At 44.1% G+C, this 72,089-nt stretch overlaps 1 protein-coding gene and 2 pseudogenes across 1 annotated transcript; 2 read left to right on the forward strand and 1 right to left on the reverse strand.

The window, feature by feature from the left end:
• Positions 1–20,677: 20,677 nt before the first annotated feature.
• LOC146060233 (tubulin alpha-1 chain-like) lies at positions 20,678–30,725 on the reverse strand. Its single transcript, XM_083173226.1, has 5 exons — positions 30,554–30,725; positions 26,350–26,572; positions 24,757–24,905; positions 22,279–22,959; positions 20,678–21,069 (listed from the first exon to the last, which is right to left on the reverse strand). Exons 1-5 carry the CDS (start codon positions 30,554–30,556, stop codon positions 20,776–20,778), a joined length of 1,350 nt encoding a protein of 449 aa, XP_083029352.1. The 5' UTR covers positions 30,557–30,725; the 3' UTR covers positions 20,678–20,775.
• A 36,573-nt stretch (positions 30,726–67,298) lies between these two features.
• On the forward strand, positions 67,299–67,417 carry LOC146061906 (5S ribosomal RNA; annotated as a pseudogene).
• Positions 67,418–68,453: 1,036 nt separating this feature from the next.
• LOC146061800 (5S ribosomal RNA) lies at positions 68,454–68,572 on the forward strand (annotated as a pseudogene).
• Positions 68,573–72,089: the final 3,517 nt, after the last annotated feature.

Below are 72,089 nucleotides of genomic sequence, written 5' to 3' on the forward strand. Positions count from 1 at the left end.
ATTTATAGAACATATATACCAGATATAGCTCAACATATGTATTTTTAAAAAAGCAATATCTGCACATTAACAGGGGCGGATTGGCCTGGCGGGAAACCGGGCCGTTTCCCGGTGGGCCGGTCTCCCTGCTGGCCGCTCTCCCCCCTGCCCGGGCCGCAGACCACGCTACTACATTGATTAGCGGCCGCGAACCGCGGCATCCCTCTCCTGCCCAAACCAAACATGGCCGCGGCCGGCCGCGGCTGTCACACTTACAGATTTAAAGATGGCCGCGGGAGGGCTGCTGCGCATGCGCGGCCGCATTCAGCTCCTCCCGCGGTTCAATGCAGAGGTGGTCGAGATCGTTCATCGCGGTGACGTCACCGCGCTCCCGCATATCCGGCCGCACACCAGCCCTAGCCCACTACAGGAGGCAGACAGGGCAGGCTGCAGCGTGGGAACTCTGAAGCTGGTGGAGAAGAGTGAGTGCACTGCAGTGCTTTCTCCGTACTTATCATGTAACCACTGTATGTGGAAACAAAAGTATCGTTTTCTCAAGCTAGAGAAAAGCCATACTTTTGTTTATATAGATCTTCATCAATTTTGTTCATATTGGGTTAAAAACCTGTTTTTGACAATTTGTACTACTAGTAGGCACCACCAGATCATTCTGTAGGTAATGATATCTCCCCTGTAATTAATGTGACTCTGAATAATAAAAATTGTAGTGTTCATGCGATTTGTCAGTAATATACCTTTGATTTACTGTATTTTTTATAAATATGATCACGATCTGACTCTGCTGATGTGTACGCTGGGGGGTTGTAGGTGCCAGTTGTCATAAGGGTTAGGGCGAGATGTACTAAAGGGAAAATGCGGTAAAACCCCCGTTTTACCGCATTTTCCTATGTACTAAAACCCGTTCGCCACGTCACCGCAGGGCAGGGTATCGCCACCTTTGGGTGGCGATACCCTATAGAAGCCTATGGGCTTCTTTTCGCCGCCCGCCGCGTCGCCGCAACCCCGCCGCCTCGCCGACCCCCCCTTTCCCCCCTCCCTTGGGCTTACCTTCTTGCAGGTCCTCCTGGACCCCGGAAGGTAAGCCCTTCCTCCCCCTAGCAACGCAGCCGGACGTCCTTCCGGCTGCAGGGGGAGGAGGAAGCGCCGGGGACAGCTTGCTTAGCTGTCCCCGGCGTGAAAACTGCAGAAGCCGGCTGGGAGGTGACGGAGACCCCCCGCAGACCACAGTACAGGTATCGCGGGGGGCCTCCGTCACCGCATCGCGATGCCAGCCGCATATGTTAGTACATATGCGGCGGCATCGCGGCGGGGGGGGCGCGAAGGGCGGCGATGTATTTTAATACATCCCGCCCTTAGAGCCTTGGATGGCTGTCATAAACGGCCCGCTAGGTGTGCCATCAAGCAGTGATTGATCGGCAGATGGGTTATATACCAACATGGTTGGACATGACAGTAGTGGTGACATGGGTGTGAGACATGTACACCCTTCATGTGTGTCCTCCATGTTGGCTGAGTTCTATTAAAATTAAAACTATTTTTGTATATATGACTTGTTTATATGATGTAATATTGTCTCCTGTTGTAAATGTTTTGTATAGTATGATGTTTTATGTGGGACCAATTTCTGTGAGCCAATCACCCGCTATAACCCGATGCAGCGGCGCCGTGCGCCGCTGTAGTTTCCAGGACAACAGAGACGCCGGTGTGAGAGGCTGGCATGTGATCGTGGAATCAGCTGTGTGAAGGCAAGCCGGGTGATGGGGAGAGGCGCCACGATCGCAAGCATACCGAGTGGCGGGTTACCATGGTGATGACGATGCGTGTGAGAGATGCAGACGTCATCGAAGTGGGACCCTGTACACAGGTGTGCAGTAGGAGGTGTGGACGCCGTAGCGGTGATTGGTGCCAACTGAAGATGTATTTAAAGGTACAGTATGTTGTGCACATTGTTTAGTTTGTCTGTATTGCCTCTTGAGAAAGGGGGAAACCCCGAAACGAGCCGTTGGGGCTTTACTACAATAAACCTACACCTTTTTGCGTGAAAGTGCTGTAGTGACGTGTTTGTTTCCTGGCGTCCGGTGGGAGCTGGGTGACTCTGCTATCTACAGATTTAGGACAAAGGCATGCAGCTTGTGAATCATTTGTGGAGAGTGCTGGTCCATTGGCTATATATTGTCCTAAATCTGTAGATAGCAGAGTCACCCAGCTCCCACCGGACGCCAGGAAACAAACACGTCACTACAGCACTTTCACGCAAAAAGGTGTAGGTTTATTGTAGTAAAGCCCCAAAGCACTTACCCCCTCTTACAGGAAAGGATTGGAACCAGCACACGGATATGAAGTGAAAGAAAAAACGTGGTTTATTGTACAAGCATTATTGCACAACAGACAGCTGTTCACCTGACAGCCGTTTCAACTGCATGGCAGCAGTTTTCATCATCTTAAGAAAACTGCTGCCATGCAGTTGAAACGGCTGTCAGGTGAACAGCTGTCTGTTGTGCAATAATGCTTGTACAATAAACCACGTTTTTTCTTTCACTTCATATCCGTGTGCTGGTTCCAATCCTTTCCTGTAAGAGGGGGTAAGTGCTTTTATATATATATATATATATATATATATATATATATATATATATATATATATATATATATATATATATAACATTTTTTTTTTTTTTTTAAATGAGGACAAAACTTCATCACAGGCACTTACAGTTGTGAAGAGACCCCCTTCCACGTCCCCCCTCTGCAAACCAGCATTAGTATTAGTATTAACGCAGTCATGTACATTTAAGGTCCACGTTTCAGGACCCAGCGGTCCTTTTCTCAAGACTGTACATCAGCCATGTCAAACTCGCGGCCTACGCCCCGGCAGCCTACTTTTGTGGCCCGCAGGATCAGGGGCAAAACCCCTTTCTGAACGCCTCTCCTGGCTTCAGCGTTCCCAGTAGTGCATTGCACGGGTGCACGTTTGATGTCACCGCGCACTGCAGGACTAAGGCACTTGGAAGCGGGAAGGCAGGGTAGCGGAGGCAGCATCAGGGAGCAGAGCAGTGCTTCCCCGTCAGCACGGGGATGAAGTAACCCTCCATGTTCCTGCCAGCGGTAAGATGCCTTTTTTGTGTGTGTGTGTTATCTGGCACTGTGGGGGCATGTGTGTTATCTTATGGGAGCAGTTGTATTATCTTATGGGAGCAATCTTATGGGGGCATATGTGTAATCTTATGGGGGCATATGTGTAATCTTATGGGGGCATATGTGTAATCTTATGGGGGCATATGTGTAATCCTATGGGGGCATATGTGTTATTTTATGGGGGCATATGTGTTATTTTATGGGGGCATATGTGTTATTTTATGGGGGCATATGTGTTATCTTATGGGGGCATATGTGTTATCTGGCACTGTGGGGCATGGCACCGTGGGTCAGAATGTGAATTTTTAGTAATTCCTTGTGTGACAATGTGAATTTCGGCTTATTTTCTGTGTCAGAATTCGAATTTTGGCTTATTCTCTGTGTCACAATGTGAATTTCGGCCTATTCTCTGTGTCACAATGTGAATTTCGGCTTATTTTCTGTATCAGAATTTGAATTTTGGCTTATTCTCTGTCAGAATGTGAATTTGAACGCTAAATGGACACTGATATATAATATAATATAGAGGAGGTGACTGTACAGTGCTGACAATGGGTATATAGGACTCTTATTTTTTAAATATTTTCTTGCGGCCCACACAAGACTGAAGGTGGCCATACACACGCAGATTTATCTTCAGATCTTGCTGGTTGGAACAAAAACCTGGTTATGGATGAGAGCAAATGACAGTTGACCATTTGCTTGGAAATGCTGGAAAACTGACAAACTGTCACTCATCCATAACCAGGTTTTTGTTCCAACCAGCCAGATCTGAAGATAAAACTTACTAGTGTATGGGCACCTTTAGACCTTGATTATTCGGCCCAGTTGGGATTTTGAGTTTGACATGCCTGATGTACATGCTAATATATATATGCATATGAACAAATTCAGCAAGATAAACCAGTATACATTGCGTTATCTTAAATAAAGCAAATCTGTAGTGACATGACATGCCCTGACGCTGTTTGGGGTGTCTGTGGCAACGGACGTACACCTATTGATGTCATCAGTGGTGGAGCCGGAAGCTGCTTCCAACGCATCCTTCCTGCCCCAGCCCTGGCCTTTCATTACAGATTTAATCTATTTAAGGTAACGCAATGTATAACTATAATCTTGCTGAATTAGTTCATATATTAGCATGTACAGTCTTGAGAAAAGGACCGCTGGGTCCTGAAACGTCAACCTTAAATGTATATGCCTTCATTGCTATATATATTATATAAGAGCAGCATGCGGTCAGGGCTGCAGTGCTGGTCACTGTGTAATGAAATTCTTGCAAAGGCCGCAGAGGCTTACCACAGGTGGGGGTCACGCTGTATGTATATATATATATTTGTTTGATCCCAGCACTTACTACTTGCTGTTAATACAGGTCCCGGTGCCTTACGTTTGCAAGCTTGGCAGTGCAAGCATGTCATATTCAGCAGAGATTCGGCGGCACTCAGAAATAAAGAATTACACAGAACGCCAGATGACGACAATGTTTCAATGTTCAAAAAACATTGAAAAGTTGGCGTCATCTGGTGTTCTGTGTATTTCTTTATTTCTGAGTGCCGCCGAATCTCTGCTGAATGTATGTGTATATATATATATATATATATCTATATATTCCACAAACTGCATCACTCCGGTCTGATTGAAGTGTGTAAATGAAGACTCAAATCATGGTTTTGATGCACCATGATTTGAGTCTTCATTTACACACCAGTCCAACACAGCTTATCCGTAGTCATACAGCCCATGCAGCCTACTCTCAGCCATACAGTCCCCTGCAGCCTACCCCTAGCCTTACACCCCCCTGCAGCCTATTTCTAATCATACACCCCCTGCAGCCTATCCCTAGCCATACACCTACTGCATCCTATCTCCAGCCACACACCCCTGTCGCAGCCTAGCCATAGCCATATACACACTGTGGCAGTGTAGCCGTAACCATTACACCCCCCACAGCCTTACTCTAGATACAGTATCCCTGCCCTGACCCCAGGGAAATACAATACTGACCATACCCCTGCACTCCGGTACGTATACGGTCCATGCAACCCCACGGCCTCCTAGACGTAGTACCCCCAACCTAGGGACATATACTTTCCACCCCATTTTTTTGGTTATTGTAGAGCCCAATGTGTTTTTATATTATTTGTTATTTTTGTGTCTTCTCAGTGTGTTTTTTGTTCCCCTGTTGTGGCCACCAATGTGTATGGTTTTCTGTTTGGACCAATGTTTGTTTGCTTTTACTTTGGGGTGCCAGTGTGTTTATTCATGTGGGGCATATGTTTTTGTTTTCTTTGGGATTCTTTTCCCCCAATAGGAGGTCAGTATGTTTGTTACCTGTTGGGGGGGTTCAAGGTTTTTTTTTCCTGTGGGGTCAATGCTTTTTATTTATTTCTGTGGGGGCTAATGTAATGGTGTTCATACAGAGTTGCCAATGCGCATGCACCAACAAGTGTATTATTTATATGTTATGCTTTCCTTGGGGTTACTATTCACAGTATGGGTGTGTTATCGGAGAGATATGGGCAAGTTGCTGAAAGTGGTTGCGTACAGAGAAGCTGATTTGCTCTGGTTTTGGAGGATGATCTGCGCCTAGGATAGGGCTGGTGAAAGCCTCAATAATGCATCCAATTGTGCAGCTAAACAGCATTAGCATAAAGTGGCATGTGCAACTGCATCAAAAAATACAAGGAAGGCTGCAACTGCATGCAACGCTGAATCAGATTCTATTAGTAGGGATCCTCCCCCTCTTGACAGACTCCACCCCCTCAGCAGACCCCGCCCCCAGGGCTGCTTCCATAAATTTCCCGGGCTGGTTTTAAATCCCAATCCGCCCCTGCACATTAACAATTAAATGCAGACTGGTTATGTAAATACGTTACAACTGCACAATCCGTGAAAGGAGACTCTGAGCACTAAGAGTTAAAAACTCAGTACTCTTAGTACTGCAGGCATAAACATCGTGTATTAAAATAAACTGTCAGCAAAAAAACACTCCAGGGAACTACTCTGTATAACGCAGAAAAATCACCAGACACCTCTTTGATTTATGAGCTGGGTTATATGATTGCTTATTGAATAGCATCTAAATACCAGATACAGCCCAACTGCCCGTACATTATTAATGCAGAAAAATCACCAGACACCTCTCTGATTTATGAGCTGGGTTATATGATTGCCTACTGAATAGCATCTAATACCAGATATAGCTCAAATTGTCTGTACATTATCAATAAGACCATAATCTGTGTGACAAACAGATAATTATATAACCTTGGAGAATAACATAAAAGACAGAACTATAATACCAATAAATGCCTACTCAATACAGGAACACGGAATAAAGAGGTCACTTATTATTCATTTACCTCTGTGCAGTTCATATAAAAATCAAAATCCCAAGAACCGCAATATACTACTACAATAAGTATAATTTGTGGCGATGTGAGATACTGCTAATAGAAATAAAATCACATATGAAATCAACATAATTTCTGACAGTTAACACGCAGCTTCCGTCAGCCCACAGGATATAATCTATTATGAACGATAAATTAAAGTACAGCTGCACTTAAGAAATATATATACCAAACAACAGAGAATAATAAACTGTACCTCTTCCTGCAAAAATATTTGACAGATTCTGTCTGCAGAAAAGATAAGATGTCAGTTTAATTATACTAAGTGAATGTAACAAAACACAATTTAAAAACATACACATCAATCTGAGAGACTCAGAGAAAACAAGATCTGATACATAAAGATCTAACACATAACTAACAATTCGCAACATTTAAGCACAAAATATCTCTTCCTGAAACTGAACAGGGAGAAAAGTGCTAATACAAGGCGTATTAGAGGCATACAGGGACAAAAGAACCCTATAATAAAGAATTTTGGGGAGCAGGGGTCATTGATATTTTAAACTTATTTCTTTCTTTATCTTTCTATATTTTAAATATTTCACCTTTTAATGAACCAAATAAAAGTTAAATCTTAAAAATAAACATTATGATTGTCAGTGCACTTACAATTTACTTACCTTTTCTTGTAAAAATGTGTGTCTTGTTCTAAGTAGTAGGTGGCACCTCCTTTTTGAAATAAAATATACAGGGGAATTTCCCCAAAGATTTCTTATATTGGAGGAGATAGGACAATCTCATAAATATAAAAGACTGGTGCGGGAATCATCCTTTTTGTTTGTATAGGCCATCACTCTAATACAAACGTCCGTAGGGTCTTAGCTGCTATCTACCATTCTAATAGCGCACCTAAAGATGCAAACTTTCCGCATATGGTTTTAATAGTCGATGCCGAAAAGGCATTCGACTTGGTTCCATGAAGTCACATTAACAATACTCTAGAGCATTTTGGTTTCCCACAACAATTTATTTCCATAATTAAAGCAATTAATGCCTCCCCAAAATCAGCCATAGCCTGTAATGGCCTATTATCAGAATATTTTCTGTTAGGTAGAGGTACTCGTCAAGGCTGTCCACTCTCACCACTGCTTTTTGCGGTAGCTATTGAGCCATTAGCAATAGCAATAAGAACATCCCCCCTTATTCATGGAATAAAAATCAATACAGAAGAGTTAAAAGTAGCATTATTTGCTGATGACACGTTGATTTTCCTCTCCAAACCTTCACATTCCGTCCCGGCCCTTTTGCACATGGTTGAGTCGTTCGGAAGACTTTCCGGCTACAAGGTGAATCTGTCAAAATCGGAAGTAATGTTGCTCGGAGGGGCAGTCCCTTCCTCTTTAAGCCAGCTACATATCCCTTTCCTTTGTACAGAGTCACACTTCAAATATCTAGGGGTACAGATTTGCGCAGACCTATCTAAACTATATCATCTAAACTTTACACCGATTATAAACAACATTGCAACAAAATTGACTGCTTGGAGAGACCTACCTGTTTCTCTGCTGGGCCGTGTTGCTATAATAAAATCTGTAATATTTCCTAAGATCTTTTATGCCATGCAGATGTTACCAATTAAACTACTCGATTCGGATATATCCCGATTAGAAGCAATGTTCTCCAAATTTATCTGGCAGGGCAAAAGACCTAGGATAGCTAAAGCTAAAATGACTACCCCCAGAGAGAAAGGTGGCTTCGGTCTCCCGGATATACAAACCTATTCTATGGCTATATTCTTTAGATATGTTTCAGATTAGATCTTAAATAAGTCAACTTATACCAGTTTAGAATTAGATAGAGCCGTATTCCATCCCTACGCCCCAGGAGCTCTTATTCAAACCAAGATTGCTGCAATTCCCTCAAAAATAAAAATGAATATTTTATTTAAAGACACCTACGCCATATGGATCTCGATAAATAGAAAGACCTCTAGAAGTCCTTATTTTTCTCATTTTATACATCTCTGGGGTAATCCTTCCTTTACTCCATCATTGATAAGTTCGTTATACATGGAATGGAGAGATAGGGGGCTAGACCTGTCCAGCAAGGTGTTTGACCCGGGAGGCGCCATGTATTCTTTTGCACATCTGGCACAGACCTATGGTTTACCGCAGACTCACCTATTTACGTACTACCAACTGAGACACTATCTTACAAGTATCAAAGCCCACTTGTCAATTGACAACACTAACCTAAGATTATCTCAAATTACCACTATTGACCCCCTTTTACAATATCTGCTTAATGAACCATATAAAGTAAAATACTTGTACAATATTTTATTTAACAGAAATCCGAAAGATACAAGCCAATGGCAACTACTGATCGATAAATGGTCTATAGACAGGTATAACAAAATTAGAAGATATCATTGCATTACAAACCCGTTCATTAAAAGCTCTTAACTCTGTATACCTTCAAGAGGTATTTGTTCGTACTTTACATAGAGCCTATATTACACCTAGTAGGCGTAAATTTATGGTCCCAGAGAAGGCAGACTTTGCCCACTGCATGTGGTCTTGCTTTAAGATTAGATGTTTCTGGTGGAAAGTGTTGGACTTCCTCTTCAAGATATTCAAAGTCAAATTCCCAATGGAACCACTAGCCTTGATGGGACTGTCATTTAAAGACTGGCCGATGGAGACTATGGATAACAGCAAGATTTCACTTCTTATTATCATCTTGGCAGTCGCAAAAAAATGTATTCTAGTTCATTGGACTAAAAAGACGGCACCTATGCTTTCTCTTCTGCAACAAAAACTCACTCAAATCCTATTTTTTGACAGAAAATATGCGAAACTTGACCTAATAGGAGGAGAAAGAAAATTTTTTGCAAAATGGACTTTATACATAGACACCCTTGAGGACAGAGTTAAGTCAAACATAATTTCAATTTTTGCAAAAGTATGACCTTTATAATAAGTTAATTGTATGAGACACACTCTTATCTCTTAACTGAGAATTGGTAAGATGGATGAGTGGCTCATAACCACAGGATGAGTTATTCTGCTTAAAATCCTTTAGGTCAATATATCTCTATTTTGCTCTTTACAATCTAGAGAAAAGATGTGTAAATTTATACCCAAGGCTAAGATTATATATGTCAAAGACTGCAAGGTATACTGATTCCAAAGACCCCCTGATTCAAATTCAGATCAAACAGATGACAATGGGACACGCATGTTTATAGAAAACATTTATTTTCTATTCCAGAAACATTTAGAATAATTAAAATATTGGAGACAATTAACGCATTAAATATACATACCCCTCCCCCTTCCCTTCCCCTTGAAATCCATCCTAATTCATATATCATCCCTTATTTTAAACTTAAAACCAAGGATTTCATTAACCTAATTTTCCTCATGTGTCTAGTCCTTCGTCTTATGTCTTTTGTCTTGTCTTCTTTCTTTTTCATGTTTGGTATACTGGTAAAAATTCTATCTATTGTATTGATTAGATCCCAGATAATTACCACATCAATAATAAAAGGACTCTTGTTGAGGGATTCTTACCTTCGGAAAATTGCATCTGAAAAGTGAGAAGAGTTGATTAATCTTTCCGCTATGTTTCTATCCGACACTCTCTAGCGAGACTCTCTCAAATTTAGTCAAATTTAGAAAAATGTAAAAAAATTTAGAAAGATAATTAGTAAAATTATATACTGCATTGATGGCAAATAGATGTGGGAAAATGACTACTTTGTATTCTTATTTATAAGTTGTATCTGAAGTATGCCACTTTTATTTATGATTTGTTAATGTGTACAATATTCAGAAAATTTCAATAAATATATTAAAAAAAAACCCCCAAGAAGTAGGGGTAGTGTTAGGGAGTATGAGAGGTTTCAAAAAACTAGGGGCTAGTAGGTTTTTTAGGGAAGCGTTTTTTTTGAAAATAAAAATGGGGTCTTTTGGAAGGGCATCTTCTAACCAACGGTCACCTTTCAAGATGTTGTGGTTTTTCTTTATGATATTTTTTATTTTGAAAGATGAGTCGTTAAATTTGGAGATGAAAGCGATTTCTCTATTTTGTTCATCCACTTTTTTAATTTTGTCAGATAAGAGGTCTGTTCTTGTTATCTGAGTAACATCAGAAAAGGCTTTATTTACAAGGTGTTCAGGGTATTGGCACCGTTTGAAAGCGTCTTTTAATACCTCCGATTGGTCGTTAAAGGTGGTATCTTTGGAGCAGTTCCTCCGTAGACGGAGAAACTGTCCTTTAGGGATATTTTTTTTCCATACAGGATAATGGGAACTTTTAAAATGAAGATATTGATTTGTACTAACGTCTTTGAAAAATGTACTTGTACTTATTGTATTATCGTAAATTTCCAGGGTTAGATCCAAAAAATTAATCCGGTTCTTGTGGTAAGTGTGAGTAAAAGTTAAATTAAAATTTTTGAAACCTCTCATACTCCCTAACACTACCCCTACTTCTTGGTTAGGCCCGAAACCAAAGGGCTTCTTCCAATGTGGTCAAAACAGATGCCTGACATGTCAATATACCGATAGGAAAACTCCCCAGATCATAGTTGATGGAGGTAAAACATATGACATAAAAAACTTTATAAACTGTAACTCAAGTTACGTAATATATGTCCTCATTTGTGAATGTGGCCTCAAATACGTCGGAAGAACTACCCGCCCCCTCAAACAGAGGTTCTTAGAACATCGCCGAAATATTATAAATAAAATTTACACACATAGTGTCTCCAAACATTTTTTTGAGAGACACTCCAGCGACCCCAATAAACTCAAATTAATAGGTGTAGAACATATACCAAGAACCGTTAGGGGTGGCGATAGATTCAGGACACTTTGTAGGAGGGAAGTGTTCTGGATGTACCAAATGGACTCAATATTCCCTTATGGCCTCAATGAGGCAGTGGAACTTAATAGCGTAATATAGGGTGATTCCACTTACACCCCACCCCCCTCCCTCTCCCCCCCCCCTTTTTTTCCTGTTTGGTCCCTTTACTTTATATGGTGATTGAAACCTTAAATGTTATAGGTGATAATATGGGAACCTCACAATTTTTGGGTCAACATAAATCCTCATATCTGATGTATTGAATCCATCTGAAATATAGCAATTCTGTCACTTAATATTTTATTTATGTGCTGATATATATGTATTTTCAAAATTCATATATGCATTATTTTATATTTACGGATTAACTTTACTATTTGATATACCCCTTAATTAAATCCAAATGTATGGTACTTAAGTTTCAATATTTCAGACTGTGTATGAAAGGAAAAATTATTCTCTGTATCTATATTCTTTTTTCGTTGTGACCCATACAATTATATATATATATTTATTAATATGTTCATGACTTGTATTACATTGAGCCACTAGATGGCACATGCGGTTTACAAAACAGTTATCGATTTATGACGTAATCCTCTGTTTAGATATCTAGGGATTGAATAAACATTTGGGGTATGTGTTACAATTTAATATGTGACCCCTAATAAAAAGCTGATTAGCTCACTAGTGTGCCAGTCTCTATCTTCACAGTGAGACATTACCCGCACAAAATATCGCGGGATTTCCGCAACGGAGTACAACTATAGGAACCGTCATCACAAATCTAGTGGCTGTTTTGTATTCCAGACCTCATTCTGAAAATGAGGCTTGAACCGCACGCGCATCTCTGCGTGCTGGATCCCGATCACGTGATTACATCGCGTAATCACTCCTGCCCCTCCAACTACGTGCCGACTCTATACAAGCCTATTGGCTATTTCATTTCCCATGCCTCGGTTTCAAAACGAGGCTTGAATCGCACGCCGAGTACCGTGCGTTCTCAGATCCGATTACATGTATTCATTACGCAATACTTCCGCCCCACTTTCCCTAACCTAACCCCATGTGATCTAATATTGCCACAATGATTGGCTCACTTATTGTGTGTTTATGTAACCACGGTTACTGACAATCTCTGTTAGGAATATGCGGACCAATGAAATTACAGTGTCCTTTAACCTTGGTTTGTCAAATACAATGAATTTTAGTACCTTTATTATAGAATATCGTTTATGTGTTATTTATCTTGCCTCCTTGTTCATTCCTCTATTGTTTTTTTATGTAATTTTATTGATGAAATTAAGCACAGGTGCAACTAACTACTCATTGGTAGTAGGGTATATAAACCCTGACTGCAGGCATACCAATATCCCTTTGATAAAGCTGTACTTTGAGACAGCGAAACGCGTCAGGACAAAGGCACTTTGGCATCCACATTGCTACTACCACCACTATTTGGCCCAGACCAGCCGCCACCGGAGCTAACTTCGTTTACATCTTCTTCCGCATCAATATTTGGGAACTCCATATAAAACCATCTGAAGACCTCTGCAGTGACTGCTTTCCTTACCAAGGATCAATTATCTTCAACTGGACTCTTCCCTGCGGTAACTATATACCCATCTTACCTCCGGACATTTATTTGAAAATAAACACTCATGGCGGTGTACTAGGAATGGACCACCCTACCAAGTAGCCTAATAGGTGCCAAATCCTTTGCATATGTCTATTATTGTTGTTGTGCAATCTTTTTAATTTTGTGTGTAATAAACCCTGCAATTTTTTAATGTTTAGCGCTACTATCCTTCTCTTTTTTTAGCTTTGTATTGCCAAGGGGATTCTCACCCCCTTTTATAGTAGCAGCTCCATAAATCACCCCACCACAAGCGCCCAATAGGTTGTTACTACAACCATTCCTTTCTTGTTATCCTCAGAATATGACTTATTGGAAAAACTTATGAGCTTAAAGAGCCGTTGCCTTTCAGGGCGAATACTCAATTCACACCCAAAAATGATCAGAATTGGCAAGTCCAGGATGAACCCTGTGCAAAGTCCGATGATCGCTATTAGGGAAATCAGTTGTTAAATAAATACCCATATAAGACTAAAAGTTACCAAATTCAAACCATGAAAAGTTCATGTTAAAGCATTAAAGAATGACCTAATGCTCATAAGGCTGCATATATAAGTAGGAGATCTAATCCTGTGGTAATTGCTTTTAACCAATTACACTTACATATACTATGGTCCTCAGTTCAAACCACTTTTAGGTCTTCAGATAACTGCAAGCAATTGGACATAAACTTCACTAACGTTTCCTAGTACAGAAAAGTCTCTCCGTGACCGGACTGTTTTAGTGCCTTCAATGATACATTTATAAATCTTCTGGGGTGAGCCGTACTACAGACACTGGCTACCTCAGATTTCTATGCATACTACTATGGGATTCAGTACTGAATCCCGGCGGTCAGAATCCCGACAGCCAAAATGCCGACAAGGGGTAGGGGGGGGGGGGAAGACGTGGATCTCCCCCCCCCCCCCCCCCCCCATTGCGGGCTCGCTACGCTCGGCACACTAATTTATTCTCCCTCCAGGGGTGTCGTGGACACCCACGGAGGGAGAATGTGTCGGGATTTCGGCGTTGGGATTCTGAACGCCGGGATCCCGACCGCCAGGGATTTTAACTGCATCCCGCACTATGTATGTGTCAGTGGTATTCACCATAAGGCAGCACCACCTGCACTGTTGATCCCCCTGCAAAAAACACCCACACCTCAGCTCCAGTTTACATTATCAAATATGGTGCCAGGGGAAAATTATAGGTTTTCCCTGTACAAATCCACTACTTAAGTGGTTAATGCTCCTCCAGGTCGCCTGATATCTGCAGGCCACAATCTCTGCTTTGCGGCTTCTTGACCTTCCTGATCAACACCTTATAACATAAGATCAGCAGTTCTCAATTTCCAGAAACCACCTGTTACAACCAATCAACATTTTACCAGGCACTAGTTTGCACCTTCATATATTAACCACTCATTAGTCAGCTGCCCAGACTGCTAGGTACAAACAATGACTAGTAGGTTACCATGCTCACTTTTTGTACTTTACAATGTGACACATCATGTGTGGGCACCTTAAGAATACCTGTGCAATTAACAAAATTCTTACAAGGCAAAACCACCACTTTTGGCTTTGAATCGGCTTTCTGCTGTATCCAATTAAATACTAATAGGGCCTACACATGGGGAGATTTGCTGAGTGTTTTTGGAACACTCAGCACTGTGTCACTAAGTGATCTGTCAGGGACAATATTCTCTGATGAGGAGCTAGCAGCAGTTTTACAATTTGAGGTGGGAGCAGTTCATACGGATTCGGTATGAAATCCCGACAGGGTCAAAATCCTGACATATAGAATGTACAGGTGAAACAGTCTACACGCCTTTCGGTCGACAGGTGCAAGGTCGACATGGGTTTTTTCAGTTTTTTTGACCCAAATGTCGACACAGTCAACATGGACACAATTGCAAATGAACCGCAGCCCCTCGCTTCGCTCACAATGCTTCGGGCACGGTGCCTCGCTGCGCTTGGCAACTATTTTATTCTCCCGCCACGCCGTAGTAGATGGTAGGGCATGAAATACCGCCTGTCGGTTCAAAAATCAGTGAAAAAACCCATGTGGACCTCGCACCTGTCGACCGAAAGGCATGTAGACTGTTTAACTTGTACATTCTATGTCGGGATTTTGACTGCATCCCGTTCATACAGTGAAGCCTCATCTCATATTACTTCAGGCCTATTTGCCTTCCTGACTTTTTATGGTTTATTGAAACCCGCAATAAAAATTTGCTATGGGAGGCACTCCCATATTGCCTGAGTGCGTTGGATACACCCCTTATTTCATGAATGCGTTGGATACACCCCTTATTTCATAATTTTATCATTGGGCACTACAGTTGTAAATACAGATATTCTACTGGAAAAAATACCTTTATATGAGGATATTTCCCCGCAGTTGTGAGTACAGTATGCCATTATATTTGATTTTGGATCCACATCCTAGATACCTTTATATGTAAAATTAACTCCACTTTGGTGTGAGTATGGTATGCCACCCTTAGAATGCATCTACTCCATAGAGATGAACATTTGTGTCTGTTCTTGAGTCTCTATCCACAAGAAAAAATCAACTCCACGAGAAATTCAGACAAAGAAGATGGAAAGAGGAACCCAAAACCAACCACCATCCAGAAAAGGAATGGAGAAACAGATTGCCTTCAGTTGAACAATCCAGATACACAAGAAACAAATACCAGAGACGTGATAACAGATTTAATCGCCCTCTATATGATGAAACACATGGAATAGAAGACTACAAGCAAGGGGATAATGGAAGAGAAAGAAGACCCCCTTATGAAGGAAGAGACCAAGGCTGGAGAAAAGGCAATCGCTTTGCCCCATTAGATAGGGGCTCATCGTCTTTTTTAGAGAGAAGAAGATACCAGAATCGGGACAGATGAAAGCTACACACAGAGGAAAAAGAGGAGGACAGAAAAACAGAAAGGAAAAAAGGAGGAAGAGGATTCGAAAGAAACCAAACCCTGAAATTAATCCACCAATTAATGAACAAACTATGGAAAAAGGACACGTGAAAATATTTAATATTAGCACCCATACCCTCACTGCCCATGAAATAAAAGTTCTTGAAAAAGGACTCAAATATGCACCGACAGCCCCCATTAATAAATTTACTACATTTGTAGATATTAATAAATTTGCCAGGAAGCTATGTCTCAAAAAATTCTTTTTTAAAGAAAATATAGCTAACCCTGAGGAACCAGAAAATATACCCTCGACATCCTTTAAACCAAGATCAATCTTTTTTCCGGCCCACATGAAGGGCAATTATATTAATACATTCTGCACCATGGTACAAGAGGATGTCAGGAAGCTGGATACTAAGATCAAACATTCAAACCTGAATATGGGGGAGAGGAATGCTTTGAAGGGTCTACGAGAGAACACTAATCTCGTTATTAAACCGGCGGACAAGGGGGGTGGGGTGGTAGTTATGGATTCTATATGGTACGAAACAGAAGTCTACAGGCAATTGGGCGACACAGTAACATATCAGAAACTTAGAAGTGACCCAACAAAGAGGATATTGGAAGACCTTCAAAAACTCATAAAAAAACATCAAGAGCTTAAAACTATAGGAGAAAATGAAGCTAAGTTTTTATGGACCCCAGAACCTGTCACCCCCGTTATTTATATACTCCCGAAGGTCCACAAGGATCCTATCCAACCACCTGGACGTCCAATTGTGGCCGGGATTAATTCGGTAACAGCAAACCTGTCCGAATTTATAGATTATCACTTACAGCCCCTCGTTTTAACTAACAAATCCCATTTACGAGACACAAAGGATTTACTCCAGAAAATACCTACCTTCGAATGGAGAGAGAACATGTTCCTAGTGACAGCGGACGTTAAGTCCCTGTACACTATAATTGGCCATAATGAAGGAATACAAGCTACAACAACATGTTTACAAAGAAGCACTTTAAGTCCAGGCCTACAGGAGTTTTTAATCGAGGGTGTTGCTTTTATTTTATCAAATAATTATTTTATGTTTAAGGGGGATTACTTTCTGCAGCGGGTCGGCACCGCTATGGGCACCAGGTTCGCCCCAAGCTACGCGAATATCTTCATGGGCCAATGGGAGTTGGAGCGCATATGGAATAACAACCCATATGGGGCGAACCTGGTGTCCTGGACCCGATATATAGATGACGTGTTGTTTTTATGGGCCGGGGATGAAGATTCTCTTAAAGACTTTTGCTGCTACTTAAATAACAACGATCTTAACATAAACTTTTCTTTTAACATAAGCAAGACAAGTGTTGACTTTTTAGACATAACTCTATACTGCGAAGACAGCCTTTTAAAAACAAAGTCGTACACTAAACCCACGGATTCCGGGAGTTATATTCATTTGAGCAGCTGTCATCACGACAACTGGCTCAACTCCATCCCTATGGGACAGCTGAAAAGAGTAAAAAGAAATTGTACGGAGGATGCCATCTTCGAGACACAGGCCAAAATCATGGGGGAAAGATTTAAAAACAGTGGATACAAAAAAGAAATCGTAGAAGAAGCCATTGAGAGAGTGAAGAAAATTGATAGAAAAGTACTCCTGCAAGAAAAACCTACACCACTGTCTTTGGATGTTGATCAGAAAGAAAAGAAAGAGAAAGATGAGAACTTGAAATGGGCATTTATAACGGACTATAGTGTACAGCATAAGAAACTAGAAAGCTCATTCAAAAAGAACTGGGCCATCTTGAAACAGGATCCGATTATTGGCACCATGCTCCCCGATAAACCAAAATTTATTTATCGAAAGGCCTCTAATATAGGCAACTCCATTACAAAAAGCATATATCCAGTAAACAATGCGAGACGAGGTATCCGCACTGTGGGCTTCCACAGGTGCGGATCCTGCATAGGATGTAAGACTATCCCCAACACATCCAATTCTAAAAAAAAAAAAATTGGGGAGATTACAATAAATGGAGTCAACAAAAAGATAAAAGAATTTATTACTTGCAACGTCAAAAACGTAGTCTATATTGTTGAGTGTAGTTGTAACCTTTTTTATATAGGCCGTACATCGAGGCCCCTAAAGATCAGGTTAGGAGAGCACATAAGAAATATTAAAAAGGGCTTAGATACCCATTCTCTCTCTCAACATTTTAAAATACAGCATAATTGTTCCCCTGCCCATATAAAAAGCTTCCTGGGATTTAAATTAGTAGAAGGTGATAGAAGGAGAAGGGACATAGATACCCAATTAGCCAAAACAGAGATGAGGCTTATCTATGATTTTAATACATTAAAACCCAACGGCCTCAATGCCGATTTCGAGCTTAAATGGTTTTTATGAAATTTTTAATGTCCCCCTCTGCTTTTATGCCTGCCTCGCCCCCTTTTTATGTATTTTGATATTTTTCTACTTTTGTATGTATTTTATAAGGTCCATACACGTATTTGCTGCTACTTGATTTTGTATTTGCTGCTAAAATCACTTATCGTCATTTTCTCTCTTTATAATCTTAAGATTAAAAACGGACACTAAGGGCGGAAGCCCATAGATGGACTTGAAGCATAATAAGGGCGGAAGTAGGAAGTGCAAGCGCCTAAGGTTACCGGTGGGCCAGCCGGGACCTGCAGCGCTGCCGTCAGCCTATGGAACTATAGAACAACTGCCCATTTGAGACGGACGCTGCGGGGAGTACATTTCCCCGTAACACAGTAACCATGGCGATCGAAAACTTCCGGTTTAGAGCGGAAGTATGGAGGACACAGCGTACTTATGCCGGACCCGAACAGCACACAGATCATACAGGAGCCTTGAAAAAGACCAGCTCGCTGGTTGAAACGCGTTGGCGTGCCCCTGGTGGAGGAGACGATTTGCCGGTCACATTACCAGGATTGCTTCCAGATACAAGCTGCCCGGGCTGCTACTCTGACAAACAATCCCTATTTGAACTGTTTCTTGCGACTCAGTTCCAACATCTCTGGTAAAAGTTTTCTGGCTATCTATTTCCACCTCCAGAGACACTTTATGTTTTGTGTGCCCAGATTGTTTTGCCTTTGAAAGTATATGTGGAAAAAATCCCCTTTTTTGCCTGTTTTTAAAAGATATTTTATGTATCTATATCATATGTATCATTAAACTGTATTACACTATGATTATGTTCTTTTTCCACATATGGATTTAACCATCTCTGATTATTGAGGATAGCCTGCCCCCCCCCCCCTCGAATATTAAGAAAAAGGGAAAAAGGGGAAGTATATATTTTTATTGTTATTGAAGCGCTGGTGAAGGGCACTCTGTCCATTTCTTCTTGTACTTATCTATCTGGGGTGAGGAAGAATACCCCTAAAGAGTGCACATTCCAGCTGCCTCATTTTTGCGCAGACCTTGGTCCACTCACACTTGTGTTTCCACATGGGGAGATTTGCTGAGTGTTTTTGGAACACTCAGCACTGTGTCACTAAGTGATCTGTCAGGGACAATATTCTCTGATGAGGAGCTAGCAGCAGTTTTACAATTTGAGGTGGGAGCAGTTCATACGGATTCGGTATGAAATCCCGACAGGGTCAAAATCCTGACATATAGAATGTACAGGTGAAACAGTCTACACGCCTTTCGGTCGACAGGTGCAAGGTCGACATGGGTTTTTTCAGTTTTTTTGACCCAAATGTCGACACAGTCAACATGGACACAATTGCAAATGAACCGCAGCCCCTCGCTTCGCTCACAATGCTTCGGGCACGGTGCCTCGCTGCGCTTGGCAACTATTTTATTCTCCCGCCACGCCGTAGTAGATGGTAGGGCATGAAATACCGCCTGTCGGTTCAAAAATCAGTGAAAAAACCCATGTGGACCTCGCACCTGTCGACCGAAAGGCATGTAGACTGTTTAACTTGTACATTCTATGTCGGGATTTTGACTGCATCCCGTTCATACAGTGAAGCCTCATCTCATATTACTTCAGGCCTATTTGCCTTCCTGACTTTTTATGGTTTATTGAAACCCGCAATAAAAATTTGCTATGGGAGGCACTCCCATATTGCCTGAGTGCGTTGGATACACCCCTTATTTCATGAATGCGTTGGATACACCCCTTATTTCATAATTTTATCATTGGGCACTACAGTTGTAAATACAGATATTCTACTGGAAAAAATACCTTTATATGAGGATATTTCCCCGCAGTTGTGAGTACAGTATGCCATTATATTTGATTTTGGATCCACATCCTAGATACCTTTATATGTAAAATTAACTCCACTTTGGTGTGAGTATGGTATGCCACCCTTAGAATGCATCTACTCCATAGAGATGAACATTTGTGTCTGTTCTTGAGTCGAGATATACTATACTCTATACTATATTTTGCTTCTTTTATATGGTCTGACGTCAATTTCGTGGAAGGGGGAAAAAACAACAACTTTTCTTTCTGTCGATTATCTAGATTTATCCAGCATGCTGGATATTAATTGCCAGGTGATAGTGACGCACACATCATTATGGCCCCTACACATGGAGCAATATAGGGGCATTTCCTAAGCAATCTATTTAGATGGCTAAAAATGGCCTCAAATCGCTTTCTGTGTGTAGACCCCATAACAAAAAGGTGTAATAGGTTCTTTGAATAAGCTATGCTTTTTGTTTCAGTAGTGAAGCCCAAATTTATCTTTCAAACACTGTAAGACAGATGTGGTCAATAAACATAAATGAATAAAACTGAACAGAGTAAAAGCTTTATTTCAAGCAGCCATGACTGAATTTGTTAATATGGCCAATTAAAAAAGGCACTTCTTTCTCTTATGACCAGCACTAATATTCTTCTCCTTCATCCTCCCCTTCGACGGAGTCTGTACCGACCTCCTCATAATCCTTCTCCAGGGCAGCCAAATCCTCACGTGCTTCAGAGAACTCTCCCTCCTCCATGCCTTCACCGACGTACCAATGCACAAAAGCACGCTTTGCATACATCAAGTCAAACTTGTGATCCAAACGTGCCCAAGCTTCAGCTATGGCAGTTGTATTACTGAGCATGCATACTGCCCTTTGTACTTTGGCCAGATCACCACCTGGGACAGCAGTGGGTGGCTGATAATTAATACCAACCTAGAACAAGAAGAGAAATATATAAAACAGTGGTTAATGGTAGATATGGGGATCACAATTCCAGTCCTCAAGTACCAAATGGTTAGGTTTGGTGGATTTCTTGAATCTTGCACAAATAAGCATCCATTTTAATGGATTAGCAATTAGGTCACCTATTTCCAGACAGCCACAAAATATGCCCTGTTTGAAAAACTTGAGCAGCTGCTGAGAGAATATGCTTTTACTGCTTATTAATAAAGACTAATTACGCAAGTTGGACCATTATTGCAAATAAACATTTTGGAGCTCCCTCCTAACCCAAAGATGAGTGCTGGACATTCTAAAGGACAAAGTTGTTTCCTTAACCCTTTGGGTGCCAACATCTGTGAGAAGTTTAAGATATCTGCTGAAAAACACGAGCGTTGCTCACATTTGTTATAGAATTTAAAATATGAAATGTTTTGTAAAAAAAAAAAAAAAAAATCCTATAGAAGGTAAACATAGGTCATTACGATGAATAAAAAATGTTTGCTTGACAATTTTACACCCATTTTGACAAATTCACTTGACAATCAAAGGGTTAAAATCAAACATTGCAGTAAGAGAGGAACAGTTTTCCTCCTTATGACTAAACTTCCATTTCTCTAAATTTAAATGGCAACACCCATTGAAAACCTGTTCACACAGACATAGAATACAATTGATGTGTCACCAATACCCATTTGAAGGTTGTTTTTTTTTAATTGCAAAAGTATGACTTGTCAATGCTCTGCTTCATTTGCCCAGCAATGGCTCACAGCCTATTTACTTTACATAGTGCTTTTCTCCAGCAGGACTCGAGATCACGAGAAATTGACAGCAAATAATTACTCAGTAGATAATCAAGCCAAGCATTTGCAGATACCATTGCATAATAGTAGAATACGTGACCATGAAATCCCTTAAGCAGCCCATACACGCTGCGATGCGGGCTGTGCGTTCTGTGTTTTGAGGTGCGCGCTCCCACGGCACCTCATCGCACAGTACAAAAAGTATGTGCTTGCACATACTTTTTGTACTTAGTTTTCATCACATTGCATGCACAACGCATGCACAGGCAATGCAATGTGATCCGTGCTTGTTAAGCACGGAACGCACGCCCGTATCAGGGCGTATATGGGCAGCATTAGAACTGGGACTTCTAATAAGAGTACCACTCTAAACTGATCATAGTAAAATTGGAAGGCTCACCTTAAAGCCTGTTGGGCACCAATCCACAAACTGTATAGAGCGCTTTGTCTTAATAGCAGCAATTGCAGCATTCACATCTTTGGGTACTACATCTCCACGATACAGCATGCAACATGCCATGTATTTCCCATGCCTTGGGTCACATTTCACCATCTGATTTGATGGTTCAAAGCAGGCATTGGTTATTTCTGAAACGGACAGCTGCTCATGGTAGGCCTTCTCAGCAGAAATAATAGGCGAGTAGGTAACCAAAGGGAAGTGTATACGTGGATATGGCACCAAGTTGGTTTGGAATTCTGTCAAATCCACATTGAGTGCTCCATCAAAGCGCAGAGAGGCTGTGATAGAAGACACTATTTGACCAATCAAACGATTCAGGTTGGTGTATGTTGGGCGCTCAATATCTAGGTTTCTCCTACATATGTCATAAATTGCTTCGTTATCCACCATAAAGGCACAATCTGAGTGCTCCAGTGTTGTATGAGTTGTCAGAATAGAGTTGTAGGGCTCAACAACCGCTGTTGAAACCTGTGGAGCTGGGTAGATGGCAAACTCCAGTTTGGACTTTTTGCCATAGTCTACAGAAAGTCTTTCCATGAGTAGGGAAGTGAATCCAGAGCCAGTACCACCACCAAAGCTGTGAAAGATGAGGAAGCCCTGGAGACCTGTGCATTGATCAGCCTGGAGAAAAAATAGAAGACAGATTAGCATGACTGCAGATCATACATTATGAAAACATATCCCAATATAAATATATAATTCTGCTTTCACAGAAGGAAACTTGAAACTATCCAAAAAGTGCCATCATTTTCAAATTTAAGGAATTTCCAACCTTTTAAGAACAAGTTCATAAGTATGCCCCATAACCATGAAAGTAAAATGAAGTGCCACACACGAGACTGTATTCCACAGGTCAAATTGAGTGTACATGCAATATTGTTCAGGGACGTCAGCGGGACCTGCTGAACATGCGGGTCGTTAGTTACATAGCCAATGACCCACACAACTGGAGTAGTTAAAGCCTAGGAGTGTGCATCGTTATTGAGATGGAGTGTACACACTAAACAATATTTTAAAAGATATGATATAGAAGGGCCCCTTTGATTGACATCTTTAAATACACTAGTGTCTGGGGCTTAACTGAAGGCAGACCAGTTTTGGCAGAAGTAAATTCTACCCTTTTGGCCAAAATCTTGATGTACACATCTATATATAAAATGCTAATTACTCCTCACCTCTACCACCACTGAATACATTACTCAAAGCGAAAGCAATTTTTGCAGGGACACTGATCTGTTCCAAACTTGCTGTATAAGGAGAGGGAGCTGTAAAGACAGTTTGGAGGTAGGAGCAGATACAGATTGGGATGAAGAGTGTGTGGTAAAAACTGTCACAGCTCAAAGTGAGTACATCGCAGAAGCAGTCATTTTGACAGGCTTTTAAACTAGCTTTATTGTTAGAAATACAATGGAAAAACTATAGCATTGATATGAGGTAACAATACTACAGCATTGTATAGTGATGAAACAATATTAAACTATTGTGTTTTTTTCCCTTTGCTATTTGTAAAGAAAGCAGCAAAGCAAGCTTGCTTACTTATATAAGCTTATGCATATCAAATTAAACACATGTAAACTGCAGTTCTACATTGTCCGTAAATCTAAAACATTTATACCCCTTTTATAGCAGCCTAAATATCCTGGGTTTTTGCACAGGCATGTGCAAAAACCCAGGTTAGCAGGTGGTGCAAACAAACCCATTTGAAATGGGCCAGGTCATGAGACCCAGAATTTCTACCCAGGTAGCAAGCGGGTTGAACACTGGTTCAACCCAGCTGACATACACTGCAATAGAAAAACCAGCGCTGGGAGGTCCTCTCATCTCCCAGCACCTGTCCCAGGTTACATCACTCCATTGCATTATGACAGAGGCAGATGTAAAAGGGGTCAGGGTCTAAAATCCCAGGTGCGTCCCTGCTTGTCTGTATAAAAGGGGTATAAATTAATGTTCCAGTTCTATTTTAAACTTTTGTTTACAAAAATTAAGCAGTTCGTATTAACAGCTGTTTCCTGACCACTTGTTTAAATTTAAGAGGCATGGTCAATTGATAACAATTGCTGTGTACCCCCATCCTGAACAGTCCTGTTTCTGCACTTGATGACTGGTAGCTTTCATTTTTTATTGCATGAGAAAAGTAAACATTTTTACTTGCACAAATGGCAGATGAACCGCATGGAGGATAGATGTATGTGGCCACAAGTCATATTATACATAACATACACTTGACTATTAAGTCTTATTCACAAAACAGAGCAAATATGACAAGCAGCTTCTGCTCCCCAAGAGTTCAATGTATAGACAAATGCTAGCTCAAGAAATTCTTGAAATTTCATGCTAGGACATCCAAGCAAAAAATAAAAAATATATGTATATTTATTTGGCCACCCTCACACTAAAGACAGCTTCACCAATACTCACCAGCTTTCTCACTCTTTCTAATACTAAGTCTATGATTTCCTTCCCCACTGTGTAGTGGCCACGAGCATAGTTGTTAGCAGCATCCTCCTTGCCAGTTATTAGTTGCTCAGGGTGGAAGAGTTGACGATATGTCCCACTTCGAACCTCATCTGCAAGATGACTGGTTAGTTCAAGTTGAAACATTCCATAAACACACCAATGTCCTAAAGCAAACTTTAGAACTAGAAAATGCACCCATTAACCCCTTGGGTGGTATGCCCGGAAAATTTCCGGGCATACTACTAACATAGAATAGGTGCGCGCCAGTGGTGTCCAGGTGTGCACCACTGGCGCACCACCTCTACAGCCCCCCCGTCACCCCCCCCCCCCATCACCTTTGCTCCAGCGATCTTACGCCGGAGATCCCCTGACCCAGCCGCCACAGCAGTGACGTCGGCAGCAGGCTCTGGTATGTTAGGCGAGGCTCGGGTGCACTCAGGTGCCCCAAACATCCCAGCCTGCTGCAGTCACTGCTGACTGACGGGCGGCTGGGACAGCAGGGAAGCTCAGTCAGAGTGGAGGTAAAGGGGGGGGGGGGGGGGGCTTCCAACGTCCTGTATTGAGTTTTCCTGGGGCAGGACAAACCTACCCTGGTAGGTTTATCCTGCCCCAGCAAAACCCACCACTCAAGGGGTTACCAGAGTTTAAATGTCTCTTCCAGTCCATTAACGAGGATTATTATGGGAGGACCCAAGTACTAACTTTGAAGTCTTGACATTTCTTTGAATTCAAATTCAACACCTTATCAAACCAACCAGTAGAGGTACTACCCACCAGATTTTAAGCCTTTGTTTACTGCACTTCAGGAGCACAGCTTACATGCCAAAGGCTTAAAAATCAGTACAATATCCCAGATCGTAAAATAATTGATTTTTAGGAAAAAGCCTGGACTTGAGTACCATTCTGCAAAAATGCTACTTTGCAAATTTACTTAGTGCTGTAAATAATTACTAGTGTCGGCTGAACACTGCACCCGTCACAGTTATTAAAGTGCAAAAAGCACACTGCCAAAACAGCCAGCCCATGCCGTCACCACCACATGAATAGATGCTGTGCGCATGGCAACTATTCATATTAAAACAGAGCGCCTGGGGAAGCCCAACATTTCCGTAATTTGTTATGTCACAGGCACGCCCCCATCAGTTGACACTGGCTGTTGGGCACGCCTTTACTAGTGGTGCTGGTGACTAGGCACACCTTTATCGGTGAGGCTAGTGGCCTGCCCACATCTTGGTGGGATCATTAGGAATGACCATTGGTAGTTAACACTGGTCTCACCCATTAATTGGGCTGTTCTATTATTCACTGGCACAATCAGGGGTGGTACTTCAGGAGTCACAGATCTAAGCTGAATCCAGACATCAAGAAAAGAAAAACCCACTGGGGGTCTCCATCATATACCTAATTAAATACAATTTACTGCTCAGGTCCAAGTTATTACAATTTCCTACAGTTTATATTATTCCAAGGTAAAAAAAAAAAAAAAGTTGAAGTCTCAAACATCAAAAGCAAAGTGTTTCTAGGATTAAAAAACAAACCAAAAAATAAAAATACCTATGACGGCAGATTCAAGATCCACAAACACTGCTCTAGGGACATGTTTCCCAGCTCCAGTCTCACTGAAGAAAGTGTTGAAAGAGTCATCACCACCACCAATTGTCTTGTCACTTGGCATCTGTCCATCAGGCTGGATGCCATGCTCCAGGCAGTATAGCTCCCAGCAGCCATTTCCAATTTGAATTCCTGCCTGGCCAACATGGATGGATATACACTCACGCTGTAAGAAAGAAAATTAAGTATTATAGTCAATAAGCATTATAAATAGATTATAAACAAACAGTTTTACAAAGCTTTTCATTCACACAAAGGGCAGGCAACCAACTAATCTACAGCATATAAATTCACAGTAATAGGGTACTTCCACCAGGTAACAATACCCATCAGACCTCAAACTGGCAGCTCTAACTATGCCAAGAACTGGAACCCCAGTAGGATAGGCTAAGACTTCTTCCACAATAACGGAGAGAAACTGGTTTTCTGAACCCACTGAACACTAAACATACATGGAGAAACAAATAAGCCATGAACAGCTACTTGCGTACTCTAAGTGGGGATGCAGTCAGCTGATATTAGGATGAGAAATGTGAAACTCATATCAACCTTTACCATATTGATGGTGTCGACCTTTTAAGCATGTCAACCAAAAGTGGTCACTATTGACTGTCGACCTTAAGACTTATACCCCTTAAAATGCGGCTGCATGCCACACTTCCGTAAAATGTTCGAGTCTGGCACTCTGGGTGCAGTTTTGTATACACCATTACTCGACTCACACAAACTGCAATCAGATTATGGTACAGATTTATCAAAGCTTGCCCCTTAACCACTTGCCTGCCACACTGGGATATCGGACATGGCCACATCTAATGTGACCAGTAAGAAACATCCACTAGGTAGCTGCTGCTGGAAGATAAACCGGCTGGCTGTACAAATTAATGCTGGGTACACACCAAAACTATTTTGGCACAATCCCATCAATCTGGATCCAATTCAGACTGATTGGATGCAGATTTGGTCAAAATCGTTTGGTTGGATCCGGATCCGATCCTACCTGCTGCAGGTAGGATCTGTAAAAGATCCATTCATCTGAATACAGAGGGGATCGGATCGTATGCAAATCGTACGATCCGATTTGCATCCAATCCAAATCGTTTTGGTGTGTACCCAGCATAACAATCACCGGAATATGCCTATGGTAAGGGTACCCACACACTACATCGATTCTTCGGACGATATTACAGCAAATCGTTCACAACTGCGATCCGATGCGCACTACTGCGGATTTGCAGCTGGATCTTTTGAACTTACCTGCTGCATGGAAGATCATAAGATGCTGCTAAAGATCTGTGGGACGCTTATTTGAGTCTTCATGTGTTCGGGTGGAGTTGGGGCATGTCCGGCTGCATTCGGGTGTTTGTATATTTGGGCACATTTGCAGTGTCCGTATTTTTAAAATGGTGTGCACTCATGAATTAGGGTGTTCGAGTGCTGAGATTTGGGTGTTCAGTGACATTCGGGCACTTAAAAATTCAAGTTGCTTTGAAACACCTGGGTATTCAGGTGCAGTCGGGTATTTTGGAGTTCAGGTGCTCGACCGCATTTGTGCACTCGGATAGTCGGATGCGTCCACGCTGTCTGTTATTTTAGAATTTGGGCACTCGGACGTGTTAGTGTGCACTTGTGTTTGGGCAAGTTCCAGTATCCTTGGAGTCCGGGCGCTCAGGTATTCGGGTGTTTGATTGCGGTTCAACGCTTGGGTATTAGGACGCGTTAAGAGTGCTCAAGTATAGGGGCTCTCAGGCGTGTTCGGGAGCGATGATGCCGCACATCTACATGCACTGAAATCATCTGGGGGAGCCAGCGCAGCATACTACCGAAGGGGTTCAAACGTTTTTGAACTCTGAAGATAAATCTTTGTTGAGTTTATTTTGTCCAGGACTGACAGGGAGTGCAAGGGAAATCTTAAGATAAGTTTTAAGGCCCATACACAAACACTTGCTGATGCCTGCTCTGAGGTTAGCAACAGCTGCGCTTAAGCATGGCCGGTGATAACTATGAGCTCCCTTGTCTGGACATGCTTGGACGAGGGAGGGGGATGTAAACAATGCGTGGGAGTGCACATAGTTAACAGGGGGTATACACACTAGACAATATTGTATTACATTGTTAATATTTTGAACACTATTGCCCAGTGTATATGGGGCTTTTAGATCACAAATCTAATTTCTGGGCAACTTTACCCCAAGCACCTGCAGAGGAGCTGCCCTTGGGAAACTGTAAAGGAACGATGGTCCGATTAAGGATCGGAGGGGCAGATGTATTAAGCCTTAACAAGAGATAAACACAAGGGTGATAAACATCCAGCCAATCACATCCTATAACATGGCAGTTAGTGATATACAACCAGCCAATCAACTTACTTGCGTTTATATCTTGCTGGGGCTTAATACATATGCCTCGGAGTTTAAAATAAAAAATGGCTGTAATAGATAGATATATATATATATCTATCAGTGTGTGGAGCAGTCGGCACTCTTGGGGCGGGATGTTCTAACATCCGCAGCCCTGTATCGCCGGGCTTCGCATTCTTAATGACCGCATATTCTCCAACATATGCAGTCATTAACGCAAGGGACAGCTATTGCGATACTTCGCCGGCACTGAACGGAACGTGACGGATCCCTCAAACAGCGCTGTGGTAAGAAGCGATTCCCTCCGCAGCGCTGCCACTGCGGAGGGGGGTTAGAGCATACAGAAATGCGGTAAAAACACTGATAACAGGTTTTTTTTTACCACATTTCTGTCTAAGAGAATCGCCCCCAGTGTCTAAGAAGAAATAAGAAGCAATTGCAATCTTATTACTTCTAAGAACGAGTGTGCCCCCTGCGCCATACAATGCTATTCATTACATATGAAGGCACCTGGCGAATCAACTATTGCATCCAGAGTGCCGAGTGGATCTACATTTTTAAATAATTCAGCAGTTTAAAAAGAATGTGGATTTAGGTGCAAAAACACTGGCAATTTATGCTCAGCAGTGACAATGAGGGGGGTCAAAATCACTGGGCAATTTGTTATGGAAAGCAATCCACCCAGTCACTCATCTGAGCGCCAGCAATGATGCAGGAGTGTGCATCAGTGCTCATCACCGGGGCCGTACACATTGGGTGGCTTTTGAGCTGAAAGCAGCTCAATTGTAGAAAGTGAGCTGCTTTCAGCTCAAAATCACTCAGTGTGTATGGGCCTTTACACAAGTCATTGAGGTTTCGCATTAAACATTTGTCAGAAATATGTTGTTACCCCTATTCAACCTTGAAAACCCTGACCATTTCAATGTAGTATTTATTAAATAGGTGATATGGACCGATTACTATGCTTTTAGATTACACACACATATATATATATATATATATATATATATATATATATATATATATATATATATATATATACACACATACATACACATATATGTACATCTCCTCTCACACACGCACACACATAGACAGGACTTAAATAAGCAACAATCCTAAAGCCATTCCTGCAGGTGTAACCACTGACCCTATACATGCATGGCAAGTGTCAGATGCCGGACAGCGCACTCCGTCACCTATACCATGACATTGCAGCAGCACCCGGGCCACCCTCATTGTGTCACATCTGGGGTGACAGGAGGCCGGGACGTGCCGGCCGCCATATTCACTTTGTTGAATAAAGTCGCAGTCGGGACAGGCGGAGACATTGCGTAATGCGAGTTCCCGCCTGCAGGACACAGCAGCCGAAACCGGCTCATCTCGTCTACAGGGCGGAAACCGGAACAATGCAAATGACTATCCCGCACCCTGAACCCAGCGCAGCACCCCGCCCTGACCGGCTCCCTCTCACTCTGCCCCGGGCACTATGGGACTGCGGCAGGTTCCTCCGGTCATCACTCGCTACAGTAGTACATTGCCCTGTGCCGCTGGTTCATGGCTCGTACGGTACACGTGCCCCGGGCCCCCTACCCGCAAGACACACGGCGGCGTCGGAAGTCGCTAAGTTTATGGTCCTAAATCAGACGTTGCAGTGTGCGCGCCTCTGCCCTACAGAACCCCGCAGAGCCAATAGCAAAAAAGTAGCCATCACCGCCGACACTGACAACTTTTGCCGCCATATTTTTCCAGCCCCGCACCCCGCTGTGCAACCGCTGACGTCTCACCATGATTGTGGCTTCACAAGACGTAAACACCAAAAAATACAACCGAAGACAAAGCGCTGGGCGTAGGTAACGTCTGCCGACCGCTGCGGGCCTCCGGCTCAGTTGACTATAGACGCGTAACGGGTCTCCGCCAACACAGCAACTGGCCGCTTCCGTCCGGCGGGTTCTCTATATAACCTCGTTCAGGGCGTGAGCGGCGCTCATTGGTCTGGTTGGGAAAGTGTCGCAAAGTAATTGGCGAGAAAGAGCTTTGAAAAAAAAAAACTATTGAAAAATGAGAAGCGATTGGTTCATTTGTAAGGAGGGAAGCGCTCTCTGGCCGCTACGTCATCATCTGATCATGATCTGACACAGTCGTGAGTCTGGGAGAGCTGGGGGTGCTGGTAACTTACTATTACTACATGCTGCTGATTATACAAAATTTTGCACATATGCCGCATGTCTGCACACATAACATGTCATGAGAGTCTGAGTCCCTGAAGTTTACATGCTCACAATCTCATAACTGAGTCCAAAGCTATTTGTACTGCTGCTCGTGATACTTCATAAACGTAGCGCTCTCTCTCCCTCTCTCGCATACAAGTGTTTATATTTATAGTAGATTACTTCAGTCTCGTGTTAACTACGGTATACTGAGATATGATCAAAATGTCAAAATTCCACTTCATCAGAAACCATTTAATCATAGTTTTGGTTTCTATGCGCTCATACCAGGGGCTGGCTGGCAACTTTTAGCCTGGGGGGCAAGTCCAGAGCACCGGCCCATAAGTAACAGCGTATCGTTAAATGGAGGTTTTTCGTATATGTATTAATAAAAAAAAAAACAATAATAGGACACCACAGGCTGCTCACCCTGGCTAGTTATGCCAGAACCAGTGGCATTGCTAGCCACTTTGGTACCCTGTGCCAGAAAGGAAATTGGTGCTTGCCCCACAACCACACCTGAAATAGGAGAGTGCGCGCCGAAGGCGCGCGGCAAAATGTAGGAGCGATACTTCATGGGGAAGAGGGGTGGCCCTATAAAAGTACTAATAACATCGTAATGCCCATAACACATTATACCACACACAGTAATGCCCATTATACCACACACAGTAATGCCCATTATACCACACACAGTAATGCCCATTATACCACACACAGTAATGCCCATTATACCACACACAGTAATGCCCATTATACCACACACAGTAATGCCCATAACACATTATACCACACACAGTAATGCCCATTATGTATTATGCCACACAGCGTAATGCCCCTTACACAATATGCCGCACACCATAATGCCCATATGATATTACGACACACATTATGCTCCACGCAATGCCCCGAGTACACCTGCATATGACTACATAATGGCCCAGGGTTACCGACAGTAGTAGCGCTGTGTATGTGTATATATATATATATATATATATATATATATATATATATATATATATATATATATATATATATATATATATATCGCACACAGTTACCGACAGCAGCAGCGCAACTTATATTGTACATAATGTCCACATCAGTTGCTGACAGTAGTAGCACTGCTTAAACGTAACACCCACACCAGTTGCCGACAATAGTAGCGTTGCCTATACATAACAACCGCACCAGTTTCTGACAGTAATAGTGCTACTTATACGTAACACCCACACCGACACCAGACACAACAACAGTAGTGCTGCCTATACATATGCCCCCACCAGTTGCCGACACTAGTAACGCTGCCTGTACATATGTCCACACCAGTTGCCGACACTAGTAGCACTGATTATACATATGCCCACATCAGTTGCCGACACCAGTAAAGCTGCCTGTACATATGCCCACACCAGTTGCTGACGCTAGTAGCGCTGCTTGTACATATGTCCACACCAGTTGCCGACACTAGTAGCGCTGATTATACATATGTCCACACCAATTGCCGACACTACTAGCGTTGCCTGTACATATGCCCACACCAGTTGCCGACACTAGTAGCGCTGATTATACATATGCCCACACCAGTTGCCGACACTAGTAGCGCTGCTTGTACATATGCCCACACCAGTTGCTGACACTAGTAGCGCTGCTTGTACATATGTCGGCACCAGTTGCCGACACTAGTAACGCTGCCTGTACATATGTCCACACCAGTTGCCGACACTAGTAAAGCTGCTTGTACATATGTCCACACCAGTTGCCGACACTAGTAGCGCTGCTTGTACAAATGCCCACACCAGTTGCCGACACTAGTAGCGCTGCTTGTACACATGCCCACACCAGTTGCCGACACTAGTAGCGCTGCTTGTACACATGCCCACACCAGTTGCCGACACTAGTAACGCTGCCTGTACATATGTCCACACCAATTGAAGACACTAGTAGCGCTGCTTGTACACATGCCCACACCACTTGCCGACACAAATTGCGCTGCTTGTACACATGCCCACACCAGTTGCCGACACTAGTAGCGCTGCTTGTACACATGCCCACACCAGTTGTCGACACTAGTAACGCTGCCTGTACATATGTCCACACCAATTGCCGACACTAGTAGCGCTGCTTGTACACATGCCCACACCACTTGCCGACACAAGTTGCGCTGCTTGTACACATGCCCACACCAGTTAAAGTACACTCACATTTTACATACCTGGTTCAGGGCACTTCAGGCTGGCAGCTCATCATCTCCTTCACAGTCGTGTAGCTCCGCCCCCTCCGGACGTTAGCCCCGCCCCTTTTCGATCCCTACAGGGACGCTGACCAGGAGCAGGGAGGGATCCTCTGTGCTGTCCACGCTGCTGCCTGTAATGCAGTGTGATACAGGCGCAGCAGCTGCTGGCAGCCACAGAGGTCTGAGTTCCTCAGAGAGTCCACAGCCACTCTCTGTAGCGGCCTCCTGCACTAGACGTCCTCAGTGCAGGAGGCCGGCGGCCATGTTTCCGAAGACCATTCGGAAACTGGTTAGCCGGCTGCAGCAGCAGCCTCAGAAACAAACGGGCGGCCCACACACATTAGTTTGAGCGGCCCGGGGGGCACATGGCACCCTGCCCCCCGGCCCAGCCCGCCCCTGGCTCATACATTTGATAGCAAAATAACTTGATAATACCAACTCTAAAGAAGAACGTTCTAGAAAGCCCTCTGTCCTGTGTTGTACCTGTTTTCCGGGACTATGTAAAAACCGGACCGGACTAAACTCCTGACCGCCGGACAGGACATCAAAATCTGCAGTCCGGAGCTTATAGGGTCCGGTCCGGGGGGTGTCCTGTTCGGGGGGTGTCTTGTCCGGGGGGGTCCCTGTGATAGCTATTATCAGGGACATGGGGAAGGGGAGATTACAGCCTCCCCGTGTGGTCCGGACCGTCCGGTTTTTGCTACATGCCCGGACCATACAGGGAGACTTTATTCTACCCCTCCTCCTCTACCTGGTGACAGGTGTCACAGGCAGAACCCCCAGACAGGACACCCCCGGACAGGACACCCCCCGGACCGGACGCTACAAGCAGGGCCGGCAACAGAAATCTTGGGGCCCTGTACACTGATATTTCTGGGGCCCCCCCTACATAATCCCAAACTTACACAACCGCCAGGATCCAGGGGGGGCCTTTCTGAATTCAGTTAAGGATTTGTCTTCTCCAACTGTCCCGTCGTGCTCCGCCTCCTGCTACGGCAAAAAGGCACTAGGCAGGGCAAGAGGCAGCCACAGTACGGAGTGCGGAGCACATTTCACAATGGGGCCACGCATGCGCAGTGCACCGCAGACAGGAGACAGCCGACTCAGCCTCCGAGCGCTGAGCGGCTGCTGCCTGCACTGTACGCATGGACGGTCACGGACACTAGTCTCCAGTCCATACACACTCACACAGCAGCGCGCGGCTGCACACACAATCGGACTGAGCCAGGCAGCACACTGTGTTCACCAGTGGCGTAAGGTCGATCCAGTTGCCCGGAGGCAAGATAAATGTTGGTGCCCCCCCCAATTTATATACAGTATATACACTGATTAGTAAGTAAGTAAGTAAGTTTTATTTATATAGCGCACTTTCTCCAACAGGACTCAAGGCGCTTTACAGACAATAAAAATAACAATGCACATACTGCAATACAAAGGGTTATCAGTACAAGGAACAGGCAACAATGGCAGTACAAATGTACATCACACATACAGATATGCACAAGACGCATTCTAATAAGGGACACGGACATGGAGAACATATTTACCGAGCTGTGCAGTACCCAGGCAGCCATTCAGCGGCGCCACATGGTGATTGCACAGCCAGTAACAGTACTGATATATATAAACTAGATGTACTCTAATGAGGAGCACAGACATGGGGACCATATAATTACTGAGCTGTGCAGCACCCAGTCAGCGGCGCCACATGGTGATTGCACAGCCAGCTAGGTAGCCAGTAACAGTACTGATATATATACTAGATGTACTCTAATGAGGGTCACAGACATGGGGAACATATCATTACTGAGCTGTGCAGCACCCAGGCAGCCAATCAGCGGCGCCACATGGTGATTGCACCAGCCAGTACTGTACATATAGAACACAAAAGAACAGTACAGGGTACACAGAACTAGTCATAACACAATTAAAGCACAATTCTTAGTACACAATACAGCTGAGATATAAGGAAGTGAATGAGAATAGATGCAGGTATAGATTGTAGATGAGTAAGAGAGCTGTAGTTGAAATACAAGAAGAGTGCAGTGAGAACAGGAGGGAGGAGGGCCCTGCTCTAAGGAGCTTACAATCTGGAGGGAGGGGGAGACAGACAGGTGACATGAGGTGCAGGTAAGGAAACCTGAGGCAAGAAGTGAGCATGGCAGGACACGAGGCAGCAGGTAAAGAGAATGGACAAAGTAGTCCTCTCTCTCCTCCTATCCTCCTCTTCCCCCAGATAAAACCTCTGTACCTTGGGATAGTCAGTGTCACTACCTGGGGGTCGAGCAAGCAGGCTGTAGGCGACGAGAGATTTCTTGTGGAGGACCCCCCCACTTCAGGATTGTAGGATACGGTTCTGTCTTTTTTCCCTTTTTATTTTTGAAATTGCATTTAAAACTCGTGTGTACTTTTAAAATCTCTGTAAAATCTTGTAACTGTTTTCTAAAGCTCTGTAGTTTTCTAGGAATAAATAATACATATTCTCAGTCCTGGTTCTGTGTTCTTAAGACTCATTAGCCTCGGAAGAGAACGGCTGAAAAACGTTACCATTGTTATCTTGTATTGTGTGGTCAGGGGCGAGCCAAGCCGCCCCTTGCGCAGTTTCAGGCGCTAAAATCAGGTTTTGGCTGGTGGCAGTGTACCTCAAGGAAAGGACCCGAGTGTCCTGAGTGAACCCCAGTCACGGCCGGCGCTGCTCAGATTGACGTATCGGAGCAGGCGACCGGTGGGTCCGTGACATTTGGTGATGAAGGCTATTATAAATTGAAATGGTGTAATAGCCTATGACCATCTGGAGGGTAGGCCCTAATCAATTGTATGCCCTAGGTATAGATCATAAAAGCAGCTAGCAACATTGTCACCCCCCATCCATAGGTATCCTCATTCACAATGCCGTAATTAGACGTTTTGGTGCCCTGTAACACAAAGAGCATTGGTATCATCATTTGAAACAGGGACAATTTGTGCTGAAGGGGAACGCCCTAAGGGGCGGGATCCTGCTGGAAAGGAGCATGGCCACATAATAGTGCCCGCAAAACAAATGATAGGATCCCTTATTTATGTCACATCACACAGTAATACCCCTTGCACCCTATTAAACCCCATACAGTGATAACTTTTGAACCATATTATGCACCACAACAAAATGCCCTTTCATCTTATTATGCCCCACACCATAATGCCCTATTATCTTATTATGCTCCACACAGTACAAATTACATATATGTCGCCAACAGTAGAGTCAAGGCAACACCAACCTTTCAATGACACCTGTCAATGGTTGATGTGTTCCAGCTTGTTATCAGGGGTTTTGCCCACTTGCAGCCAAGAGTCAGTGGCCCGGGTCCCAATGCTGCAATAAATTTATTCAAAGTTGAATATAATTAGACTATCCTCATAAAGACACCAAATAATTTCATTAGGCACCACGGTTGTTAAAAAAACGAAACCGCACACTTATCTTTCACTTAACAGACTCCTCATTTAAAATGAACACCTCTGTCACTTAAAAAAAATTGATACACCTCTGTCACTTAAAAAGAAAAATACATTCACCTCTGTTACATCTAAAAAAAAAATGCATACACCTTTAAAAAAATACATATACTTCTGTCATTTAAAAAAATATATAAGCCTCTGTCACTTAAACAAATACACCTCTGCCACTTAAGCAATAAACACATTCACTTCATATACTTAAACACCCAAAATTTATTAAAGACTCCTCCCCGCGCCCCCCCATGCCATGGACCACATGCACCACACATACTGTACAGCACTCACCAGAGCCGGCCCTAGCCAATTTGATGCCCTAGGCAAAACTTTGGCTGGTGCCCCCTAGCACTACCACTAATTCCGCTTCTGATCCAGCACCCCTCTCCCAGCACAGCAACCATCACATATCACAGCAGCCAGCAACACCCACTGGCAAATCTAGGTGTGCAGTGGACACAGGGCCCAAACACTGTACACCCATTTCATTCTACTCCATTTTCCAATGAATCACGTATGTGCAATAAAGGTGTCCTCCTGAGCGTGGCACCATGTTCTCAGAGACCTGTGCATGTGCAGTAGACTCTGGCACAATTCCAGAGTCTACTGCAGTGACGGAGAGGAGGGTGCCCAATCAGAGCCTGCCCACACCCCCTACTCTCTTAAAGCACCTCTGCCACTATCCCTCACCCATAGCAATGCTTATTTTGGTGAAAATCATAAAAAAAATTAAGGCAGGGTCAGAGGTTCATTAAAGGTGGGAGTGACACTGGTCATTAAATATTTATTGGGTGGGAGTGATGGGAGTCATTACATATTAAAGGTGTTGGGAAGCATAAAAATATAAATGGGTGGGTGTGAGGGGGCATCATTAAATGTTATATAAGGGGTGGAGGTGATGGTTTGCACATAATATACTATTCTTGATCGACGGCACTTACATGCGACTTCAAATAAGTCCGTAGTTAGCATCAATGTTTTAAAGCTTGTATTCGATTTTTCATCAGATGATTATTTGAAGTCGCCTGTGTGTCCCACCGATCCGGAATAGTATGTTTCTCCTCATTCGCTAGTGAGGTAAAGGAAGGAACAGGTAAATCTATCTATCCATCTATTTATGACACTGACCTTAGGGGCCGTTTCAGATCCGCTCATAGCGGGCCGAATGCGTCCCCGCCCCCGATGGTCATGGTTTGCACATGTGCAAACCCCGGGAGCAACCAGCTTCGGAGAGTGTCACACTCGCCAAGCAGTTTGCTCCAAGAGGGGTGGGAAGGGGAGGGCAGGGGGCTGGAGCAGGGGAATAACCAGTGTTTTATGGGCATAGTCTGGGTGTTCCCTGCTCACACAGGGACGTCAATGCCTGCTTGGGGCAGGTGGCTGTTGTCACATGAATTTGACCATCTCCAGCCAAGATAAAAGTCAGTCTAGACTGACTTTTTATCTGTGAATGGGGGAAAAAAGTCATTCGATGGTCAGTGACCATCAAATGATTTTTCGCTTGTGCGGACGCATGTGAGGGGATGTGTAAGCATAAACATCTCCTCACATGCAAATTCAGTGTTTCACGTGAGGTGGGGAGGAGGGCGTTCGGCCAGGCGGTGATTACCTGTTTGCTAGGCTGCGAACATACGCAGTCTAGCAAATAGGCCTGAATCAGGCCCTTAGTTCTAGTGCATCCAGAAAAAAAGACAATAGGCGGCACTCTTCACACTGTATTTGAAGTGCAACAGCGTACTTTGATGTCGACATTAGGTTTCAAGGCATGAAAGCCTAAAGAAATTAGGACATGTGGCAAGTGAAGTGTGTAGCATAAAAATACAGACAGTGCCTGTGCAAGTGCAGAGAGAAACAGGTGGTCACACACACACACACTACTTTCTGTTCCCCAGTCCCTACACAGTGCACACATTACCTGGCTTCTGCTCCAGTGACCTCAGGAGCCAGTGGAAGAAAGATCAGCAGCACTGCAGCCAAGACTGCACTCAGCGTCCGGCTCCCAGGTAAAGTCGGGGGCGTGGCCTAATCGCGGCCCCACGTGGCCACGCCCCCTTTAGAAAAAAACTACCCTATAATGTGTTTGGCAGGCTTCTTAAATTAGTGGTCGGAGAGGTATAGGAGGCAGTTCCAGTGCTCAGCAGCCTCCCCAACGGGCAGAAAGTGAGTGTTCCTGTTCCCCCCCAGGATCTATACTGTGCACATTGGGGAGGATGTCTTTGTGCCGAGGCGCACAAACATGCCTCACTACTGTTAGATGGAGGCACTGTCTGTGTACCGGTATATATATATATATATATATCAGAGAGGAGGAGAAATATGCATCACCCGGCCGCTGCACTTTGTAAGGAGCAGAGTGTGTCACTCTGCTTGGGAAGTCCCTGGAAGGAGCTCCTGCTCTATTCAGTGTGCATATTCAGACTCCGTCCCGCTCTCCCCAGCCCAGCTCTGAGCTCTGTGACTTCACTTGACGTTGACTCCTCTGTTTAGGTTGCGGGGCGGGTAGTCAGTGTAGTCACACGGGCGGGGCGGCACGCACAGACTGCACACACAGTAGACGGCACTGGGGGTAATACAGCTTATAGACGGGCCACGGCAGGGCTCTGGGGCCCTTCAGATCGCCAGGGCCCGTCACACATGTCCCCCTTGACCCCCCCTGTCGCCGGCCCTGGCTACAAGCTCCAAAATGCAGAGGTTGATGTCTGGTCCGGGGGTTTTGTCCTGGTCCGGTTTTTACCCATACCCCTGTTTTCCTTCCTGATTTATTTTCAGCCATTGACCTTGTATCTGGCACTCCCCTGGAATAAAAAAGTAGGAAAATAAGTTTTGCCCAGACACTAGATGATACGTTCGGGCGTACATAGCTGTAGCGGTGAATAGTGAATACATTACTGTTGTGTTGTAATGTCATTTTGACAGTCTGGTAAATAGTGTATTGTAAAATTATACGAAGATTTTTTTTTTTAAACTAACGCGAACTACAAACTACTATATTTTAATGTTTTATTTTGTAAGACTATTGGCTGTCACCGGCATTGCTTGTTGTTTTTCCAGTCTATTCACACCTGTTTCCCTTTTACAGTCCATCTATTAATGGGAGGAAGCTGTGGCATGCCAGACACTGTCAGAATGCTGCTGGGCTTCTCTGAAAGTGATGAAAAAGGGGGTGTGACATCGGATCACATCCCCACGAAAATGGCATACATCGGGGCATGGCCTTGCCAGCCTGAGGCCATGATCCCTTTCAACAAGAGTCAGACTCCAGACCTTTTTGGGTGCTGGCATGATGGGACCTGTAGTCCCCTCTGTAATAAACAATATTAGACCATAGTTGCCTACCCTCCAGCACCCTGCTACCCTGCATTGGACTTCTAATCTCCCGGTTTCTTTAGATTCTGCTAGAGTTGCCACTAGGAAGTTTCCTTGCCAGGACTGTGATTTTCATTAGCTGCTCAGGAGTCCCTGCTGAATACATGCTAGGTGTGTTTTATAAAAGATTGCATCGCATCGTGCTAGGTGTGATTTGAATTAGATGCGATCTACTACAGAAAGAACTGCCTGCACATACTCCTTTGGGTGGTGAAATAAACTACGCAGGAGCATGCACCACATCACAAGTCAAAATAAATGTGCGTGCACCATTAGGGTAAGAGTATTTGCTAGTGTTTTGACGTCTTTATAAAACTCACTTGACCGAACAGTGTTCACAACAAGGACTGTGTAGCATCTGGGAAACCTGACCCTATATTTCTATATTGATATCTTATTCATTATTTTGTTTTGTGATACACTGTGGAATAAAAATTAACTTTGCTTATCATCTATTTTTGGATCTTGGCTTATTATGACGGTAAGATATGGTTTCCGATGTTGTCGATCTAGTGAAGATCGGAAGCCATATCGAATGCTTTTTTTAGGGCTTGCGAGCCTGATGCGCGCAAATCGGCAGTAAAATAGAGAGGGCAGCCAAGACTATATAGTGCAGATCTGCACTATATAGTCTAAATTGTGCCATCCATGCATGCCGTGCGATGCGAGTCCCGATGCGATCTGATGGCATCGGGACTCTCATCGCACGGCATATCGCCCCCATGTGTGCACACCATAACTCTGAACCTGCCCTAATCTTAACTAAATTCAGAGCACTTGGTGACTTACCTCTGTCATCTGTCCTGGACTTGAGTTTTCTTTTTTCACTGATGTAACCAGCTCACCAGTTCCATGAGTTCTCTGTGAGCTGCACGCACTATAGAAGCTGCTCTCTGTGCTGATTAGCCACCTGTGAGAATACTGAATTGGGAAATTTTCTGCATGCTGTGTCTACACAGCAATCACTAGGCTTGCCCATCTTGTCCCATCTCTCTCTGGGGCCAATTTATCAATGATCGCATTTACACGATCAGGGTGGAATATTACCGCCCAGGATCGCATTGTAAAATGCGATCCTAACGGTGGGATGTATCATCCCCCGCTCGCAGGGACAGGGCTCCGAAAGGAGCCCATCCCTGTGATGTGCTGAGTCAGGTGCATGCACGGTTAGTGCTGACCCTCGGCTGACCGTACTGCCCCGGCAGCAGTCCGATGAGTAGCCTATAGGCTACAATGTGCTACCGCCATCTCAGAATGATTATTAATAATTCAGCAAACTCCCCTCACACTGGTTCAGGTGAAAGAAATATATAAAAAGGTATCTTTTATGTTCTATCTCCTCCCAAGAACATGTACCCCAATATGAATACTGCATATAAGAGACAAAGGGGTTTATTTACTAAGAAGGGAGTGCTATTTCACAAGGATACGGTCATATTGTCTACAGCATTTAGGGCTACAAGCATTAGGTCTACACCACTAGGTCGACCTGCATTTAGGTCAACAGCGTCATTAGGTCGACATGGGGTCATTTGAATGTTTTATGAGTCAACATGTGCCGACAGGCGGTATTTCATGCCCTACCATCCACTAGGGCGTGGAGGGAGAATAAAATAGTGTGCCGAGCGTAGCGAGGCACCTTACCCGAAGCATGGCGAGCGCAGCTGTGCTATGTTGACGCTTGAAAAAAAAAACAAAAAAAAAACATGTCGACTTTTTCACTGTCGACCTAATGACCCTGTCGACCTTCAGTCAGGTCAACCTAAATGCAATTCGACCTAATGGTGTAGACCTAAATGCAGTCTGACGAATGATCCCATTCCATTTCACATAAGATGTTGCTCTGGGTAAACAATCAATCTACTAAGTATTAATTTAGCACATTCTAGAAGATAATAGATAGAATCGGATTGGTTTCACATAGCAACATCCCATCTGAAATAGAACTCCCATCTTAGTAAATAAACCCCATTGTCTCTTATATGCTTATTCATATTGGGGTACATGTTCTTGGGAGGAGATAGAACATAAAATATACCTTTTATAAGTTTCTTCCACGTGAACCAGTGTGAGTGGAGTATGCTGAATTATCTACAAATAGCATCCTAATAGTATAGCAAGAATCACTAGTCAAATAAAGTCGGCAGGTGGACAATGATAAGTTAAACTGGCAAATAGGTCGAACACTATTGGTCAAATTACCTTAGGTCGACATAGAAAAGGTTAACAAGTTTTTTTACTCTTTTTTTTTTTTTTAAATAGTTTGCAATCCAAGTGGACACAGTTAGATTATAGTAGTGTGCCAAGTGTAGCAAGGCACCATGCCGCTGCTCCGCTCCTGGCTAACAGCATCCTGCTAGTCTTAAGGCCCATACACACTGGGCGACTTTGAGCTGAAAGTCGCTGAAAACACCCAGTTTGAGCGGCTTTCAGCTCAAAGCCGCCCAGTGTGTATGCCCCAGCGATGAGCGCTGCTGCGCGCTCCCGCATAATTGCCGGGAAAGCCGCTCATCTGCTGGTTATCCCAGCAGATGAGCGGCTTTCAGGACGGCTTTGCATAGCACTGTGCTAAGCCATCCTCCGCCCTCCATTGGCGCCAGGCAGGGGGAAAGTCGCTTAGTGTGCATGCACTGAGCGGCTTACCCTGCAGCGATGATTAACATCGGTGTCCATACACACTGGGCATAGTCGCCTAGTGTGTATGGACCTATAGTTTCTGGTTTGCAAGCCAAATCAATGTTACGCTTTGTATTAGGCCGTACTTGCCTACCCTTAGTTGGGAAGTTTCTGAAAATCGGGTCCCCTCCTGGCCCCTGGAAAGTTGGGCAAGTACCCCCGCATCCTCGCTGGGCCTCCCAATATCCCCCTCTGCAGCCAAGCCAAATTCTGTATACTGCAGAGCCCTGGGGAAGGGGTGGAAATAAAGACACATATTGCATTATTTTAGCCACATTGCCTCTTCACGGATCTACAAATAATTGTCCTGAAATGAGGGGTGGGGCTTGACATCACAGTTTGTCTTCACCACCAAAATGTATGTTGGCGTCTCCTCTCTAACCCAGGAATATCCCGGATCAGTGGCTCAATGGAAAATAGGTAAATCCTGGGATTGACTCAGCTTGGAACCGTATTCCAAATCCAGTGTCAGACTCAGGACTTAAGTGGAAAAGGGGTATTATTTGTTTCTAAATAAAAAAAAAAAAACCTTGATCCCTTTAAAAAATTCTGTGAGTGCCTAATGCTTGCATCATGCTATATTTTTAGTTCCTGCACCCAGGCCCAAAAATGGAGGCTGCTAAAATATCCTTCTAATGAGGGGGACACATGAATTACTCAGTTTCTGTGGCTGAATAATACAAGGTGTAATAATACTTGCAGCCCAATTTTGAGTTGCACACAATGGGCTATATTTACTAAGGTTTGGGTTTTTAGAAATGGAGAGGTTGCTCATAGCAACCAGTGAGATTTCACTTATCATTTATCTAGCACTTTCTAGAATATTTTAGTTAGAATCTAATTTGTTGCTAGTGGCAATATATCCACTTCTAAATACCCACACTTTAGTAAATATATCCCAATGTGTCAGGAATTACTTCTTGGCACAGCACTTTTTGCCTGTGCATTGGTTCAGTACTCTGCAGAGGTCAAAAGGTTTCTCAGCCTTACAGTGGGTGCAGCCATGACACTTGTGATTATCTGACTGCTGATTCCCCAACTACAGTCTCTGCAGAGGTCACCATAACCTCCAACATGACCCATTCCATTAGGTACAAAATGCTCTGTTCCAGTGGTCGAAGTGGAAATTTTGAAGTGGGGGTATGGAAAAGCAAATGACGTAGCTATGTGTGCGCGCCAACAGGGGTGTGGCTACTCAAAAGGGACATGTCCTTAAGTGTAGCGTACCATGCCATATACCATTTATACACAGAGTGAGGGAGAGAGGAGGAGGGGATGAGAAGGGGGGAGCGGAGAAGGGAGAGCAGGAGAGGGGAAGTGTAGGGGGCGAGGAGGAAGGTGAAGCAGTGGAGAGGACAAGGAGGAGTGGGGGAGCGGAGGAGAACGGGAAAAATGTGGAGGAGGAGCAGATGTGTGGAGAAGAGAGAGCAGTAAATGCGGGCGCTGTACCTCCCGTCACCGGCGTTGCATTCTACATGATCAGCCACAACAGTAGCGCCATGTATTCTGCCCCTGCTTCTGCTCACACTCTCTCCCCACTTCATGCATCACAGTGCAGTGTCCACAGCAGCTCACACTCAGACTACTCAGCGCTGAGAGCCACTGACAGGTGTCATGAACTTGATTTAGTTCACATTTGTTTTTTCAGTTTCCCCAGTGTTTTCCTCAGGCTTGTCTCTGTTCATGCTGCTTCTGTAGCAGCACATTCCTAGCAAATTACTCACCTGTGAGGTGTCTGACCACTGGATCGCCAAGGAGATGGTATTGGAAGCAGAATGATGGATGTATTGTTGTATGACTGAATTATACAGGTTATTAGCATTCTATGGGTGAGGCAAGATATAGATAAAACTGTACCGGATCGGATATTGGAAACCACTGGACTGGTTGGATACAGGATAAGACTGGAGGTCGGAACAATTGACCAGGAATACTGGACCGGACAACAGGAGGTGCACTGGTGCTAGAATCAAATGGTGCCAGATGCAGGAAACAGGAAACTGGTAGTGGATGCAGGTAACTGTCAATTGATGCAAGTAACTAGCAACTATGAATCATGGAGGTCAGTAAGTCCACACTGGAGGCTCAGATTATGATACCAAACTCACACTGAGCTGCATGACTTGAGGCACTAACAACCTTGGACTCCCAGGTCTCTCTATTTATACCTGGGTGATTGATGACTGGAGACCGGTGATTCTGAGAGACCCAGGCATGAATGGATGATTCATGGTCAGATGTTCAGACCCTGTGATGTCATTACTCCAGGCAGGCTTGAATTGGAGAGAGGCCCAGGAGGCCGATAAACACTGAAGCCTAACTCCTAACATACACAAGGAATGCTGGCTTTCAGATCTGGTTACGAAGTGCTGATTTGCAGAGGTTTATCAAGGGCTGCACCAAGGCTGTAATAATTACTAATACCCCTTTTACACCAAAAACCCTGGTCTTTGAACGCTGGAGTATCCAGGGCCTGACCCTGCTTTATACCCCATTTACTTTGACCTGGGTCGGAAATGGGTCTGCACCATTTACACTGAACCTGGGTCAGCCCTGCCTTAAATATTATCAGTTGGAGACCAAGTGGATCCATGAATTGGATACCATTACCCCTAGAGGGCTGAATGAACAGATTTCATTTAATGTGTTCTTATAATAGTCTGCACCATTACCCCTAGAGGGCTGAATGAACAGATTTCATTTAATGTGTTCTTATAATAGTCTGCACCATGCGCCCTCTTTGTCTCTCCCACCCCTTCAGTCCGTTTAAGTTTTACCTGCAACTTTTCTCTATTTCTGATCCCACTTATATTTGCTTCTCTAATCTTCTTATACCATGTTACAACTCATTGTTTTTTTCACTATTTTGATCCACAGTTACATTTTGTTTTGCAGTGTTATGTCGCCATGGGAACAAGGACGCCGGCACTATGCGCCACACCCAGGGAACCAGCCGGGCGGACGTCCAGGTTGCTAAGGGCGCTGATGATACGGGTCAACGCGGTGACACACTTCCGGGTCACCTGAGCCGGGACCGGGGGCAGTGATAGACGGCGTCTGGAGAACAGGGCGACTCTTCTTACAGCTATATAGGTGAGTGTGTTCACCTTCTTATTTGTCTTGCACCGATTGTTTTGCTTTGAAAACGGGAATTAAATCCCGAAACGTCAGCACTTTATTCCACTGTGTCTGAGTCTCATTTGTTGGAGTCCGTGTGAGTGCACGCAGCGTTCCTGGTTTGCTGTATGCTTCTTTTCTGTGAGCACCCCGGCTGTTGTTTACTGGGAGATTTTGGAGTGCCGGTCCCTGGAGAATATGTATATATAGATATATAGATAGAGAGAAATATAATATATATATATATTATATTATATTTATAGAAATATATATATATTTATAAATAATTACTACTGTTTGAATACAATTTGAGGGGGTAGATGGCGAGTGCTGTCCCCGGGTGCTGGGAGGAGGGGGGTCCCTGCGGCTGCTGAGGGGAGGGAGGGTACCTGTCAGCCTGAGGTCAGAGCTCAGCGGAGGGGATGATGTGCACCGCTGCTGTACCTCTCCCCGCAGCCGCAAAGTTCCTGCGGCGAATGCACAGTCAGTGGCAGGGGTCCCTCTGGCGCATGGGAACTAGTACTAGTTCCCATGCGCTGGAGGGACCGCCGACACTGACTGTCCATTCGCCGCAGGGACCGGGGGGTGGTACAGCAGCGACGCACATCATCCCCTCTGCTGAACTCCGACCGCAGGTTGACAGGTACCCCCGCTCCCCTCATCAGCCGCAGGGCCCCCCTCCTCCCGCAGCAGCTGGGCACATCTTCCCCAGCGCTGCACGCTGTGGACTCGCTGCTGGTGCCTGCACCCGCAGCGGGACCATTTACACCGCCATTTGCATGGGTCCTGTCCGGGTTCTACCCAGGTCAGGACCTGGGTAGAGAACCCGTGTAAATGGACACGGATATACCCCATTTACACCGCCAATGATCCGGGTCTGACCCGCAGCTGACCCGGATTTTTCGGCGGTGTAAAAGGGGTATTAGATAGGAATTCCATGAGAGTTCAGATGGAGAAATGCTAACTACTGCTAGCAGGGAGCTAAGGGGTTACAGCTGTCAGAACCTGGGCTAGAGAGGTCTCACAGGTGTGTAATTAAGGAGAGCTGACCATAGTTCTGCACGGAATCGGTACATCTGTCAGAATGAACTTAGGTCTACAGTCATTAGGTCGACTGGCAGGAAGGTCGACGTGACTTAAGGTCGACATGGGCCAAGGTCGACATGACTTAAGGTCGAATTTGCATAAAGGTCGACATGAGGAAGGTCGACTGGTCATAAGGTCGACATGGGTTTTTCACTGTTTTTTTTATCCGAATGTCGACATGGACACAGTTGGCAATGAAAATCGGACCCTCGCATCGCTCACTTCGCTCGCAATGCTTCGGACCTCCTCCACGCCCTAGTGGATGGTAGGGCATGAAATACCGCCTGTCGGCACATGTCGGCTCAAAAAACGGAATCGGGACATCTGTCAGAATGAACTTAGGTCTACAGTCATTAGGTCTACCCCACTAAGAAGACTGGCAGGAAGGTCGACCTGACTTAAGGTCGACATGGGCCAAGGTCGACATGACTTAAGGTCGAATTTGCATAAAGGTCAACATGAGGAAGGTCGACTGGTCATAAGGTCGACATGGGTTTTTCACTGTTTTTTGATCCGAATGTCGACACAGTCGACATGGACACAGTTGGCAATGAGAATCGGACCCTCGCTTCGCTCGCAATGCTTCGGGCACGGTGCCTCGCTGCGCTCGGAACACTATTTTATTCTCCCACCACGCCCTAGTGGATGGTAGGGCATGAAATACCACCTGTCGGCACATGTCGGCTCAAAAAACAGTGAAAAACCCATGTCGACCTTATGACCAGTCACATCCTCATGTCGACCTTTATGCAAATTCGACCTTAAGTCATGTCGACCTTGGCCCATGTCGACCTTAAGTCAGGTCGACCTTCCTGCCAGTCGACCTAGTGGGGTAGACCTAATGACTGTAGACCTAAGTTCATTCTAATAGATGACCGCATCCCCAAAAAACAGTGAAAAACCCCACGTAGACCTTATGACCAGTCGACCTTCCTCATGTCGACCTTTATGCAAATTCGACCTTAAGTCATGTCGACCTTGGCCCATGTCGACCTTAAGTCAGGTCGACCTTCCTGCCAGTCGACCTAGTGGGGTCGACCTAATGACTGTAGACCTAAGTTCATTCTAATAGATGACCGCATCCTTCTGCACACACAGTGATTGCAGCCTAGGTGCAGACTGAATGAATCCAGGCAGACTACACTGAAATACCTTGTAGACACTGGAGAATGGAAAAACAAACACCCAGGTTTGTGACATGAGGAATCCTGTCTGCTGTAGTAATCACATTGTTGCCTACCTGACCCTCTCCTTCAGGGAGAAAATGCTTTGTTCCTGGACTTCCCTGGTAATGTATGCATACCTCCCAACATGACCCTCTCCAGGAGGGACAGGATGCTCTGGTTTCTGGACTTTCCTCTTAATTAATGACTGCCATCACCTGTTTTAAACAGGTTAATGGGCAAGAAAGGCATTTCACCACAGGTAATGGTAATCATAAATTAAAAGGAAAACCCAGAAACAGAGCAATGTGTCCGGGGGGGGCTCCACTATCCACACTACCTCTGGTTAACTTTAGTAACCAGGTGGCGTGCAAAGTAACTGCGCCGAAGCGTGGCGAGCAAAGCGAGTCCACAAGGGTCCATTTGGGTCCCTTCTCTGGACCTTACTCCTCCCCCTCTCCTCCCCTGTCACATCACAGGTCTTTTAGCCCACTTGGTTTTAGACCAAAACCTACATCCACCCCATAATACAGGCAGTACATGCACGATTACATTACAGTCCCCCACCCCATAATACATCCAGTCCACCATTATATTACATTATGTGCACATCAGCTCCCCCCTTCCCTTATTACAGACAGTACACACACTTCACTGTATTACATTACACACAGCCCCCTTTCCCCCATTAAATACTCACTACTGGCAGTGTTGATGCTCCTTCCAGGGAGGCAGACACCTGGCAGTGTGGTGGAGGAGGCAGCTGACCACAGGCAGAGGAACACGGAGAGCTGGCCTGGTGCACTGACTGAGCCTGCTGCTCTGTGTGTGGTGGGCGGGGCCAGCCTCCGGGAAGCAGAGCTGCCAGCTCTGGTCTCTGCTCCTCACTCACATACAGTGATTTCCTCTCAGTGCCGCCCAGCAGCTCGGCCAGCGCGGTGGCTGGCTGCAATGTTCTCTCTGCCCACCACTATTTCGGGGCTCGCGCATGCGCATTGCGCCGCCCGGATTTTAATAGAGGGGTCCCGAAAACCGGGAGGATACAGGGGGTTTGCGGGGGAGCGGGAGGCTCCGGTGAAAGTCGGGAGCCTCCCGCTTAAAGCGGGAGGGTAGACAAGTATGGGTATGATGTATGCTTGCCACCACCTGTGGTGAAACACCTTTCTTATCAATTGACTAACTCATTAAAGGTGATGGTAATCATACATTACCAGGGAAGTCCAGAAACAACATTTTCTCCCTGAAGGAGAGGGTCAGGTAGGCAACCATGAGTAATCACTGGCTACGTCAGGTTGTCTGTATTCTAGGCTCCTCCATGTTGAAGACCATCAGCTGACATGTTTGCTCCAATAGGATACCTTAGCACTTGATCACATTATCAAAGTATGTATAGGTGCTTCCTGAGTTAATTGATGCTGCGACTTGCAGCCAATCACAGACAAGCATGGAGGATATACGTCCGACCCCCAGCACTATCAAATCGCCTTGATCAACTTGTAACCTGAGTTGTCTCCAAAGTCAGAGACGCCAGGCTAATCCCTGCTTCATTGTTACCAGTGTACCTCAGCACTTGTGATCTGCTGCTGTTAACCAGTTCCCTGGTTAACTCTCCATCTGCCAGATTCTCTTCAAACGAATATTATTATTAATATTATTATCGTTTATTTATATACCACAAAGGTTCTGCAGAGCCTAACAATACACAAGCATACCTCCCAATTTTGAGTGCCCCTGGATCGGGACCCATGAGCGGGCCTTGCAAGATGACCCGTCCTAAGGCCGCGCCCATGGTTTTCGCTGCTCTGCGTTGCTGAATAGATGCTGTGCGCATGCGCACAGTGCCTATTCTCTTCATGCTGGGGGGGACTCCCAACTGCTGCCCCCCCCCCCCCCCCATTGCGGGACAATGGCGGGATGCGGGAACATCCCCAAATACCAGGACGTTTCCACTGTAAGTGGGACAGTTGGGAGGTATGCACAAATGAGCAAAAACTCATAACGAATTACATTACAAGACAATTTAGGACAAGTACATTGGAAATATGGAAAGTTGCATCAGGGGACAGGACACTGAAGCAATCATTAGGGTAGCAGAGATGTATATATTCTAAAGGCCGCCATACACTATGCGATTTGGCCCCGATTTCACCCGATCCAGATGGATCGGGCAGTGAAATCGGACCAAATCGCAGGTTTTGACACCAGGTCCGACCCGATGCGCGGTCCCGTGCGCATCGGGTCAGAGTCGGGATGTCGGACCGGCTGCACATAAGATAAATCTTATCAGACTCTGAGGACGCCGGCGAGGGAGGGGGGCGGCAGGGGGAGCCGGAACAGGGAGCTGTCATGCTCCGTCCGGGTAGGGGGGGGGGGGGGGGAGACACGCCGCTAGTAGTGCGGACGCTGCGGGGGACACAGGCAGCCTGTGGGCAGCCTGTGATTGGCTGAGCGCTCAGCCTGTCAGCAATTGGCTGAGAGAGCGCTCAGCCAATCACAGGCTGCCCAATCATTGTATGGGCTTTTTTTTTTCAGTACTGACAGCTCCCGGCTCCCCCCGCACGGCTCTATGTTACTACCGCCTGTGTCCCCCGCAGCGTCCGCACTACTAGCAGCGTGCGTCCGTCCCCCAGCCTCCTTGCAGCATCCCCCGCCCGCCACTTCAATGTCCCCTGCTCCCCTGCTCGCTCCACATTGCAGCTCCCCGGGAGTTGCAAATGATACATCGCCGGAGCAGGGAGCTGTCATGCTCCGTCCAGGTAGGGGGGGGGGGGGACACACGCCGCTAGTAGTGCGGACGCTGCGGGGGACACAGGCGGCAGTGACATAGAGCCGGGCGGGGGGAGCGGGGAGCTGTCAGCACTGAAAAAAAAAAAAGCCCATACAATGAATCGCCAGCCTGTGATTGGCTGAGCGCTCTCTCAGCCTGTCAGCAATTGGCTGCCCAATCATTGTATGGGCTTTTTTTTTTCAGTACTGACAGCTCCCGGCTCCCCCCGCCCGGCTCTATGTTACTGCCGCCTGTGTCCCCCGCAGCGTCCGCACTACTAGCAGCATCCCCCGCCCGCCACCTCAATGTCCCCGGCCCCCCTGCTCGCTCCACATTGCAGCTCCCCGGGAGTTGCAAATGATACATCGCATGCGATGTATCATTTGCAAAACTTGGCACATCAAGTGCCAAATCGTGTGTCCCCCTCCCGGGGAGCTGCAGGGGGAAATCAGGTCCGACTTGTCCTTAGGACAAGTCGGACTAATGTATGGGGGCCTTAAGAAAAGCACATGATATCTCCAGCTATACACCTGAAGAAGTCTGTGCTTGGTCCATGTTGTCCCCAGCAGAGGTCACTACTGGCTCCAAGGCCAACTATCCCATCAGTGCCCAGACCGATTGTCACTATTGGTTCCCAAACCGATTGTTCACATCAGTTCTAAGACGGCAGACCAGCGTCTCTGGCTCCAAGGCCGGAATACCAGAATCCCTGGCTCCCAGCCCGAAGTACAAACATAGCTCACAGGCCAAAGAATACATCAGTTCCCAGACCAATAGTCAAACATCACCATCGGCTCCCGGGCCGCATCTCCTATCGGCTCCCAGGCCGCGTTACCATCAGTTTCCACGCCGCACCTCCAGTATTGGAAAAAACATTTGTTATCCCAATTGCACACTGAGTGAAACATAACTACATAATAATCAGATAACACAGAGATTTTGGTTGCGTATATCTGCAGATATAGGGCTAAGCCCCCAGCCTGTCCTATCACATTGTATATATTTTGTATTTTAATTACACCTTCACTTCCCTACATAGCACCTATGTGCTTCGTATTAACCCCTACTAATTTTCATTTGTGTGCTGCCCTGGAGTAATCAGCCTGTGTCGGCATGTTGGGGGCCCACACCCCAGACCCATTATTAGGGACCCCCAGTGACAGAGATACCTTGACGTACGGCCTGGGGGCTTAGCCCTATATCTGCAGATATATGCAACCAAAATCTCTGTGTTATCTGATTATTATGTAGTTATGTTTCACTCAGTGTGCAATTGGGATACCAAATGTTTTTTCCTAAACAGAATTACCCCTCCCTTTTGGCACCTGAGTGACACACCTCTGATTGAGCAGCTTACCAACAAAAGGGTTGCGTACCTCCAGTATTCTCAGACTTCCAGTCCTAACACTTACCTTGGTTCCAGACCGACACCTATTAACACCAGTACTCAAGTTACATTTCACCATCGGTTCCCTGACCAATAAACTTCACCATCGATTATCATCTATCCCAAGACCTCCAGTATACATTCTCCTGTGTATCCTTGACGGCAGATAAGAACCATTTGACCCATCTAGTCTGCCCCTTTTTTATCCTTCAGCTAATCTCAACCATTTTTAATCCTTATTTCTTTGTAAGGATATTCATATGACTATCCCAAGCATGTTTAAATTGTTCTACTGTTTTAGCCTCTACCACCTCTGATGGGAGGCTATTTTACTTATGCACTACCCTTTCTGTGAAGTAATTTTTTCTAACCTTTCCCCTGAACCTACCTCCCTCCAGTTTCAGTGCATGTCCTCGTGTTCTATTACTTCTTTTTCTTTGAAGAAAATGTCCCTTCTGTACATATTAAAACCCTTGATATATTTGAAGATTTCTGTCATGTCCCCCCTTTCCCTTTTCTGCTCCAAACTGTCACGATCTGGGTAAAACAGACATTATTTTACCTTCTAGTGCCTCTCCACAGTCTCTTCAGTGACTCCCTAATGCTGCAGCTGTGCAGCAAGGCCTGCAGTCTGACCTGATGAATCAGTTCACTACAGCTGCACTCGTTAATGCTCCTGGCCACAAGCATGGTTTATACAAACATACTTTCCCGCCTTAGCCTGACATGGGGGCTGCCATGTTTTCTCAGTCACATGTTTGCATCAGCCAATGCTAGCCTGGTTTGATCTCCCAGGATACCTGCCCAGCCAATCACGGCTATCCTGTGGGTATAAGTATCCTGGGAGCTATCACTCCAGTGCTAGTGCTTCAATTGTCATTCTCACATGCAAGTGTGGCCTGCTGCAGTGTGATCTCCAGGTGTTCCAGCTCCTGAGGCTATCCAGGAATTCCGTCTCCTGTGACCATCCAGGTATAACATATCCTGTGATCCAGTGTCCGCTGCCAGACTCACCAGTACCAGGTTCCAGCCTAGTCCAGGATTCCTACCCTGTCCGATGTTCCGCCATCGTTCCTGATTCCGATGTTATGGTTCCGATGTTCCACCATCGTTCCTGATTCCGATGTTCCGCCATCGTTCCTGATTCCGATGTTATGGTTGCGATGTTCCGCCATCGTTCCTGATTCCGATGTTATGGTTCCGATGTTCCGCCATCGATCCTGATTCCGATGTTCCGCCATCGTTCCTGATTCCGATGTTATGGTTACGATGTTCTGCCATCGTTCCTGATTCTGGTGCCGATGTTCCATCATCATCCGATGTTCCATATCCACTCCTGCGTATTCGATACATTCCGGCATTCGATGTTCCAGCCATCATTTCACAGTTTACGCTCATTCAAGTAAAGTATTGCTTCCTTCATATTGACTATGTTACTTATGGACTTCATCAGTGCTTTGCACTGCACCATATTTCATCTGTCATGTGTCATTCCACATTGCATATTCCTGCCTGTTATATACAACCTTCCTGTCCTGCAATAAACCTGGTTGTATTTTATCATTGACTCATCTCTGCCTCTGGGTGCACTGTCGCGCAGATGAATGCGCAGGGGTCTCCTGCAGCCTCCCCGATCTCTGTATCGGTCCAGGTCCCCACCAGAGGTCTTAGTCTCTGCGACTCGGACCCCCTGGTGTGACAGTAAGCACTAGCCCAATGGATCCAGCCTCAGGCCAAGCCCCACCCTCCAACCCACTTCAACAGCTGGTTGCCCGCTTGGACGAGAAAGAAGCGTCGCAGGGTCAGATGTCCCAGTGTCTCCAAGGTTTGTCAGCCAGGCTGGATAAAATTCAGACCACTATCAGTGGTCCAGGGTCCACTCCGGTTCCAGCTGGTTCAAGTACCTCCAATGATCCGGTTCCAGCCGTCAGTCAGGAGGTTCGTTCGGTTCCAGCCGATTCCATTACCTCTGGACCTCATCCGGTCTCATCCGTCAGGCCAGAGTCCACTCCAGTTCCAGCTGGTTCAAGTACCTCCAATGATCCAGTTCCAGCCGTCAGTCAGGAGGTTCGTTCGGTTCCAGACGATTCCGTCACCTCTGGACCCCATCCGGTCTCATCCGTCAGTCCAGAGTCCACTCCGGTTCTAGCCGGTCCAAGTTTCTCTAATTCAAAGTCCGGCACCATGAACTTTTCTTATTGTGTTTTTCTGTATTGCTTTCATGCCAAGTTCCACGCAAGCCAAAGAGGTGTCCTGAGGCCACCCCTGAAGGAGGGGGTACTGTCACGATCTGGGTAAAACAGACATTATTTTACCTTCTAGTGCCTCTCCACAGTCTCTTCAGTGACTCCCTAATGCTGCAGCTGTGCAGCAAGGCCTGCAGTCTGACCTGATGAATCAGTTCACTACAGCTGCACTCGTTAATGCTCCTGGCCACAAGCATGGTTTATACAAACATACTTTCCCGCCTTAGCCTGACATGGGGGCTGCCATGTTTTCTCAGTCACATGTTTGCATCAGCCAATGCTAGCCTGGTTTGATCTCCCAGGATACCTGCCCAGCCAATCACGGCTATCCTGTGGGTATAAGTATCCTGGGAGCTATCACTCCAGTGCTAGTGCTTCAATTGTCATTCTCACATGCAAGTGTGGCCTGCTGGTGTATGTCTCTCCCTGCTGCAGTGTGATCTCCAGGTGTTCCAGCTCCTGAGGCTATCCAGGAATTCCGTCTCCTGTGACCATCCAGGTATAACATCTCCTGTGATCCAGTGTCCGCTGCCAGACTCACCAGTACCAGGTTCCAGCCTAGTCCAGGATTCCTACCCTGTCCGATGTTCCGCCATCGTTCCTGATTCCGATGTTATGGTTCCGATGTTCCGCCATCGTTCCTGATTCCGATGTTCCGCCTTCGTTCCTGATTCCGATGTTATGGTTGCGATGTTCCGCCATCGTTCCTGATTCCGATGTTATGGTTGCGATGTTCCGCCATCGTTCCTGATCCCGATGTTATGGTTGCGATGTTCCGCCATCGTTCCTGATTCCGATGTTCCGCCATCGTTCCTGATTCCGATGTTATGGTTGCGATGTTCCGCCATCGTTCCTGATTCCGATGTTCCGCCATCGTTCCTGATTCCGATGTTATGGTTACGATGTTCCGCCATCGTTCCTGATTCTGGTGCCGATGTTCCATCATCATCCGATGTTCCATATCCACTCCTGCGTATTCGATACATTCCGGCATTCGATGTTCCAGCCATCATTTCACAGTTCACGCTCATTCAAGTACAGTAAAGTATTGCTTCCTTCATATTGACTTTGTTACTTATGGACTTCATCAGTGCTTTGCACTGCACCATATTTCATCTGTCATGTGTCATTCCACATTGCATATTCCTGCCCGTTATATACAACCTTCCTGTCCTGCAATAAACCTGGTTGTATTTTATCATTGACTCATCTCTGCCTCTGGGTGCACTGTCGCGCAGGTGAATGCGCAGGGGTCTCCTGCAGCCTCCCCGATCTCTGTATCGGTCCAGGTCCCCACCAGAGGTCTTAGTCTCTGCGACTCGGACCCCCTGGTGTGACACAAACTATACATGTTAAGATCGTTTAGTCTTTCCAGGTAAGTTTTGTGATGTAGGCCATGCACCATTTTAGTTGCCCTTCTTTGTACACTCTCAAATGTATTTATGGGGCAGATGTATTAAGCCTGGAGAAGAGATAAAGTGGAGATAACTTGGAAGAATTAACGCACCAGCCAATCAGATGTGTTTGAAATATGACAGTTGGGATCTGATTGGCTGGTGCGTTATATCCTTAAACTTTATCTCCAGTTTATCTCTTCACCAGGCTTAATACATCTGCCCCTATATCCTTCTGAAGATATGGTCTCCAGAACTGGACACAGTATTCCAGATGAGGCCGTATCAATGACCTATAAAGTGGCATTATTACGTCTTTTTTTTTTCTGCTACTGATTCCTCTCCCTATGCAACCAAGTATCTGACTAGCCTTCCTCATTGCTTTGCTACATTGCTTTCCTGCCTTTAAGTCACTTGAAATAGTGACTCCTAGATCCCTTTCCTCCTCAGTAGTTTCCATTACAGGTCCCTTGATACTATATTGAGCCTTTGGGTTTTTGAATCCTGAGTGCATAATTTTGCATTTTTTAGCATTAAACTGTAGTTGCCATGCTCGACCAATTCTCAAGTTTACCTAGATCATCAGTCATTTGATTTACCCCTCCTGGTGTGTCTACTCTGTTGCATACAGTATATTTGGGTCATCTGCAAAAAGGCATAGTTTCCCTTCAATACCATTTGCAATGTCCCTAACAAAGATATTAAAGAGCAGTGGTCTAAGTACAGATCCCTGGGGTACACCACTGGTAACATGTCCCTCCATATAATGCACTCCACTACAACTGTCTGTTTCCTATCCTGCAACCAGGTTCTTATTCAATAAATTGTTTTATAATCCAATCCCACACTTTCAAGATTATTTAGTAGCCTGCGATGTGGGACAGTGTCAAATGCCTTACTAAAGTCTAGATATGCCACATCTATGCCCCCCCCCCCCCTTCCTTCTAGTATTTTGGTCACAGAGTCAAAAATGTCAATAAAATTTGTTTGGCATGATCTCCCTGCAGTAAAACCATGCTGTTTTGGATCCTGTAAATTGTTTAATTTAAGATATTCCACTATTCTTTATTTTAATAGTGTTTCCATTCATTTCCCTACTACTGATGAAATCCCTTGCGGGGTTCCCTGGTGAAGACCACCGGCTGGTTAAATTCCGCACACCTGTTCCTTTTTACAGTTAACTTTGTCCCAGCTGCTCTCTTGTGCCAGTCATCTTCATTTGCTTAATATCATTCCCAAAAACCTCAAGTTCCGGCTTCCAATGCCCTCCACTGGACCACCAAGGTCACAGACAGAGACACAAACAGGTGCTGACAACAGGTAGCCGACCTTGCAGTAGGGCTGAGGCACAGTAGGGCTAGTAGGATACAGAGCACTGCACACGTTTATTAATTTAAAAAAAAAACACTTTCGGGTTAGTGGAGAAGTGCTGGTATGCCACATCGCAGCATATATATAAATAGATGTGTGGTTACCGGAACCCCAAGATACATATGACAACTGCCCGGTGCTGCACTTAAAGAAATGGATATAAACAAAGATTATACTGCCTTTACTCTGTGTTTTGACAGTGTAATATTCTCCTATGCAGTTTGCGGCCAGTAATGACAAGTGCAAGGGGGCCCCCCTGTCTAAAGTGTCCCCCGGGCCCCCCAAAGGCTTAATCTGGTACAGGGAGGGGGCTGGACGGGGGCGGTTGTGGCGATGAGATATGGGAATGCCAAACACGTGAAAACCACATGTCAACCTTTTTCATGTTGACATTTTCCATGTCGACATGGAAAAAAAAGATGAATTCGGGGAAAAAAACAATGTACCGTATATACTCGAGTATAAGTCGACCCGAATATAAGCCGAGGCACCTAATTATACAACAAAAAAACTGGGAAAACTTATTGAATCAAGTGGGACCCTCACTCGAGTATAAGCCGAGGGGGAGATTTTTCAGCATAAAAAATGTTCTGAAAAAGTAGGCTTATACTCGAGTATATATGGTATTTTCATAGGAAAATAAGAATTGTTTTGGTGTCTTCGTATTTTTGGCATTTACTATGCCAAAAATACGAATTTTCATATTCGTATTGATGGGACATTCGTATTTGTATTTACAAATACGAATTAATACACCATCGATAGAATACGACAGGAATCACCATTCAAAAGAAATTAGTGTAAAACGGCCATGAATGGCCAGGCAAATACGCCAGGAAAATACACTTGATTTTCCTAACGTATTTGGCAGAAATCTGCACGGATCAGTCAGATCCGTGCAGGCTTCAGAGTAAAAAAAAATAGAAAAATAAAGAAATAAATTAAAAAAGTGGCGTGGGGTCCCCCCACAGCTGTAACCAGCACCAGGCTGAAAGAGCCGGGGCTGGTAATAAAAAATAGGGGTCGGGGCTGGTTCCCAAAATACAGGGGATAAAATGAGTAGGGGTCCCCGTATTTTAAGAACCAGTCCCAGACCCAACCAGCCAGCAGGGTAATGTAACAGCCGGGGGACACTTATTATATAAGGTCCCGCAGCCAAAACATTCACCCTACCCACCAGTCAGCCTGGCCAGGGGCCCTGGGGGAGTGGGGACTCCCCCAATTAAGGGGTTCCCCCCTCCAGGACTTACCTGACTAGGCTGAAGTCTGGTGCTGTCCCCGGTGACCCTAGGCTGTGGTCACCGGGCTGATTAAATTGTCAAAAATAGAATAAACTATTATCTAAAACTGTGGAACTATGAGTCCCAGCAAACCTCCCCCGCATGCTGGGACATGGAGAACCGCAAGTCCCAGCATGCGGGGCATTTAAGGGCCCGCTGGCACTTGTAGTTCCACAGTAATAGAAATAGTTAAATAACACATACACTGACACATGTAAAATAAAACTTTAGTACATCCAAAGCCCTTTCATACAGATTATTAACAGACAGCTAAGAAAGATAATGTAGTGGCTGCAAGAGTCTTATATCACCTTATTTCTGCTAACAATACAGTTTGGCAACTTTTTCCGTAGATTACTTGTAGATAGAAGGCAAAAAAGTGGATGCTCTTCAACTACAGTCATAACACACTGGATAGGACCATTCTCATCCAATTTTGGCAGCTAAGCAGTGTTGGGCCTGGTTAGTATTTGGATGGGAGACCACATGGGAACACCAGGTGGTGTAGGAATTTTGACATTACTAGCAAATGCTTATTTTCTCCAGTTATTCAAATTGGAAACTTTGTTTTGGATTACTAGTAGAGAGAAGTGGAAGGAGTCAAACATGTATTCAATGCTCCTATGTCGCCGTAAATAACGGTGAGTGTGCACAGAGCCGGCCCTAGCCTAAATGACACCCTAGGCAAGATTTTGGCTGGTGCCCCCTAGCACCGCCACTAGTTCCGCCTCTGACCCTGCTCCCCTTTCCCAGCACCATCAACCCTCATCACAGCAGTCATAATTTTGGTGCTCCTACCCAAAATATTTTTAATAGAAACAGTGCACACATTCGGTGCGCAGCCCAAACAGGGGTGTGTTCTTGCTGGGAAGGGGCATGGCCACACAATTGTACCCCCAATTCAAATTATGCCACACAGTAGTGCAACTTTATTCACATTATATCATGCAATGGTGTCCCTTATTCACGTGACATCACACAATAGTACCACTTTACCTTATGTACATTACTCCTCACATTATACCCTTAGAAAAAAATCCTGAGAAAATTTTGTATTTTAAGCACCTCCATGGCCACATTGCAACCCAGCACAAAGCAGTGTGTGCTGGGCAGAGGAGAAGAGTTGCAGCTTCTGCTGTCACTTAAGGGGAGGGGGCCCAGGGCCCCCACTGGGCCCTTCCATCAGACTTTGGCCTGGGTAATTTGTACCCCTACCCCTTTCTCTTGGCACCCCTGATAATACCACACAGTAATGCCCCTTACACATGACACACATTATTAATGTCCTTATAACCATAATGCCCCTTACACATTATGCCAACCTTTATTAATGCCATTCATACACATAATGACACACATAATTCCCATTACACATATGTTGCACATTATTAATGCCCTTATACACATGACACACATAATGCCTGTTACACATATGTCGTCCATTCATCAGCTCGTGATGCCCGTGGTGAGTGTGCCATAAAGTACAGACGTGCGCGCTAAAAAAAGGAGCTATAGCTCTTTATGAATAGGAGCCAGGAATTTTGAACATGAAGGATTTTGCAGCTCTGTAAAAAAAATAATCCCAGATAATCAGTCTACAGATTGCCATTAGCAAAACCCTGGAACCACCACTTACATTCATAGTCTGCAGTTAGTGTTGGACTGGGACATGAATGACCCACCCGGGGGCTGCAATGATAGGTGCCAGCATTTATACATGACACACATAATGCCCCTTACACATATGGGGAACACTATTGCACAACCAACCCACCTGCAGACAGCACTCACACAGCCGCTAGCACTGTGACCTCTGCCTCTGCTTGGATACAGATGTTTCCGTATACATCTTGACTCAATAAGCCATGCAGCTCCTGGCCAGTTCTGCTAATGTTGGGTGCCTTTTTTGCTGAAAATTCGTCTTATTTGCATTGTTATGACCAGCACACACAAGGAGCTTCCAATGATTATGTGGCATGCCTATATTCTGTGTGCGACTGTGGCTGTACCTGCATACGGAATGCTATGTTACAGTGATTTCCATGAATACACTATTTCATATACAGCCTCACTCACACACAGAATATAGGCATGCTGCATATCATTTTAATCAGCAGAAGATTCCAAATGCCCTAGGCAATTGCCTAGTTTGCCTATGCCTAAGGCCGGCTCTGAGTGTGCATGTTTTTTGGAGAGTAGTGAACTTTTCTCTCCTATTTTGTGCTTCCCTGTATTCAGCTCTGTTGCTTCTCCAAAAATATTATGCGAAGCTAACTCAGTTCACCCTGCACTTCTCCCCATGTCTGTTCAATGGGGATTTTAGTGTCTCTCTCAAAAAGTGTATTCAATGCACAAATTGCGAGTCCTGCTGGTTTCTTTTTTTAGAGATGTTCTCCATTTTTCCCTCGGCATCTTTTTTAGGTGAACTGTAGTCTTTGTTAAAGTTGTTATTTTTTTTGTTTTTTTATGGCTTATAAATTAAAAAAAATGTACTCTAATGTATTTATTGCAAGTGCCATAATGCTGTACTTCTATATTAATTTATTTGGAATTTAATAAGTTATTTTAATGTTAACCAATAAGAAATCATTTTGGAATGCTCCTAGTAATTTCCCATGCTTCCTCTCTTCTTCCTCACCTAACCCCCAAACAGGCTTTTAAACACGCTAACAATTATAAAATAAATTAAATAAAAACACAGGGCAAATAAACAATGCTAAAAGCACAACACAAGGATAAAGGCCAAACAGAACAAAATACACCCGTCTGCACAAACCCAATTAAAATAGTCACACAGCCATTTGTTGTAAAATAAATACTAAACAAAACATTAACCTTTCTAAACCTTTGTAAAAAAATACAAGTCCACAAATGCGAGGAACACTCTGCTGAGATGAACACCCTGCTCATATCCCAGTCTGACCAGCTCACGTGGAGAGCAGGAGAAAACAGATGTCTCCAGTTACAGCACTCCCATTTGAACTCGCATAATTATGCTAAGTTTGCAAAAGGGGCCGGCGAGCTGGCCACAAGTTTAATACTGAGGAAGTCAGAAATGAGGAGATAAGAAAAAGTGGAGAGCACTTCAGCGAGATCACAGGGACACAGAACAGTGAGCGGTGAGCCAGACTCTCAAAAAACATTGAATACTCCATCCCTGAACTAAATATTTACCACACTGCTTAGGCCCAATTCCATTTGCTTTTGGCAGCCAAACAGTGCTGTTCCTAGTTAGTAGTTTTATTTGAGACCACCGGCTAGTACCAGGTCCTGTAGATCTTTTTACATTACCAACACATGATTTTTTTCTCTCAAACAATACAGTTCGGAAACTTTTTCAGTAGATTACTTGTAGATAGAAGCAGTGGTCGAAGTGGAAATTTTGAAGTGGGGGTATGGAAAAGTAAAGAGTGAATATAGTGCGCACCTTCGGACACCCCCCTGTCCATCAACGTCCCCTGCCAGACTGCCCCATTGTACAGGGGTATTACAAAAGCACAATATGTGCTGCTGAGTGATCAGAGAGCATCCTGAGGGGGAAAAAAAACTTTTTTTTTTTTTATCTTCAGATTAAAGTGGGGGTATGCCATACCCCCGTATACCGCCCCACTTCGACCACTGGATAGAAGTATAGGTGGGCAAAAAAAGTGCCTATGGTTTTCCTATAGCTGTACCACAGTGGATAGGTCCCATCTCGTCAGATGTTGGCAGCTAAGCAGTGTTGGGCCTGGTTAATACTTGGATGGGAGACCACACGTGAACCCCTGGTGCTGTATGAGTTTTGACATTACTGGCAAATGCTTCTTTTCTCCAGCTATTCAAAATGGAAACTTTTTCTTTGGAATACTAGTAGAGAGAAATGGAAGGGGTCAAACCAACACTATAGCCCGGAAATAAATCTTTACCACACTGTTTAGGCCCAATTCCAACTGTTTTTGGCAGCTAAACAGTGCTGTGCCTAGTTAGTAGTTTTATTTGAGACCACCGGCTAGTATCAGGTCCTGTAGGTCTTTTTACATTACCAACACATTATTTTTTTTATCTCCAACAATACAGTTTGGAAATGTTTTCAGTAGATTACTTGTAGATATAAGTAGAAGAGGGCAAAAACGTTGCTAGTCTTCACCTACAGCTGTACCATACTGTTTAGGCCCAATCATGTCCAATCTTGGCAGCTAAGTAGTGTTAGGCCAGCTTAGTACTTGGATGGGAGATCACATGGGAACACCAGGTGCTGTAGGAATTTTGACATTACTAGCAAATGCTTCTTTTCTCCAGCTATTCAAATTGATAACTTTTTCTTTGGGTAGAGTAGTTTTATTTTAGACCACCTGCTAGTACCAGGTCCTGTAGGTCTTTTTACATTACCAACACATTATTTTTTTTTATCTCAAACAATACAGTTTGGAAACTTTATCAGTAGATTACTTGAAGTATAGGAGGGCAAAAAAAGTGGTTGTTATTTACCTATAGCCGTACCACACTGGATAGGTCCCATCTTGACAGCGAAGCAGTGTTGGGCCTGGATAGTACTTGGACGGGAGACCACATGTGAACCCCAGGTGCTGTATGAATTTTGTCATTACTGGCAAATGCTTCTTTTTTCCAGCCATTCAAAATGGAAGATTGGGATCATTTGGTCTACAGCATGATGGTCGACAATCATAAGGTTAACATGGGAAGATGTCGACATGGTTCTAGGTCGAAAGGTCATTCATTCGACAATGTCTATATGGACAGTCAAAAGGTCGACATGGGGTTTTTCACTATTTTTGACCTGAATGTCAACACAGTTGACATGGACACAGTTTTAAGTGCACCGCATCCCCTCGCATTGCTTGCTGAGCTCGCAATGCATCGAGCATGGTGCCTCGCTGCGCTCGGCTCACTATTTTATTATTCCACCGCGCCCTAGTGCATGGTAAGACATGAAATACCACCTGTCGGCACATGTCGACTCAAAAAACATTGAAGAACCCCATGTCAACCTTTTAACTGTCGACCTGAAGATGGGCGAACTAATGACCTATCGAACTAATGACCTTTCGAACTAGAACCATGTCAACCTTTTCCTATGTCAACCTAGACCCATGTCGACCTTTTCCCATGTTGACTTTTTCCCATGTCGACCTAATGGTGTAGACCTAATGACTGTTGACCATCATGCTGTAAACCAAACGACCACATCCCAAAATGGAAACTTTTTCTTTGGATTAATAGTATAGAGAAATGGAAGGAGTCAAACAGACACTATATCCCTGAATAAAATCTTTGGTACTTGTTTCCTAGCACGGCCACAATCGTGAGTAATCGTGTCCCTTACTTAAGGGACACGATTACCCACGATGGACCCGATTTCTTTTGAAATCAGGTCCATTTTGCCGGCTAGGATAAAATATCGGGGGCATCGCGTCGGTCGGGACCATTAACATTGGTCCCGACGCGACCGACGCGATGCCCCCGATATTTCCATAGACTTCAATGTTAAAAAATATTTTAACATTGAAATCTTGTCGGGAAAGGTAAAATATCGGGGGCATCGCGTCGGTCGGGACCATTAACATTGGTCCCGACGCAATGCGACGCGATGCCCCCGATTTTTGCATAGGATTCAATGTTAAAAAAAATTTTAACATTGAAATGGTGTAAAAATGTCAAAAAATGTGAAATGGGTCCATATGACCCATTTCACATTATAGATGTCCCCGTCGTCGCCCCACGATAGACGCCAACCCGAAGCGTGGCGAGCGCAGCGAGCCCGCGAGGGGCGGCGGTACGCGTCCGAGGGGACGCGGATACCTTCACAGTTATACGCGTCCCCTTGCGGGCTTCACAGGTGTCCGTGGCGACGCGGACACCTGTGAAGCCCGCGAAGGGACGCGTTTACCTGTGAAGGTATCCGCGTCCCCTCGCGGGGCTCGCTGCGCTCGCCACGCTTCGGGCTCAGTGGCTCGCTGCGCTCGCCACACTATTCTATTCTCACTCCACGCCCTAGTGGATAGTAGGGCATGAAAAGGTCGGAGGACGCGTACCGCCGCCCCTCGCGGGCTCGCTGCGCTCGCCACGCTTCGGGTATGCGTCTATCGTGGGCTGCTGTTTACGCGCTTCAATTTGGGGGGGTTGGGAATTTTTTTCATTGAATACAATGTAAAATTGGGTCCCAGGGACCCAATTTACATTGGATTCAATGAAAAAAATCGGGTCAAAAATCGGTCGGTCGCGTCGATCGCATCGCATGCGACCAAATCGCATGCGATGCGATCGACCCGATTTTTTTAAGCACGACCACCCCGATCTTAATCGGGGTGGCCGTGCTAGGAAACAAGTACCAAATCTTTACCACACTGCTTAGGGCCAAATCGATCTGCTTTTGGCAGCTAAACAGCGCTGTGCCTAGTTATTAGTTTTATTTGAGACCACCTGCTAGTACCAGGTCCTGTAAGTCTTTTTACATAACCAACACATGATTTTATTTTTATCTCCAACATTACAGTTTGGAAACATTTTCAGTAGATTCCTTGTAGACAGAAGTATAACAGGGCAAAAAAGGGGTAGTTTTCCACCTACAGCTGTACCACACTGGATAGGCCCAATCTCGTCTGATCTTGGCCGCTAAGCAGTGTAGGGCCTGGCTAGTACTTGCATGGAAGACCACATGGGAACACCAGCTAATGAAGGAATTTTGACATTACTGGAAAATGCTTATTTCTGTAGCTAATCAAATTGGAATCTTTTTCTTTGGATTATTAGTAGAGAGAAATGGAAGGCGTCAAACAGACACTACATCCCTGAACTAAATCTTTACCACACTGTTTATACCCAAGTCCAACTGTTTTTGGCAGCTAAACAGTGCTGTGGTTAGTTAGTAGTTTTATTTGAGAGCACCTGCTAGTATCAGATCCTGTAGGTCTTTTTACATTACCAACACGTGATTTTTTTTTATCTCCAACAATAGAGTTTGGAAACTATTTCAGTAGTTTTACTGCTAGTACCACGTCCTGTAGGTCTTTTACATTACCAACACATTATTTTTTTTATCTCCAACAATACAGTTTGGAAATGTTTTCAGTAGATTACTTGTAGATATAAGTAGAAGAGGGCAAAAACGTTGTTAGTCTTCACATACAGCTGTACCACACTGGCTAGGCCCAATCATGTCCAATCTTGGCAGCTAAGTAGTGTTAGGCCAGCTTAGTACTTGGATGGGAGATCACATGGGAACACCAGGTGCTGTAGGAATTTTGACATTACTAGCAAATGCTTCTTTTCTCCAGCTATTCAAATTGATAACTTTTTCTTTGGGTAGAGTAGTTTTATTTTAGACCACCTGCTAGTACCAGGTCCTGTAGGTCTTTTTACATTACCAACACATGATTTTTTTATCTCCAACAATAGTTTGGAAACTTTTTCATTAGATTACTTGTAGACTAAGTATAAGGGGGCAAAAAAGTTGCTATTATTCACCTACAGCTGTATCACACTGTGTAGGCCCATTCATATCCAATCTTGGCAGCTAAGCCGTGTTAGGCCTGGTTATTATTGGATGGGAGACCACGTGTGAACACCAGGTGCAGTAGAAATTTTGACATTTCTGGAAAATGCTTCTTTTCTGTAGATATTCAAATTGTAATTTTTTTTCTTTGGATTAATAGTATAGAGAAAAGGAAGGGGTCAAACAGACAATATATCCATGAACAAAATCTTTACCACACTTCTTAGGCCCCATTCCATCTGCTTTTGGCAGCTAAACAGTGCTGTGTCTCATTAGTAGTTTTATTTGAGACCACCGGCTACTATCAGGTCCTGTAGGTCTTTTTACATTACCAACACATGATTTTTTTCTATCTCCAACAATACAGTTAGGAAACTTTTTCAGTAGATTACTTGTAGATATAAGTATAAGGGGGCAAAATGTTGAAAGTCTTCACCTCCAACTGTATCACATTGGATAGCCCCAATCATGTCCAATCTTGCTAGCTAAGCAGTGTTAGGACTGTTTAGTACTTGAATGGGAGGCCACGTGGGAACACCAGGTGCTGTAGGAATTTTGACATTACTAGCAAATGCTTCTTTACTCCAGCTATTCAAATTGATAACTTTTTCTTTGGGGAGAGTAGTTTTATTTTAGACCATCTGCTAGTAGAAGGTCCTGTAGGTCTTTTTACATTACCAACACATGATTTTTTTATCTCCAACAATACAGTTTGGAAACTTTTTCAGTAGAATACTTGTAGATATAAGTATAAGGGGACAAAGAAGTTAATAGTATTCACCTACAGCTGTATCACACTGGAAAGTCCCAATCATGTACAGTCTTGGCAGCTAAGTAGTGTTTTGCCTGGTTAGTACTTGGATGGGAGACCACATGGGAACACCAGGTGCAGTAGGAATTTTAACATTTCTGTAAAATGCTTCTTTTCTGTAGCTATTCAAATTTGAATTTTTTTCTATGGATTGATAGTAGAGAGAAATGGAAGGGGTCAAACAGACACTGTATCCTTGAATAAAATCTTTACCACACTGCTTAGTCCCAATTCCATCTGTTTTTGGCAGCTAAACAGTGTTGTGCCTGGTTAGTAGTGTTACTTGAGACCACCAGCTAGTATCTGGTCCTGTAGGTCTCTTTACATTATCAACACATTATTTTATTTAACTCCAACAATACAGTTTGGAAAATGTTTTCAGTAGATTACTTGTAGATATACAGTAAGTAGAAGAGGGCAAAAACGTTGTTAATCTTCACCTACAGCTGTACCACACTGGCTAGGCCCAATCATGTCCAATCTTGGCAGCTAAGCAGTGTTAGGCCTGTTTAGTACTTGGATGGGAGACCAGGTGGGAACACCAGGTGCTGTAAGCATTTTGACATTACTAGCAAATGCTTCTTTTCTCCAGCTATTTAAATTGATAACTTTTTCTTTGGGGAAAGTAGTTTTATTTTAGACCATCTGCTAGTGCCAGGTCCTGTAAGTCTTTTTACATTACCAACACATGATTTTTTTTATATCCAACAATACAGTTTGGAAACTTTTTTAATAGATTACTTGTAGATATAAGTATAAGGGGGCAAAGAAGTTGATAGTCTTCACCTACAGCTGTATCACACTGGATAGTCCCAATCAGGTCTATTCTTGGAAGCTAAGCAGTTTTTGGCCTGGTTAGTATTTGGATAGGAGACCACATGGGAACACCAGGTGCAGTAGGAATTTTGACATTTCTGGAAAATGCTTCTTTTCTGTAGCTATTCAAATTGATAACTTTTTCTTTGGGGAGAGTAGTTTTATTTTAGACCATCCGCTAGTACCAGGTCCTGTAGGTCTTTTTACATTACCAACACATGATTTTTTTATCTCCAACAATATAGTTTGGAAACTTTTTCAGTAGATTACTTGTAGATATAAGTATAAGGGGGCAAAAAAGTTGATAGTCTTCACCTACAGCTGTATCACACTGGATAGTCCCAATCATGAACAGTCTTGGCAGCTAAGCAGTGTTTTGCCTGGTTAGTACTTGGATGGGAGACAACATGGGAACACCAGGTGCAGTAGGAATTTTGACATTTCTGGAAAATGCTTCTTTTCTGTAGCTATTCAAATTTGAATTTTTTTCTTTGGATTAATAGTAGAGAGAAATGGAAGGGGTCAAACAGACAATGTATCCTTGAACAAAATCTTTACCACACTGCTTAGGCCTAATTACATCTGTTTTTGGCAGCTAAACAGTGTTGTGCCTGGTTAGTAGTTTTACTTGACACCACCAGCTAGTACCAGGTCCTGTAGGTCTCTTTACATTACCAACACATTATTTTATTTAACTCCAACAATACAGTTTGGAAACTTTTTCAGTAGATTACTTGTAGATATAAGTATAAGGGGGCAAAGAAGTTGATAGTCTTCACCTACAGCTGTACCACACTGGCTAGGCCCAATCATGTCCAATCTTGGCAGCTAAGCAGTGTTAGTCCTGGTTAGTACTTGGATGGGAGACCACGTGGGAACACCAGGTGCTGTAAGCATTTTGACATTACTAGCAAATGCTTCTTTTCTCCAGCTATTCAAATTGATAACTTATTCTTTTTGGAAAGTAGTTTTATTTTAGACCATCTGCTAGTGCCAGGTCCTGTAGGTCTTTTTACATTACCAACACATGATTTTTTTTATCTCCAACAATACAGTTTGGAAACTGGATAGTCCCAATCATGTCCAGCCTTGGCGGCTAAGCAGTGTTTAGCCTGGTTAGTATTTGGATGGGAGACCAAATGGGAACACCAGGTGCAGTAGGAATTTTGACATTTCGGGAAAATGCTTCTTCTCTGTAGCTATTCAAATTGGATTTTTTTTTCTTTGGATTAATAGTATAGAGAAAAGGAAGGGGTCAAACAGACAATATATCCATGAACAAAATCTTTACCACACTTCTTAGGCCCCATTCCATCTGCTTTTGGCAGCTAAACAGTGCTGTGTCTGATTAGTAGTTTTATTTAAGACCACCGGCTAGTATCAGGTCCTGTAGGTCTTTTTACATTACCAACACATGATTTTTTTTATCTCCAAAAATACAGTTTGGAAACGATTTCAATAGATTACTTGTAGATATAAGTATAAGGGGGCAAAGAAGTTGATAGTCTTCACCTACAGTTGTATCACACTGGATAGTCCCAATCAGGTCTGTTCTTGGAAGCTAAGCCGTTTTTGGCCTGGTTAGTATTTGGATGGGAGACCACATGGGAACACCAGGTGCAGTAGGAATTTTGACATTTCTGGAAAATGCTTCTTTTCTGTAGCTATTCAAATTGATAACTTTTTCTTTGGGGAGAGTAGTTTTATTTTAGACCATCTGCTAGTACAAGGTCCTGTAGGTCTTTTTACATTACCAACACATGATTTTTTTTATCTCCAACAATATAGTTTGGAAACTTTTTCAGTAGATTACTTGTAGATATAAGTATAAGGGGGAAAAAAGTAGATAGTCTTCACCTACAGCTGTATCACACTGGGTATTCACAGTCTTGACAGCTAAGCACTGTTTTGCCTGGTTAGTACTTGGATGGGAGACCAAATGGGAACACCAGGTGCAATAGGAATTTTGACATTTCTGGAAAATGCTTCTTTTCTGTAGCTATTCAAATTGGTTTGTTTTTCTTTGGATTAATAGTAGAGAGAAATGGAAGGGGTCAAACTGACACTGTATCCTTGAACAACATCTTTACCACACAGTTTAGGCCCAATTCCATCTGTTTTTGGCAGCTAAACAGTGTTGTGCCTGGTTAGTAGTTTTACTTGAGACCACCAGCTAGTACCAGGTCCTGTAGGTCTCTTTACATTACCAACACATTATTTTATTTAACTCCAACAATACAGTTTGGAAACTTTTTCAGTAGATTACTTGTAGATATACAGTAAGTAGAAGAGGGCATAACGTTGGTAGTCTTCACCTACATCTGTACCACACTGGCTAGGCCCAATCATGTCCAGGTCTTGGCTGCTAAGCTGTATTCTGACTGGTTAGTACTTGGATGGGAGACCACATGGGAACACCAGGTGCAGTAGGAATTTTGACATTTCTGGAAAATGCTTCTTTTCTGTAGCTATTCAAATTTGAATATTTTTTTGGGGATTAATAATAGCGAGAAATGGAAGGGGTCAAACAGACACTGTATCCTTGAACAAAATCTTTACCACACTGCTTAGGCCCAATTCCATCTGTTTTTGGCAGCTAAACAGTGTTGTGCCTGGTTAGTAGTTTTACTTGAGACCACCAGCTAGTACCAGGTCCTGTAGGTCTTTTTACATTACCAACACATGATTTTGTTTATCTCCAACACATTATATTATTTAACTCTAACAATACAGTTTGGAAACTTTTTCAGTAGATTACTTGTAGATATACAGTAAGTAGAAGAGGGCAAAAACGTTGTTAGTCTTCAACTACAGCTGTACCACACTGGCTAGGCACAATCATGTCCAATCTTGGCAGCTAAGCAGTGTTAGGCCTGGTTAGTACTTGGATGGGGGGCCACGTTGGAACACCAGGTGCTGTAGGAATTTTGACATTACTAGCAAATGCTTCTTTTCTCCAGCTATTCAAATTGATAACTTATTCTTTGGGGAAAGTAGTTTTATTTTAGACCATCTGCTAGTGTCAGGTCCTGTAGGTCTTTTTACATTACCAACACATGATTTTGTTTATCTCCAACAATACAGTTTGGAAACTTTTTCAGTAGATTACTTGTAGATATAAGTATAAGGGAGCAAAGAAGTTGATAGTCTTCACCTACAGCTGTATCACACTGGATGGTCCCAATCAGGTCTATTCTTGGAAGCTAAGCAGTTTTTGGCCTGGTTAGTATTTGGATGGGAGACCACATGGGAACACCAGGTGCGATAGGAATTTTGACATTACTAGCAAATGCTTCTTTTCTCCAGCTATTTAAATTGATAACTTTTTCTTTGGGGAGAGTTGTTTTATTTTAGACCATCTGTTAGTACCAGGTTCTGTAGGTCTTTTTACATTACCAACACATGATTTTTTTTTTCTCCAACAATACAGTTTGGAAACTGGATAGTCCCAATCATGTCCAGTCTTGACAGCTAAGCAGTGTTTGGCCTGGTTAGTACTTGGATGGGAGACCAAATGGGAACACCAGGTGCAGTAGGAATTTTGACATTTCTGGAAAATGCTTCTTCTCTGTAGCTATTCAAATTGGATTTTTTTTCCTTTGGATTAATAGTATAGAGAAAAGGAAGGGGTCAAACAGACAATATATCCATGAACAAAATCTTTACCACACTTCTTAGGCCCCATTCCATCTGCTTTTGGCAGCTAAACAGTGCTGTGTCTGATTAGTAGTTTTATTTGAGACCACCGGTTACTATTAGGTCCTGTAGGTCTTTTTACATTACGAACACATGATTTTTTTTATCTCAAACAATACAGTTTGGAAATTTTTTCAGTAGATTACTTGTAGATATAAGTATAAGGGGGCAAAAAGTTGATAGTCTTCACCTCCAGCTGTATCACATTGGATAGCCCCAATCATGTCCAATCTTGACAGCTAAGCAGTGTTACGACTGGGTAGTACTTGGATGGGAGGCCACGTGGGAACACCAGGTGCTGTAGGAATTTTGACATTACTAGCAAATACTTCTTTTCTGTAGCTATTCAAATTGATAACTTTTTCTTTGGGGAGAGTAATTTTATTTTAGACCATCTGCTAGTACCAGGTCCTGTAGGTATTTTTACATTACCAACACATGATTTTTTTATCTCCAACAATACAGTTTGGAAACTTTTTCAGTAGATTACTTGTAGATATAAGTATAAGGGGGCAAAAAAGTTAATAGACTTCACCTACAGCTGTATCCCATTGTATATTCTCAATCATGTACAGTCTTGGCAGCTAAGCAGTGTTTTGCCTGGTTAGTACTTGGATGGGAGACCACATGGGAACACCAGGTGCAGTAGGAATTTTGACATTTCTGGAAAATGCTTCTTTTCTGTAGCTATTCAAATTTGAATATTTTTTTTGGGGA

Source organism: Crinia signifera, chromosome 2 (genome assembly GCF_055691185.1).
Source record: "Crinia signifera chromosome 2, ASM5569118v1, whole genome shotgun sequence".
Lineage (NCBI taxonomy): Eukaryota > Metazoa > Chordata > Amphibia > Anura > Myobatrachidae > Crinia > Crinia signifera.

Excerpts from the sequence above, each read along its gene's own strand:
- LOC146060233 (XM_083173226.1), bottom strand. Across the intron at positions 24,906-26,349 it reads TCTTGAATCTGCCGTCATAG|ATGAGGTTCGAAGTGGGACA; the intron begins GTATTTTTATTT and ends GTCATCTTGCAG. Across the intron at positions 22,960-24,756 it reads TAGAAAGAGTGAGAAAGCTG|GCTGATCAATGCACAGGTCT; the intron begins GTGAGTATTGGT and ends TTTTTTCTCCAG.